The sequence below is a fragment of the Cotesia glomerata genome, linkage group LG8, assembly GCF_020080835.1.
Source record: "Cotesia glomerata isolate CgM1 linkage group LG8, MPM_Cglom_v2.3, whole genome shotgun sequence".
In the NCBI taxonomy this organism is placed as follows: Eukaryota; Metazoa; Arthropoda; class Insecta; order Hymenoptera; family Braconidae; genus Cotesia; species Cotesia glomerata.
Genome location: NC_058165.1, coordinates 9132423 through 9191676, shown reverse-complemented (window position 1 = coordinate 9191676; position 59254 = coordinate 9132423). Strand labels below are relative to the sequence as shown.

The window sequence follows — 59254 nt, the reverse complement described above, 5'->3', positions numbered from 1 at the left end:
GAACTACTTGTAGACATAAAAAAATATAACGACTTAAAATTTTTGTTCTTAAAACCAATGTAATTGCTTCTAGAAATAATATCTGTCCATCTATTGGGGAGTGTCCATCTATTGGGATATTTACCCTACATAATATATTTTTTAACTATTAAATGTAATTAAAAAAAGAGGCTGGCAATAGCCTGGTCGGTTCGGTGCCCGCTTTTCGAAAGAGAGGGACCCGGGTTCGATCCCGACACGCACCAATGTTTTTCAGTGATTATAAATAAACATATGTGCGTTAATGTTGCCAGCCTCTGGATGTGGCAGAGATAGCCGGGCGGCACACGTCTGACTTGGGTGATCACCCATTTAAGCAACAACTTGAATGAGTGATCACTCTAGTCAGCGTTGGCTAGCCTGAGGGATCTCTGCACACTAGGATAGGGGCCTAATGCTCCAGTGGTCGATAAAGAAGAATTTCTTATCAAGCACTGTAGACTTAACCCAGCTCCGACTGTACTAACATGGGTTTTCTCTGTGGTTTCCCCATGTTTCTGTTCCAATACCCGAGTGGTAAGGACCAGGGTGAATGCGGTACAGAAGGCACAAGTCGGTCCACAGCCGCATTAAGAAGTGTGTGTTGGGAATGAAAAAATCCCGACATGCAGGGAGGTGGGGTCAAAAGAAGTAGTGAGTATAATGAAGTGATAATAATGATGGAAGTAAATACAAAGTAGAGCTGGGAAAAAAAAAGTGTGTTGTGTAACAAAGGGAAGTGAGAAATAATACCCCACCCTCCCTTGTAAAACACTGCCCAGGTGATACAAGTAAAAACCTCCATTATGTAATTAAAAAAAAAAAATGTGGAAAAGGGTTGACCCTGCAGGCCATTCCTGGAACTTCCCGCTTATTTTAGAGCGTAACGCTCGAGAATCTATTCATTTTTTGAGCTCTTCGAGCTCAAATTTTTAAGTAGTTATAGTTTTCAAACGCGTTGTTCGACTCCGACGCTTGGTGACATTCAACTCAGTTTTTTTAGTACAAAAAATAATCCAAAAAGAAATGTAGTTCTCGAACCAATCAACCGATTGTCACGTTCTTTGCGGCGATCAACGTGGTTTTTTGAGCTCTAATAATTATTTTATTACATGAAAAATGATCCGATAAGAAATGTCGGAGTTATGTAAAAAAAAACTTTTTTCCAAATTTTTCGTCAACGATTTCTCTCGAACCAATAAACCGATTTTGACGTTCTTGGAGCCAATCGACGTGGTTTTTTACGGTTAAGCGCTAATTAGTTTTTGCAATTGATCGGTAGAGGCGTTGAAAAGTTATTCCAAAAAAACCAGATTTGAAAAAATTTTTTTTTTTAAGTTTTTTTGAGATTTCTCAAATTCTACCGATTCAAATCGGTCCAAATTGTAATGAAAATCTAAGTTTGGTCAAGCCCTTTCGAATGGCACTAACAGCAATGAAATCGGTCAAGCCGTTCAACACACACACACACACACACACATCGCGGGGATAGTCAGGGAAGCTTCCTGTGACCTTGAAACGTCGAGATCTGGTGAAAACTCGATTTTTGTAAAACGGGGTAAAATCAATAACTTACCGATTTTTAAAAATCTTCGATTTTCTTAGCGGAAAGTTAAAAAAGTTGAATAATAATTTATAAATTTTTTTGAAAATTCGTTAAAAATGTTATTATTAACTTTTTTTTCCAAATTGTTCATTTTTTTATGAATTTAAAAAAAAATATATAGATCAATAAAATCAAATAGAATTTTCGTTCAAAAGAATGAAAATTAAAATGGTTGAGGACCCCACTTGTAAATACTTACCAAAAATTTTATAAAATTCAACTTATTGGGACGTTTTTTTTTTTTTTTTTGATGCATTTGAAAAAAAAAATTATATGCTATTGTATGTTATAATAAAATTTTTTAAAATAGCTTAAATTTTAGGCCGCTAGACCACCGGGTCCCCTTAACTATCTTAATATGTATTTTTTGACAAAATAAAAACTATCTTCTCAAAAAAAATAATATAAAAAATTTATAGTTTAGAATTCTGACTTGAATGAAGTTATCTTCATTATGAAAATAATATTAGCAGACATCTGACAATTTTGAGTTTTTTTTATTAATAAAATTATTACAAAAAAATCAAAAGAAAAAATTGCACATGTAAAAAATTAGCAAAACTATACGTGCAATTTTTTAAAAATATTTTTTTATTTCTAATTCAATTAATAAAAAAAAATAAAAATTTTTCGCTGTCGGCTAATTTTAGAATTTTATACCCTGATAGCCAAGTTGGCCGCAACTTTCTGTCAATCTACTGCCGCAACTTGTCACCAAGTTGGCGGCAACTTTTGGAAATGAACTCGGTTGATGTCAACTTGTTCACCAAGTTGTCGACAAAAGTTGCTTCTGAAACTTTTTCACACCAAGTTGACGACAAGTTTCTCAAGAAATTTGGCGACATATTGCGGCAGTAGATTGGGCTCTTTTTTCTCAGAAACTTGTCGCCAACTTGACGCCAACAGTTACAAATTCGAAAGTTGACCGCAAGTTGTCGCTAAGTTGGTGGCAACTATCTGACACCAACTTGGTTGGTCTGAAACTCTGGCTATCAGGGATAATACCCTGATAGCCAAGTTGGCCGCAACTTTCTGTCAATCTACTGCCGCAACTTGTCACCAACTTGGCGGCAACTCTTGGAAAGTAACTCGGTTGGTGTCAACTTGTTCACCAAGTTGTCACCAAGTTGTCGGCAAAAGTTGCTCTGAAACTTTTTCACACCAAGTTGACGATAAGTTTCTCAAGAAATTTGGCGACATATTGCGGCAGTAGATTGGGCTCTTTTTTCTCAGAAACTTGTCGCCAACTTGACGCCAACAGTTACAAATTCGAAAGTTGACCGCAAGTTGTCGCTAAGTTGGTGGCAACTATCTGACACCAACTTGGTTGGTCTGAAACTGTGGCTATCAGGGTAGTTTCATATTTTCATTTTGTCGGCAAGTTACCTTCAATTACTAAGACTTCAGTAGATAACTTTCCATGTGGCTTTATCACAAGCTAAAGCATTTACCGCAACTTGTTTTTTTATATATCTAATATGACTCTCAACTCTCATTGCGCCTCTATGTATGTAGCTTTAGCCTCTGGCTATATTTATCTTTTCTTTCCCGTATCTAATCCGCCATAATTGTTTAGTTTTCAAGGCAATCACTCATTACACCGTGCCCGTACTCAATGCATTATTCAACGATGTTATGTTATAAAATACATTTTAATCCAAGAATCCACTAGTTGATCAAGTGATGTCCATCTAACATCTAACGAGTGTGTCAGTTTTAACCTATCGGTCACTAGAAAATTTAGTTTATAAATTTATGTTTTATAGGTTAATAAAAAATTAATTAATCAGAGCTAGTTTGAGTTATTAATTAATGATCGAATAATTCTAATTTTTTGTATTTTTTCTCATTGTTAACAGCCATCTATTGTTAACCAAATTGACATTTAAATTTCTCCGGTCATTGCGGTAAGTTTTTTCTTCTCAACTATTAATTCTTTCTTTTGTTCTCTTAATCCGTTACTACAGATGAATAATATAATAATAATAAATATGTATTTGTATGTTTGTATAGATGTTTAAATGGTCAGGTTGAGGGTCTTTCTCTCTCTCTCTGCGAAAGTCAAGATCGCGTAGTTCTATTACGGTCAATGATCAACAACTGGTTCCCATTAGCACGTCCTTTCACCGCAGGTACTTTTTTTTATCTTTTTATTTTAATTTTTTTTTTATTTTTATTACTTCATTTGTGCATATACTAGCGTTGGAAAATTTTTAGTTTTTTTATTTTAAAGCAAAAAATATTTTACATACATAAAACAATTTTTTTGACAGTTCTAATGTGTAGCTGAAGAAATGTCATAATTTTTTGATGACATTAAAGTTAGCACTCAGCCAGTTTTTAATTTTTTTTTTTAGCAAACAAATTTGTTTTAAAAAATTAATTTTTGAAAAAATTGCATTTTTAATTTTTTAAAATTTCTACATGTCAATTTTCTTTTATAATTTTTTTTTGTCGTAATTTGTTTGTTAAAAAATTCTGAAAATTATTGAATATCTGCTAAATTAATTTTCATAATTTTTTAAGGATTATTTATTATAAATTTTGAAAGTTTAAAACTCAAGGAAAAAATTATAATTAATTGATTTCAATATCGCTGATTGTAAAAAATATGAAAGATTATTCGGTTGGTATTTATATCTTCTTTGTGAATATTTTAAAATTTTTTGACACAAGGTTTCGAATTGTAAATCAGTATTATTAAAACTTTGATTCCTGTTTTATTTTTTATCAAACCAGAAATGTAAAAAAAAAAGTTTTTTAATTTTATCGATGGAAAATTTTACTCATTTTTTAATTTTATTGTTATCAAATATATAATTTATCATTTTAATAATAATCATAACTTAAAAATTCAAACATTTTTATAAAAATTTTAAATTATTATTAATTTAATTTACTAATACAATTATTATTGTTATAATTATTATAATCTAGAATGAACTGTATGCGTATTGCGATCCTGGACTTTGAACTTAGTGTCATAAAATTTTTTAATAATAATCATATTGATATACTGGTCTGTAATGTCAATAAATAATATTATTATAATTCCAGCAACAATAAAAAAGACAAAAGATCTATTTGAATTGAAACAATGAATAAATTCTAATGATAAATATAATGGATTTTTAAGCACATCCAATAAAAAAAAATTTGTGAAAAAAATTTAAAATCTTTAAATCTTGAAAGTCCTTCAGAATAATGCTGACGATATATTAATAATTATAATAATAATGAATGTTGTAACTTGTAACAAAAAAATAGCTTCTAGTGACATTGCAAAAGGTCGCAATATTTTATTTTATAGAATTATAGTGCAGATGATAACCTTTGGATTTCAGTTTTCAGGATGATGATAAAGTTTCCTTCTCCTTTAATTTTGACATTTTAATTTGTATACATATGTATTCATTAACTTGTCACTGTGACTCATTAGTTGGAAATTATTTTTTTCCTTCGGTAAATAAATAATTAATTGATACTTTGAGTATTGATTTTTTATTCAAAAAAAAAAAACTAATTAGTAATAAACTTTTATTATTATTTGTTTAGACAAAAAATTTTCAATGTGTCATTCATTTATTTTATGAAATGTCTTATGTTTATTCAACGGGTAATTAATTTTTTATAAAAAATATTTAAATATGAGTTTAGAGTTTTATCTTCTGTCGAAAATTGTAGGGAGTTTTACATATACTTTCAGTAAAAAAGAATTTTAATGACTAGATAAATGTCATTATAAATAAGTGATAAGAATTATCGGTTATGAGGATTAGAATTGTTTTTTAAAAATTCGAAGGTCAAAGTCTCTAAAATTTTTTACATAATTTTAAATCAAAGATAAATGCGTATCAGAAACATTTTGCAAAACAAAATTATTAAATTTCTTAAATAATTTTTGAGTAATTTAATTCTTTGATTTAATCACGGGAAAAAGAAAACAGGAATAATTATAGTATAAAATGTAAAATCGGTCCCGTCGTAATCAAAACTATAAAAATTACAGTTTGAAATAACATTTTTCTAAATTCAAACTTTGAATGTTAAGTTTCAGAGCTTTCAATGTAAATATTACATTCTACAATGTAATTCTTATAAAATCTGTAATAATTACAATCTGAAACGAGTAATAATGATCAAAATGTAATTTTTTAATTTTTCAATACAAAAAAAAGTTTATTTATACCAAAAAAATTATTGGAACATTCAAGTTATTTTAGAGGAAGGAGAAAAAAAATTTGGAAAATCTAAAAGTGAACGACTCATAATGCTCATGTAATTATGAAATAATAATAAAATAGAGCGAATGTAAAAAAAAATATCTAACAGCTGAAATAGCATGATAATGCGCACGTGCCTTTAGTGGGATAAGTGTACTCAATATATATAGATATACAGTCCTACGGCTTTTTTTTAATTTTATTAATTCCATATAAATGACTCTAAGTTACCGGTAATCTACAATTCCTTCAAAAAATTTTTCAAAAAAAAATTTGACTCAATCAATGGATTTTTTCGCAAATTACACTGTTTTCAGGGTTTCATACATGACGGAGAAAATTTTTTTAAACTATTTTGATGTTTTTTTCCGTTTCTATTGCACTTAATAAATTTTTGAAAAGTATGGAATTAATTTCCATTAAATTATCTAGACAATAGTATGCAAAATATTTTGATTCCGTGAACAAACTAGGGTTGAATAGTAAAAATAATTGCCAAAATGAGACGAAAAAAAATTTTTAAACGTAAAGCACTCTCTGATGCTTTACATCATGAGTCGTGCAATTATTTAAGCTCGATAAAACTTTACTTCAGTAAAGAAAATTTTTGTTTTTTTTTTTTTCGTTAAGAGTAGTTCTACCATAAAGAGTTTTCTCTTTCTCTATCACGTTATTATTGTCATTTATTTCAATTAATTTCATAGTCTATTAAAAAATCCAAAAGTTATTTACTAAAAATTAAAAAAATAGAATTTTGATCGTTATAATAATAATTATAATCAATAATTATTGATCATGTTATACAATTATATAAAAAAATATAATAATTATAATTTATTAATGTGTTCAGTTAGAATTTATTGTAAATTTAATTTAAGATTTCCGTGAATAACTTTTAAACTAATGGATCGAATTAAAATTTGATATAAAGAAAACCTGAAGTACATAAAACATACCTCCGAACTTGAAATGAACACAAAAAATTTTCTTATTGAAAGAAAAAAAAATATAGTTTCTACTATTATCATACTTCAAGCGCTATAATTTTTTCATAAGAATCAATGAGCAAAATATTCTAAGCCTTCTCAATATTTTTCCTGATGTTCTCATCCAAATTTATGAAGAATAACTATTAAAATTACCATTATTTAAATAACCAATTATCGATTCTTACCGCGCAAAGTATGACGCGTGATACATGTACGATTGTATAATTTTATCATATCACCATCAATGTAATTTATTATAGTTACAATTTCAATAATTAATAATCAAAAATAGTTCACTAATAAGTAATCTAAATATTGAGGCAAAAAACAATTATCAATTGTAATTATAATCAGTTTAATATCCGCGGTAATTAAATTGGAAGCAGAAGCGACGGAGGATCTTGCGTGAAAATTGTAACATGCAGTATAAAAGAGTAAGAATTAACTATCATGCATATGCAAAGTATACGAAGACAATTACTAGTACGTATATGTAATAATAATACGTTGAAACGGATAATTCAAGGTCTAAAAGTTAACTCGTCTATGTCGAGTACCCACAAGAGTTTCAGTAAAAAATTATTTTACATACAATTGATTTTTCAAATCGATGAATCTTCTGATTTTTTTTTTATTAACTATTGAAGTCATTGATTGAATTTTTTACTTATTAAGTAATTTTTTCATCAGTATTCACAGCATCGTTTCTATTTTTCACGGAAAATATGCTCAAGTATTTAAACGTGACTGTTTTAAAAAAGTTTTTACTGTTTTGTTAGTAAATAAAAAACTTTTTGAAATAATGAGACATATTAAAAATCATTTTAAAGGAAATCTAATTGCGAAAAAAATTCGAATAAATTGAAAATTTTGGTAAAACTGATGATTCAAAAGTTACAGCCGTTCTAAATTCGAAGAAATATTTAAGCACTTGATTTTCATAAAAAATTTATAATTTTTTTAATTATTGAAAATTTAATGAATTAATGTACGCATCTGTATCCACGCAAACCACTAATTGATCATAAAACATAAATTCGCGAGTCAGATCGACGGTCAACGGTGACGGCCGTCTTGTATGTGTTCCATATGTAGAGGCTTACTGTATACTGATACAGTACCTACTCCTCTACCTCACCGTTAAATCTAATCCCTCTGTTCCATTCTCAGTCCTCCATAATATAATAAAAGTCCTCAATACTCAGTCCGTCTTCAGCCGCGGTGCATTAAACGTCGCAGTTACCGAGCGCTCCGTGCGTTCGCTCTGCAGTTATACACTTATTAATCACGATTATTATATTTTTGTTTTTACGAGTCACTTTAGTTTAATTAACGAAGATTATAATTTATTTTCACATATTTGTTTTATCATAGATGTGAATTGTGATTTTTATTTTTCGGTTTTATAAAAGTATTATGTTCAAATCGTTAATTATTTTTTATGTGACTATAATTAACCACAACTTGTGATTAAATATAATGTAAGACTTAATTATTTAGTGAAGAAATTTCTTTTATAGAAAATTAAAATTAAAAATAATAATAATAATAATAACTTATTTAAATTATTATTATTATTATTATTATTATTATTATTATTAAATTTTTAAATTATTAAATAATAATACTAGAAATTTTTTTTTTCCAGGTGGCTGAGTTTTTTAATGATTCGAGTACGACAGTGATAGCGAATCAAAGAAAAATTACTTTTGAGGATAAATAGAGGATTTTTACGAAGAATTTTTTATTAAGTAATTTCTTGATAAATAAATCTAAAAATGAAGTTAGAAGGAAATAGTTCGAGGGACGATGACGCCAATGGAATCCTGATGCAACCAAGAAAGGGCTCGGTTGTAAGGGTTCAAATTGTACCGATTCAACCAAAAACAATCACACATTTGCCAAAAAGGCCACCTGTTGACTTAGCATTTACGGATTTAACTTACAAAGTTCGGGAAGGACGTAAAGGAAGTAAGTACCAACTTTTCATTTTTTTACGGTTCTGTTTCATGCATTCATTATTATTATTATTAAAGTTGAAAGACCTGATAGTAAACTTAGAACCGTTATTTAAAATTCAATGACCTAAGTTTCTTAATTTCAAAACCGCATTTAGAAGTTTTCTTGTTTAAACAGTAGTTTAATATTCTAAAAATATAATTTATCAAAAATGAAAATGGGTTTTATATACTTGTAAGCTTGAAGGTTTGGATCAATAAAAGCATATTGCGTTCGGCATAATAAATAATTACAAAACAAATAATTAGCTTTCGTAAAATAGATAAGCAAAGTCAATGATAAAACATAATATATATAAAAATACGCATTACAAGTCGATGAGTTAGCATCCAAAGGTTACATTAGCTCGACGGAAAGAGGTCAAAACTCATGCGCGAAAGATCAAGGTTCGAATCCCGGGCAATTCAAAGTTTTGTAAATTTCTATTGACGTTGGGGGATTCCGTGGAAATAAAATAAGAAAATAATTAATTTTCTTATTGAAAAAAATTTTTAAGTCATTAAAAAATTAATTTCTATCACTAAAAATAAAATTCAATTATGGAAAATTGAAAACCGTTAAAGTAAATAATTTTCATTCATAAAAAAAAAAGTTTATTTAGAAGAGAATGAATATTTTTTTAATGACCGATAATCTAGTACAGTTAGTTGTCGGTCGTACATTTATTTTCTCAACATAAATATGAATGGACATGTAATTTGCAGTTAGAGACTAAATCTTCTTACCTAACTTGCATTATTTCATTCAGGTTTAATAATTCAATCATAAAATTAAAACTTTATTCCATTGATAGATTTATAATATAATCATTAATCGTTTTTTTAGTTAAAAACCTCTTCTAGAATTCTCATCGATGTGAGTTTTGATAAAAAAAGTAGCTGCGCATATAATAATTACTATATAGATGATAGAATATCGCGACCTTTGATCTCAAAGTCTATATCAGTATTAACAAAGTCAGTTTATACATACTACGTAATTATTATTTTTTAACTCAGAATTTTTTTAATTTTACCTTAAAAATCATCTTTACAGAGAAATTTACTCTTTGTAAATTTATTATACAAACTTTTTAATTAATAATTGTCAAAAAACTTTTACTGCTGTTTCATTTTTGGGTTTTTATAAAAAATGACTGAATATTTAATAAATATTAGAATTAAAGTTGAAAAAAAAACTTGACTTCGATACCAAGAGATGGCGCTACTATTAATGACGTCAATACTACAGTGCAAAATAGTAGAAATTGGCGTTTGCAAGTAAAAAAAGCGGGAAATTTAAAATCCAACTTTAAGAAATTAAAAATACAATTTTTTCCGTGTCGTAACGTTGAAAGTTGTCTAAAAATAGTAAAATTAAAATTAAAAATAACTCAATTTCGACGGAATATAGTAATATTATATAATACTTCGTCTACAAAACAGCTCGTCTCAGTAATTCTTGAAAAACCTGTTGAAGCCTAAAAATACTTTCTAAAAATCATTAAAAACTCACTCCGACAATTAAACAAAATTCTTCTACAACATTAAGCCCGTTATCGAGAAAAAAATTTCCTACAAGGAAAATCCTTTTGAAGGCGTTTATTTTCGACGAAAGAACCCTCATCTGAATTTACAATTATCAATCTTCCGAACGATTAAAAAAAAATAATTAATCGATATTTCAACCTTCAAATAAAATATTATTAAAATAAAAAAAAATCTCACAAGCCGACACAATTTTTTATCTAGATCTCACACAACTCGTTACTCTTTTAAATAATTCCATTTAAAAACAGGTTTTCTGATGTGACATTGACCACAGTGAAAGTGTTCTACTACATTACTAGAGCGTACAATTATTCTCAATATTCTCTATTATTAACGCAGCTTACTTAAAAAGTAGTTAAAAAATACTTGCAAATTTGATTAAAATTAACTTTTTTTCACGATAAGGAGATTCGCGAATGACGGAAGTAAATACACCCCCATCCACTTCAGATTTTCTAGTTTAAGTTATGTCACGGATACTCTCTTGTTTCTTGCACTCAAATATTTAAATTTACATTTTACATATTAATATTTAATATCCAAGTTTTACTTGCTAAACACCAGTAGCACTACAACTCTTTACTTTGGATAATCGTATTCTATATAAATAAAACTTAGTTTACATAGTTAACATTGTTAAAGTATCTATACAGCTATTGTAGTATAAACAAATATTTAAGCGTCTATTTGTAATGTTTTTTAACAAGTCAATTTCACTTTCATATTTACATTTTTTTCGTCATTCTTTCGCAAGTTAATTCCTTAAAAAGTCTCTTTCAAAATACGTAGTCACTAAATAAAGTTATTAAAATTTTAATTTAATGAAGTTGATAGATGAAACTTAACTTCTAGACTTATTTTAATTATGTCATTAACAGAAAAAAAAAATTTTAACTTTTTTGTAGGTTAATGTTAAAAATTATTATTTTCTAGTCTTCAATTTTTTTGTATTGGATGAGCAATTATTTTCTTCTATTAATCATTCTTACTCATAAACGTAAATTAAGGTCATTAAATGTTTTTGTTGAACAATTTTATTTTTTTTCTGCGACTAGACTTGAATCATTATTAAAAGAAAAAAATTTTATGACTAAAAAAAAAATAATAACGATTTTTATAGAAAGAAAATTTGTTTTATTATCTGTGATGAAATCAATAAATCTTTAAATTAATTTAAAAAATAATTTTTTGCCTTTTATAAGAATGACGTCTTACAATTAAAAATTAGACGTACTTTATTACAAATAATTAAAAAAAAAGTGAATAAAAAATGAACGAGCAAACCAAGAACAGGTTTTGTCAGTAGCGTTTGTATTTATTTTTAAAATCGCGAAATTAATTGGCTAAGAAGCAGGCGTATAAAAACATGGAAGATAAACGAAACAAAAATTACAAAATGCAAATATTATTTATTAGTGATATGACGGTTTGAATATTAAAAGTAAAAACTAAAAGAAAAAATATCGACTACTGCTAATCTAGCGTGATAGATTGGACACACGATTGTTGCAACATGACAGTCTTATAAATGTTAATAACAGTAATTTTTTTTTTCACTATCCCTCTTTGCTATGAAAAATATTACAAGCTTTTTTTTGCAATTTAAGAAATATTTAATGCGAATATTGTTAGAGTAAATTTTCAGTTATTATTTATTACTTTTTATTCACTAATTAACTAATTGTGCAAGTAAGATTACAAGAGTAATATTTTAAGATATTAAATGCCGGCTTTCATGCCAGAAGAATTACTCAGTGTTGTCGTCATCGCGAAAATCATTAAATGTATCTTCTTTAGTCTTTAGAATTTTTATTATTTATTTCGATAAAAAATCGCTAAATTTTAATTATATTACGGCCATAATTTTTGCCACTGACCTGATATTTTTTATCGCTTTTTAGCGTCTCGGCCTAACGGCATGGAAATTAAAAAATTTTAGAGTTTTATAGCTTTTTTATTGGCTATTTCGCGAAATATTTAGGAGTTTTTTAAGGTTTTTAGTTATTCATCATCATCAAATGATACGACCAGAAATTTCTACATGTTAATTGAAGATTTATTATTTTTTAAGTAAAAATTATTCATTTTTATCCTTAACTCAAATTTTAATCAATTAAATTCTAAATTTATTCATTTCTATTGTAAAAATTACAAATAATTTTCCAATTTTAATGAAAAATTAAAAAATTAAACTAATTTTCTAAAAAAAAAAATTTAGTTCTGAAATTTCACGTTAGATGGCCTAGAGTTTAGATCTTCTCGCATTCAGACCAGTATTTAAAATGTATATATAATGAATTCATTTTTACATTAAAAACCCTTTTTTACATTAAGTTATTGTTATGATGCTTAAATAAATACAATTTTTATTAGAACAAAATTCAATATAATTGATAATTATTGGGTGTAGAGATTTATCCAACGTATGTCATATAATTGAAGATTTTCATTCACAAGATTACCTAAAAGTGTTTGTTGTTGATAATTTAGTCATAAAATATCCAAGATATTAAACAAATACTAGTTTTATATCATTGAAAAATTATTTATTAAATAAAATGATCCTGACATCATCATAAAAAAAATTATGTTTTCATAAGAAAAATAATCTGCTGTATAATTGTACTACATGTAATTTATAATATTTAGAAGCAAAAATTGCTATAAATAAAAATATGTCTTTAATTTTAAAATCGGAATTTCATATCAGTGTAGGAATGTACAAGTTAACAATTAAAAAATATATAGATATATAGTCAATATAATCTTGAATCAATTTTACCGGTTTTAAACCAAGAGAAATAAATACTTGGGTAAAAAAATGTTTTTACCTCTTTTGAAAAGAATAAAATATTCGATCAAAAGATTTAATTCTTTAATAGAGATTATAGAAAATATTTACATGTGGGATCAACCATTTTTATTTTTTTGAACGAATTTTCTATTTGATTTTATTGATATATTTTTTTTTGAAAAATAAATAAAAAAATGAACAATTTAAAAAAAAAAGTTGATTATCACAATTTTAACAAATTTTTGAAAAAATTTATAAATTTTTGAAAAAATTTATAAATTTTTTAGAAAATTGTGATATTCAACTTTTTTTTTTTAAATTGTTCGTTTTTTATGTACTTTTCGAAAAAATATATATCCAAAATATCAAAAAAAAAGATAAAATAGAAATTTTATCTAAAAACATGAGAGCCCAAATTTTTTCCAACTTTTGAAGGCAAAAAAACTTTCGAAATCTTTATTTTTTTCTTTCACGGCATTTTTTATCATAAATGCGCCGTAAAAATAATAATCAGAATTAAAAAAAAAATTAAAAAATGTTAATTTTTCACCTAGTTCTAGCCCAAAATGGGTTTGATCCCTCGTGTAAATAATTACCGAGTAATAATTTTTTTTAATTAAGTGATGTAAATATTTTGAAACAAGACTAAAATTTTGAAGAAAAAAATTAAACTAAAGTTATTTTTTTTCCATGCAGTTATTTATTGTAATTTTTCCCTAATGTCAAATATTATTGTTATCTATATTTGAGAAGTCTTTAAAAAACGTTAAAAAACTATAACAATTTTTAATTATTTCTTATAAAAATATTAATTGGACTATCTCCAAAATTATTGATCCTAAAAAATTTTCCCAACAATCGAGACTATACCAAATAAAATTTCCATTAATTACGTATAGCTTTTATTTATATCATTCAGAAAACGCTAATTTCCGTTCTTTGATTAAATAAACAAGAGCTATTAAAAATAATAACTTAATTTATGAATTATAAATAAATAAATGCAATAAAAGATTGATCACAAGACCTCGAGTCGATAGCAAATGCGGTCAGGGCTCACATATTGTTTACAATAGTCATTAAACGTGATTTGGCAATCGCCCGAGGGCTGATTATCGTCGGAATAAATTCACTTTCTTTCCCTACTTCATATTCTAGATTTTAATAAACTTCCATTAAATATTTATGCATACACACATATTTACACATGTAAATAAATTGCGTACCAGTAGAAAAAGAGCAAGATATCTGTCTGGCATAAGACCGGAATTACATTCGCGGTTCGCTGAATTACGATAATCTCCATCCAGAACTTTCCTACATTCCAGTTCAACTGCAATACTTATATTATATTACCCATGATTCATAATCGTGATTTATTTTAGTAACTTTGGACGAATTATTGCAATAATTAAACCTTAAACTTAGTTTTCCATCATATAGAATTTTTTTTTATTTACGTTTAACAAGATACGAGTAAATGCTAACTATAAGTGATAAATAATGGAGATGTCTTGAATTTTAAAAAAATTTATTGCTAAATTGCGGTCAGTTTTTTTCAGTCTTAAATGTTGCTAGATCTTGTGAGTCATCAAAAAGATTTAATGCCAACTTTGAATAAAATATTAATAGAGAGGTGTAATACTAAAAAAAAAAAAAAAATTAATTTTTGTTCCTTGTTTTTTTTTGTTTTTATTTAAGATGAGAAGACTATTCTCAAATCTGTAAGTGGAAGATTGAGATCCGGCGAACTTACGGCAATTATGGGACCGTCTGGCGCTGGAAAATCTACTTTACTTAACATTCTTACCGGATACAAGTAAGTTATCGTTTTTTTTAATCATTTTTCATAGGATGAATTCATATTTTTTTTTTCATAAAATCGATATTGAAATATTCACTAATTGTAATAAAGAAAATTTCAATTATTTAGTTCCAACTAAGAACTTGGCGATTTTTAACTTCTCAATTCATCTATATAATTGAGAAAATATGAAATCTTTTTATCCGGCATATTTATATGATTATCTCAGTTATTTTTAGTTAAATTTAGTTATCATTGGAAAGGTCATGAATTCGTGACTTTTCAAGGTTTGAAATATTTTTCAGTGATAGTTAATTTATTATAAGTTTTTAGAGCAGTTCTAAAAACAGATTCGAAATTCGCGCTAAGTAAAATTTTTTTATTTATTTCATTTCGTACATGTTAATGTTATTATATGTCAAATATTGATCCATATAATTGAGAGAATAAGGAAAATTTTTCAATAAACATATTTTATGGTAAAATGAGTTTTTATGATTAAAATTGCACTGAAAAAAAAATTAACTTCAATCAAAAGAGAAATTCTTGAACCAAGAAAATAATGTTTAAAAGTATCATTATCTTGAATCAAGAAGAGAAATTCTTGAATCAAGTAAAATTTACTTAAACCAAGAAAATTTCTTAGTATAATAATTTTTCTACTCAAATCAAGAAGATGATGTTTTTCAAAATTATTTACTTGATTCGAATAAATTTTTTTTTCTGTGTGGTATCATCAAAAAAGTCTGACGTTACACAGAAAAAACAAACTTCTTGCGCCAAGAAAATTTTAAGGAAAACAAAAGCTATTTCGGAGCATGAAAAAATTTTCCAGGCTCAAGAAACTTTGACTCCATTCAAGAAATTTTTAACCTTCCTTGATATTTTCTTGAGCCAAGAAAATTTACCCTCTAGTCAAAAATCCACAGATTCGGTAGAATCTGGCGCCAAGTTCCGTTCAAATCCGTTGTAAACGGAGCGCCAGACTACCGAGTGTGTTTACTGTAAGCAGAACGGTATTTCGAGGTTGCAAAATTTTATTTAATTCGACGGTACTTCTTGTTCCTAAATTTTATATTATAACAGTAATTCATACTTTATTTTACTGATATCAATTAATTATATTCAATTATAACCATTAATTTACTTGAAATTACTAAATTTTATCAGCACAAACTATAGCAAGCTCAAAAATTTCGATCCTGACTTTTTTTCGATGTAAAAAGTGACATGCCACAGACTAAATAATTCGAGAATGCATGGTAATCCTCCAATAGATGGAAAACTACAGTTAAAAAAATACATTTCACAGCTTGCATCTACACCCGCCAGGGTGCGCTGGAATTATTTTTACATAAACTGTAGCTTCAAGGGGATAGTTTGCTATAAAAAAATGCAGCCAACGCGAGATTTAAGTTGATACCAATTGTAAATTTTTATTATAATTACAAAAAATACTAAAATTCAAACAAAAACAGTTTCACTGTAAAAAAATCGCGCCAAGTCCACGTTCATAAGATCATAAGATAATAATAAAAAAAAATTTTTTTCTTCACAAAAAGATATAAAATAAAAAAATTAAAAAATCCAAGTAACCGATATGATTGTATATGATTTTCGGAAATTAAAAAAAAATTTTGTTGTAAATTTAAAAATTAAAAAAAAATTTTGGAACGTATTTAGTGTGCGTGATTGCAGAATATTTTACTTTTAATGAAATTCGTAAAATCTATTTACTAGGACTTTAAAAAAATTGAAATACACTATGACGCACACCAAGTACGTTCCAAAATTTTTTTTTAATTTTTAAATTTACAACAAAATTTTTTTTTAATTTCCGAAAATCATATACAATCATATCGGTTACTTGGATTTTTAATTTTTAATTTTTTTTTTTTTTTTCAGTGTAATTTGTGCCTTTTTACAGTTTGATGTTTTTCCCAGCGATAGTAAATATATCATCTAAATAATCAAGAGAATAAACAAAATTTTGTGTCTGATATATTTTTATTTAAAAAAGTATTTTTATACTAAGTTTTGGTATCATTAGAAAAATTTAGATGTGAATTTGTGCCTATTTACAATTTTATATATTTTTTGTTGATAGTCAATATTTGCTGTTAAGTTTTTAAAAAAGTTTTGAGTAGTTTGTTAGTTTTATAAATTTTTTCATTAAATTATTGGTAATCAATCCTGTGATAGCAATATGATTCTAAAAATTAATTTAAAAACTACCTAAATTATTTATATTGTATTCACATAGTTGTCACATTATTGATTGCGGATTGCTAGTTTTCAATTAAATTTTTATATAAAACTAAACATTGTATTTACACGGCACAGGAAAAATTCCGTCATTGCGTTAGAAATTTTTATACTGAATATTAAGCACTAATTTTTTTACTGTTCTGTAGATAAAAAAAATATTAGAGATTTTTTAAAAAATAAAGACTCGTATCTTTACACTGGGTTATTGTCAGCGTATAGATAAAAAGTAAGCGATTTACGATAACATTGAATATAAATTGATAACTGATAAAAATGATTTTCGGTGGCATTTAGAATTTGGGATATGGATATCGTTCCATACAAAGTCCATGTGAATAAATATTTAAATTATAGATACTGATAAATATATAGACTTATAAGTCATACGTGTAATATTTTAATAAACTAAATACTCAGTCATAAAACGAAATATATAATTTTATCACATGAACATTAGGGTGTTTCAAAAAAAAAAAAAAAATTTTTTTTTTTTATGGTGTTGAAAAGTTGAAAGTACATTTAAAAACAAAAATTTTGGCGCCTATTAGAGCCCTTAATATTAATATTAAGGTTTGCCTCAATTCATTTGTAATTTTTCTATTTAAATAACACGAGAAAACTTTTTTTTTATTTTTGAATTTTAATTACTTCGGAATGGCTTGTTAACGCAATATCCCAGAGAGAGGTCTTATAGGAAATTTCACGCTCTACAAAAAACGTTCAAAGGTCAAAGTTCCTCAGATCAACCGTTTCAAAGATATTTGCAATCAAAAATAACACCAATCAAAAATTTCAAATATTTTCCAATAAAATTGCAAAAAAAAATCATACTTTATATTGATATTGTTTTTTTTTTTGTAAAATCAATTGAATTCTGTTAATTTGAGATTTGAATTTTTTTTTTTGCTTATTTACTCCATACGTAACTCACAAAAAGTACAAATACATAAATATAAAGGTTAAAATTATCAAACAAATGATTTTTGGGTCTCTTTTATAACAAATTAATTTTATATTTCATAAAGTTTATAAATTTTTGTAAGATGAAAATGTAAAGTTCCTGATCACACTAACTAAACAAACACTCATCATTGTATTTTATTAAAAATGTTAAAAAAATTATAAATATATTAAATCAATTCAATCAACTATAAAATTTGATGTTCTGTTACTACTTGCAATAAATACTGAAGCTGTTCTTCATTTTTCGTTAAGCATCGATTATACTGCTCTATCAATGCCACGCCGCGTTCTGCTACATCATTTACAACTTGAAGTTTCTCAAAATACTCTAAGTTTCTTCTTTAATTCAGATTCTGAGGCCACAAAGTTACATCCTCATCAATGAAATCATACGACAAATCAAACGATTTAAACAGATTTATCGATCTCATAGATACAAATTGACTAAAATCTTTATTTAATAATGACTCTAAATTTTTCTTATCGATTATAAAACGACTCGTAGTAGTTTCATTGGCTTCACAGTTTTTTAAAGCATGAACTATTCTTCTTTTTGTTTCAACTGAAACAGTTTCGTCAAAGAGAGATAAAACAGACAACTCGTTATTTAAATACCACAAGTGATCGGCTTATTTTTCTGAGCATGCCCGTGAAATAGTATTATTAAATTTTTTATTTGAAATTAATTCTTTAATTAAAGTTAAATCATTATTAGGTGCTGCTATAGCGCACGGCGCAGTATACCAAGCTTTTAAATAGAATATTATGATAAATAAACTAAGTTCTCGTAATCCAGCTATTTCTGATTTAGTAAGATGAAATTCATTTCTAAATAAAAAAATTTTTAAACCATATATTGCTTTAGCCATCCACCTTGCATGATGGACGGCTCCAAGACGCTTAAATGTAATATTTGTGGTAGTAGCACTCAAAAATATCGATGATAATTGCAGGAGTTCACGGTAATCGTCACGACAATGATCCATCTACAAAAAAAGTTCAAAGTCAAAATAAAATTAATTACATTGCAACCTCAAAGTAAAGAACATTAATTATTATCAACTGATGTGAAGTAAAAGTTACAAAATATTTTACAAATGCAATTGTAATCGTTAATGATGATTAAGAGTGTAATAATCGTGTGAAATTGATTTCCAATATTTTTATTTACAACGGGGTTAATTATTAAGTGTAAAATGGATGATTATACGGAACTTCATAAATTTTCATGTTTCACTTTAACATCAGTTGATAATTCTTTAGCGCTGGATAAAAAAATTTTACTTCTATTTGATTATTAACGAATTTCAAAATTTCATCTTTGATTGGTGTTATAACTTCCAAAATACTACAGCGTATTTGACGCTGTAGTATCAGAAACTAATGCTTTGATGTTATCAGTATTAATATTCCATTGTTTTACTGTTGTAATAATAGCTGAAGCTTGATTTTGTCCAGTTCCTGATTCTAGTTTGGGGACTCCTAACAGTTGAAATTTACCTGATGATGATAAAATAATAGGAAGCCGGTCAACTTGTTTTATGCCTGTAATATCTGACAACAGTTTTCCATCAAAATGTAGCACATAATTATCAGTTTCCAAATTAGTTTTCAGATTTAACGTCGCTTCTTTGCGAAATTTTTCCCGTGCTCGGTGAATAGTCAAATGACTGAAGTTTACGCTTGCACAATCAATATTTAGGCTAGATAATAAAACAGCAAAAATGTAAGTCGCCGACCTACTACTCACATTAGCTCTATCCAAAGCCGCAGCAAGTTCTGGTGTCATTAGATCAATTTTAGAAACTTGTTGTTTTGGAATTTCATCTTCATAATCAGAGATTATACGAGAAGTATTACTTTCCAAAGATTTCTGGGATAACTTAGATGTTTGACTTGATATTTCATGATTAACAACATTATCAGTCTCAACTGTACAAGAATAGTCAACATTGTCATTACTGAACTCTCCGACATCAAATGTACCACTATCATTATTGTTATTATAATTGATATCAATGTTCTCTTCATTATTGTTATCACTATTACTGTAGTTATTATTTTCATCGCTTACATCAACATCCATATCTTCAACATCTTCTGGAATTGGCTGAGAATTATATGAGATTAAAACCACGTCGACTGGAAGATTTTTGTCCCATATAAAATAATCTTTTTTCTTTATCCAGTAAATTAAGCACATCAGCATGAGCTATATCAAATAGTTTATTTAATTCGTCCCGAAAAAGGGATTCATTTTTTTTTTTTTTGAGATTTTGACTTTTTCCTCTTACAGTTTTTTTGTAAATTCCTCCATCGATTGTGATTTGAGGTTAGTTTTAAAAAAGCAGATCTTTTCTCTCTTGTCGGGATTTGTACCACACACCAAATTTCGAAAACTTTGTCGACAGTGGTTGATATGCTTTCTTTCACTGAAAAATTTTTCGTTTTGAGATAATAAAATAAAAAGTGACATAACCTCTTTCAATGAAGGTAATTTTTCCACCAAATTCATAATACATCACCAATCAAGTACACTGTTTTCACCATTGTGATCATAAAATTTATAACTTATATATTTTAATTATAAAGCAAATTAAATTAATAATATAACGAATTTAAATAACAATCAGTATCAATAAAGAAGAGACAATGACGAGAAGATAGAACTAAGCATTGAAAGCAGAGCAACAAGAGAAAGTGGTACTGAACGACCAAGCTTACCAACACAGAGCTTACTAACTACATTACTCAAATCAAACGAATATACTACTTTTATCGACGAGACTGAATAAAGCTCATTCAATATTTTTTAAATGAAAAAAATTAATCAAATTTTATAGTTGATTGAATTGATTTAATATATTTATAATCTTTTAACATTTTTAATAAAATACAATCATGAGTGTTTGTTTAGTTAGTGTGATCAGGAACCTTACATTTTCATCTTACAAAAATTTATAAACTTTATGAAATATAAAATTAATTTGTTATAAAAGAGACCCAAAAATCATTTGTTTGATAATTTTAACCTTTATATTTATGTATTTGTACTTTTTGTGAGTTACGTATGGAGTAAATAAGCAAAAAAAAAATTCAATTCTCAAATTAACAGAATTCAATTGATTTTACAAAAAAAAAACAATATCAATATAAAGTATGATTTTTTTTCCAATGTTATTGGAAAATATTTGAAATTTTTGATTGGTGTTATTTTTGATTGCAAATATCTTTGAAACGGTTGATCTGAGGAACTTTGACCTTTAAACGTTTTTTGTAGAGCGTGAAATTTCCTATAAGACCTCTCTCTGGGATATTGCGTAAACAAGCCATTCCGAAGTAATTAAAATTCAAAAATAAAAAAAAAGTTTTCTCGTGTTATTTAAATATAAAAATTACAAATGAATTGAGGCAAACCTTAATATAAATATTAAGGGCTCTAATAGGCGCCAAAATTTTTGTTTTTAAATGTACTTTCAATTTTTCAACACCATTAAAAAAAAAAAATTTTTTTTTTTTTTTTTGAAACACCCTAATGAACATTTTAAAACAACAAAATGATAAATCACGGTTCAAAAATTAACATTTAAATTGCACGAGACTATGCAATGTTAAAATTTGATGTATTTAATGATAAAAAATTATCTTTATTTCTTGATATCTAAGCATTATTGTTGGTAATTATTCATCTGAATATTGAATTTATTAAATTTTAAATTTATTCGATTAATTATTTTCTTAATAAATTGGAGTTAGCTAAGGTTTGGAAATTTTCGACAACTAAAAATTGAAACTAAACACAAAGATCTGCAACCCACTTTATAATATTATTATTATGAATTAAAACAAGTAATAAAAAGCAACAATTACGTCAATAACGGATGACAAGTCGCGATTTCCGGTTATATAGTAAACGGGAAATGATACGCGATAAAAACAATATACTAAAGTTACTGACATATATTCCAAATAATATATAATATTTGTTTTAATAAAATAAATAAAGTTAAAAGTAAACTTATTCTCAATATCAAGTGAAATGAAATTTTATATTTTTGAAAGTTGAGAAACTTCACTTTCAATCGATAATTTAAAACAGAGACTTTACCGTATTTGTACTGTTTTTTTTATGTTCGAAAAAATAAGGAAAAGTGTATACTTCAAATATGATAATATATGTTATATTGCAATAATCACGTTTTCTATTTTATTTTACAATTAATATTACGTCAGTTTGTTACGTTTAACAATTACATTAGTCATTACTCAGTAATAATTATCTATAAAAATTAAGCTAACTATTTTTTTAATTATTTAAGTGGAGTTTTGTAATTAATTAGAAAAAAAAATAAATATTTACAAGTGGGGTCAACCATTTTAATTTTGATTTTTTTTAACGAAATTTTTATTTGATTTTTTTGATATATTTTTTTTTTGAAAAATACATAAAAAAAATGAACAATTTGAAAAAAAAAAGTTGATTATCACAATTTTAACAAATTTTCAAAAAAATTTATAAATTTTTCATTAATATATATCAAAAATATCAAAAAAAAGATAAAATAGAAATTTTATCCAAAAACATGAGCCAAAATTTTTTCCAACTTTTGAAGGCAAAAAAGATATCGAAATCTTTATTTTTTTCTTTCACGACATTTTTTATCATAAATCCGCCGTTAAAAAAAAAAAAAAAAAAATCAAAAAAAATTCGGAAATGTTAATTTTTCATCTAGTTATGGCCCAAAATGGGTTCGACCCCACTTGTAAATAATTACTGAACAAAAAAACATATTTAATTTTTTAAATAACGTTTAAAATCTTGTTAGTTGTAAAAAAAAAAAAAACTCCTTTATTAATTTCAGCCAAAAAAAATTCAAAAATTGACGCTTAAAAAAAATTATTTTTGAACTATTAAAAAATAATAATAGTGATTATAAAATACCTAATTGTTAAAAAGGAAACATCTATTCAATTTTTTATCTAAAAAAATTAGTCATTAATTATATAATGACAGCAATTATGATCATAAAAAAACTGATGGAATTATCAATAGAAAAAAAAATTAGAAAAACGGTTCACCCCTAAAGGCCATCCCTGAAACTTCCCGCTAATTCCATACCTGGGCGCTTAAAATTTTACTTATGACATTTTTGAGCTCAAAATATAATTTATGTGATATTTTGAGCTCGCTGAGTTCAAAGAGATAATATTTCTATGCATTTGAGCTCTCCCAGCTCAAAAGTCTGATAGAAGTTTCATAGAACACTATTTTTGGAATTTTCAAACCGCAATAACTTTTGAATGGATTAACCGATTTTCACGCTGTTGGCGGCATTCGACGCAGTTTTATCATCCTCATAAGTTATTTTCAAGTTTTAATTGATCGAACCGAAAATTTCGGAGTAATCCCGAAAAAACACTTTTTTCGGTTTTCTTTCGTTCACGATATCTCTCGAAAGAATCAACCGATTTCGACCAGCTTGGTGGCGATCGACGTGGTTTTTTATTGCCTATAGCTGATTAGTTTTTGGAATCGATCGGTGGAGCCGTTTAAAAGTTATCCAAAAAAAACCACATTTGAAAAAATTTTTTTTCTTAGTTTTTTTAAGATTTCTTAAAATCTACTGATCCGAATCGGTCCGAATCATACTCAAAATCTAAGTTTGGCCAAACCCTTTCAAATGGCACCAACCGCGATAAAATCGAATCAGCCGTTCAAAAGTTATAAGTGGTTCACATACTTTTCACACACACACACACACACACACACACACACACACACACACACACACACACACACACACACACACACACACACACACACGCGCGCGCGCGCGCGCGTACACACACATATACATACATACAGACATAGTGTGATACCCTCGCGGGAATAGTCAGGGAAGCTTCCTAGGACCTCAAAATGTCGAGATCTGATGAAAACTCGATTTTCGAAAAACGGGGTAAAAACAATAACTTCCCGATTTTTGAAAATCTTCGATTTTCTTAGCGGGAAGTTAAAAATCTACAATAAGATAATAAATAAAAAAAACAATTAGTATTCAACAACAAGGGCTTCCTAGTTTAATTTACATTCACGTAGATCTATAGGTCAACTACACGGTGTCAAGGCAATACATTTATGTTTACCGTCAAATGTAATACATACTAAATACATGCCCGCCGAATGTCACGGCTTTTTCCTCAAGCATATATTGAATAAAAATATCTACGTTATAGTAGATGACCGTTCAAGGATAAAATCCTGCTTTTTAAATAAAGTTCCCAACCAAAAAATAATAAAAAGAATGATAAGCCCAGTGAAAGTTTAAGCAACCGGTTTGTGGACAAAAATATCTCACTTTGTCATGGTAATCAATAATATAAATAAAAAAAAAAAATTTCAAGAGCAAGGGTCACTTTCAAAGTCATTGACTTTACCTTCAATATTCTTTTTTTTTAACTCTAGAAACCGGTTTTTTCTCTCAATTACGGATCTTTATTTTCCACTGGACCCTGACTAATTTTTCCATTCATTTTATCAATTTATTAATTATTAATGTGGTTGTATTTTTTTGTAGATCATCAGGAATGGAAGGCAGTATAACGATGAACGGCCATGAGAGAAATTTGAGTAGTTTCAGAAAATTATCCGCGTATATCATGCAAGATAATCAATTACATGGTAATCTTACCGTTGAAGAAGCAATGAAAGTCGCCGCTAGTTTGAAATTGAGCAACAAAGTCGACAAAGCTGAAAAAGAAGAAGTCGTAAGTAATTTTTATATTCAACAATTGATCCTTATCTCACTAGAGCGGAAAATTAAGATAAAGTTGGTACACACGCTAAAATACAAGTGTACTAACTTAAAAGTACCTTACAATAAGGTGAAATTGATTTCTACGGAGGTGCATACAACGCTTTCATCAACAACACCAAGAAGCATCTCTTGATCTAATCAGAACACAAATAAATACAATAAATAATCTTTTCTTTTAATTTTGCTATTTCCCCACCTAGTACTTGCAATTATATCTTAGAATTTCGGAAATTTTTCATTTTTATCTGCTCCTTTTACCATCGTGTAATGTAATATCACTTAAGGGGTTAGGGGTAGTCAGAATTTTCAAAAAATCCACTTTTTTTTTACATTTTCTCTAAGTATAATATCTTTAAAATATTCTTTGAAAATTTTAAATGAATCCGACAAATATTTTTCGAGTTATTCGACAGATAACAAAGGGCGGTCGGACACTCCAGAACGCTCAAGAACAAGTAGCTCTCGAGAGTGTAAAACTTTAAATGTGTTTTTCTCAAATCTATGTTTTCTTAACTGGTGACCACTGTAACTCGAAAACCGCTCATTAGATTTCAATGAAATTTATACACACGGAAAAAAAAAAACTCGAAAAATTACAGTATTATAATGCAACGTAGCGCTTCGTGATGAAAACTGGAAAAATTACAGTTTCAGATTGTAATGATTACATATTTTATAAGAATTACATTGTAGAATGTAATATTTACATTGAAAGTTCTGAATATTAAATTTAAAAATTGAATTTAGAAAAATGTTATTTCAAACTGTAATTTTTCTAGTTTTGATTACGACGGGACTGATTTTACATTTTATACTGTAATTTTTCGAGTTTTCTTTTTTCCGTGCAGCTTTTTAAAAACATAAAAAACTAGTGCCTGATCGAAAAATTTTTATTTTTTTTCAAAAATTTCGATTTTTTATAAACAATCAACTGTTGATTTTTTCCCAAAAATCTAAAGAAAAATTTCCTGAGGCTGCCATTTTGTTAATTAAAAAAAAAAAAAAAAAAAAAAAAGTTTCGATCAGGCACTAGATTACCTATTAACAAAACTATTTTTTTTGTCTGATTGATTTTCGATGAATCTCCAAGGATTTATGATGCTCTCCGTAAGGACCTTTTGTTAGAACTGAGTCAACACAACAGCCATAACTTTTGAAATTATCAATTTGTTTTTTTTTCAAATTTTCATGAAGTCAAGTCAAAACATTGTGTAATGATGCCATATTATTATTGCTTTTATAAAGTAAAATGATTAACTGGCAAAAAAAAATTATTGAAAATTCTCATTTTTTCATGTCTCTGACTAGCCCTAACCCCTTAATTTAATTTATTTGATGAACTTAATATTCTATATTTTATATTCTTATGTATATTACCGCTTGGCGTTAAATAAAATAAAATAAATCATCGCTAGATGAAGAAATTTGATGCAAATCTTTGATTATCTTCAAAATTTCGCTTAACTCCTATTTGAAATTTAGTACTCCGAAACAAAAATTCTATTACCTGAAAATTTTATTAATTCCTCAAATTTATTAAAAAAAAATGAATATACCACTTACTCATTCCTCAGATCCAAGAAATCCTTGAAACACTGGGATTGGCGGAGCACCGTCGCACAATGACCTCGAACTTGAGTGGAGGTCAGAAAAAACGATTATCGATAGCATTGGAGCTGGTAAACAACCCCCCGGTAATGTTTTTCGATGAGCCAACGAGGTAATTACCATCTACACTATTCTTTTTAAATTATATTTAGTAAAAAAAATTAATCCCTTAACTTTCTAAGAATAGTCTTTAAATATTAATAATTAAAGTCTATATTTGAATAAATCTCGTTGATATTTGAGGTCATGATGAGTCAAGAAGATTGTTCGAAACAAAGAGAATAATATTTAAAAGTAAAAGTATTTACTATTGTGATGCTTTGAGAGAAAGTGGTGATTCATGTGTGCTGATTCTCTATCTTATCTTTACTTTCACGTTGAAAAATATACGTATTTAAATAATACACGCACTTATTTATTCATATTAATAATTATAATTAAGCAATTAATTTATTGATTGACTTTTTTTCAGTGGATTAGATTCATCGTCGTGTTTCCAATGTATTTCATTACTGAAAACACTCGCTCGAGGTGGAAGGACGATAATATGCACAATCCATCAGCCAAGTGCCAGATTATTTGAAATGTTTGACGCGTTGTATACTCTAGCAGACGGCAAATGTGTTTATCAAGGTTCTACGTCGCAGTTGGTGCCATTTTTGCGTTATCAGGGACTCAATTGCCCGAGCTACCACAATCCGGCGTCCTTCAGTAGGTTTTACTTGTTTTTTTATGTTAATTTCGTTTTTGAGACTCACTAGAGCTACTAACCGGTAAAGTAGCAACTTGTAATCGATTTTAGTCCAAAACAAGCCAGTAGATGACACTGTAGCTACATTCTCCCAGAGAGAGCCATAAAATTTCCCATAATTTTTCTATATTAAGGTAAAAGCCCCAATATATGATCATGTACCAGTATATGATCACTCCATGTATTTGTATACCTATATTTGTGAATATAGATATACAAATACATGGAGAGATCATATACTGGTACATGATCATATATTGGGGCTTTTTACCTTATAGCTTCAACAAATTCTGAAAAAAAATTCATAATAGATTAGCAAATTTTTTGATTTTTATAAATTTCAATGCAATTTATTTGATTAGTTAATTAATTACAGTGAATGAAAAATTTTTTTTGAAAAAAATGAGCAATGTTGTCATAAAAAATTAATTTATTGAAAATTTTCAACAATTTTATTTCTTAGCTGAAGAAATCAAAATTTTTCTCACAATAAATTTTTTTTAACAAGAAAGTTATTGTAAGAAAAATTTTGGAGATTTTAATTTTTTACTTTTTTTGATGAAAATGATATGAGCAAACATCTTATAATTTTTAGGATTTTTCTTATTAAAAAAATAAAAAAAAAATTACAAATTTAGAAAATTTTAGAAATTATCATAAACAATAGGTCCCAGCTATTATAGCTTCGTGAATATCTCCTAAACAAAGAAAAACTTTAGGAAAAACTCTTCTATTCAATAGATTATTGAATTATGTATTTTATAGCAGTCCTGATTAAGAAATCTAATTTGAAATGATTTGAAATAATTTAAAAGCATCTTATTTGAATTCTATATAGAAGTACAATTAATGATACTGAAATTAGCAGATATCTGATAATTTTTGGAACTTTTATCACAAATCAATTATTATAATAAAATATTCAAAAAAATTCACATTTTTCATTTTTCAAAATTTCTACATATGGAATTTTTTTGTTAAATTATTTTATTACATTTTAATTGTTATGAAAATCTAAAAAATTGGTAGATGTTTGTTAAATTCAGTATCATTACAATTAACATAAAAGTAATCATTTCAAATCATCTTTCTGAATCTGGAAGAGCATTTTTTTACAAAATTCTTATTTGTTTATAGAAAAATTCATGAATTTGCAATAGCATTGAATAGCTTTGCTGTTACGAGTGCGATAATGATAGTACGGTTTCTTTATAGATGAGTGCGAGCAGAGAAAAAGATGGGATTCTTTTTTAATGAAAAATATAAAAACAATTTTCAAATTTCTGTTGATTTAAAGATCATTTTTATTGACTGAATTCGATAGATTTTTAAAAAATAAAAATCTGAAAAAAAAATTTCAGTGTGGGATTTGATAGATTTTTAAGTATCGGTATCTTGAAAACTAAGCAAAATATCAAAAAATTTTATTCTTACTGCTCATCTTATTTCGTTGAGATCCGTACAAATCTGTCTTCAAATTGTAGCTCTACTTATAAGAACCGTAATATCCCGAAAATTTTTATTTTTTCAACTAAGAAATAAAATTGTTTAAAATTTTCAACAAATTAATTGCTCATTTTCTTCAAAAGAAATGTTTTCTCCCAGTGTAGTCAATTATTTTCATGACAAATCCAAACCAAAATATTTAAACTTTTAGTAATCGAAGTATCCTGCGGTGAATATGGAGACAATATTTCAACGATGGTCAACGCGATTAGAAACGGAAAGAATGACATCCGTGACGGATTTCCGTTCCCTGACTCAAAATCCGACAACCTTAACAACGCACTTCAAAACGGCCTCAAGGACGAAAAATCGGCCTTGGGAGTGCACGAGATGATTCCCATGATCGACAAAAACGACGCCAGCAACATCAAAGACAAGTTCGCGGATAGCAAGGATAACCTTCACTTGAACGACAATCACACCAATAGCACAGTAATCCCTAAGTACGTGACCAATGAGATTGCCAAGCATGGTGACAACCTGGTGATCACCGTCGAGGACAAGAAAGACAACATTGATGTAAATACGTCTTTGTTGGACGAAACAATGGTTCTCACTCCAGAAAGATACCCTACCTCAGAGCTGACGCAGTTTTGGGTTGTTCTAAAACGCACACTGCTGTTCAGTCGTCGGGACTGGACGCTTATGTACCTCCGTCTCTTCGCTCACATCCTGGTGGGACTTCTTATCGGCGCGCTTTACTATGATATCGGAAACGATGGTGGTAAAGTCCTCAGCAACTTAGGATTCCTGTTCTTCAACATGTTGTTCCTGATGTACACTTCGATGACTATCACGATATTGTCGTTTCCACTAGAGATGCCGGTTCTGATGAAAGAGAACTTTAACCGGTGGTACTCGCTTAAGTCTTACTACTTAGCTATTACTATTTCGGATCTTCCATTCCAGGTAATTTTTTTACCATTTTTTTTTTTTACAAAACTTGTTACATAAATTTAGCCAAAGAACTTAAACTTGGCCTCAAAGTTTATACTGACATCAGAAGACAATTTATTATTTTAGTATCAAATCTCCAATTTCATACTTTTGTTCCAACGTCACGTTCGACCAAAGATAATACATTATCTGCCCTATTATGAATTCAAAATTATAAATTCACTTACAATTCAACAAAAAAAAAACGTATTTTTAATAATATATATTTTTAATATTCTATTTTTTTACCTAAGTAAACAATCTATCAATCCAATTTATAGATAAACTTGTTTAGTTTAGAATATTATATTGTATTTCTTGTTCAAGAATGACCAAAATTTTTTTTTGTCATTCTTCTTAAAATCACTCAAAACACCAAGGTGTGTAAAAAAAAAAAATTCGAGCATCCTAAAGCTAAAAGGGCGTAACTCAAGACATGCGTCCTTTTAACTTTTGGAAAGTAGTGCCTAAAGCTAAAAGGACGCATAAAAAAATTTAAGTTTTCATAAAAAATTTTGATAAATAGCTTCACAAGACATAAAATAAAAAAATTTAATAAATAAAAAAAAATTTCTTAACAGCCGGCCCTTTCGATTGCAGCTTTATGTTTCTCTCCTAGACAAAGAAGAATTTTGAAAAAAACGCTCTGCTACGTAATAGATCTTTTAATTATCGATTTCGTAGCAAAGTGTTTTTTTCGAAATTCTTATTTGTTTAAAAGAAAAACATTAAACTACAATAGCTTTATAATCATAGTACCGTTTCTTGCAGTGAGTGCGACGCGAGAAAAAGAGGGGATCGGCTGTTAAGTACTTAAACAATATTGAAAAAATAATAATTTTAAACTATTTTTATACAAGCAATAGATAAATAAATTAATCGAAAACTAGTGGGATTAAAATAATTTTCAAATAAAAATAAATTAATACAATCATGCATATTTTGCAATTTTTTAAAAATATTTTTAATTGTAATTTTAAAAGAGTGTATGTATAGTTAGAATACGCTTTTTTGACTCTACCTTTTTTTTGTTTCAATTTTTTGGCTAAAAATAAGCATTTTAATGAATTGTTTAGAAAAAAAATTTATAGACCCTTTTAGCTTTAGGTCATAAAATTTTTTAATTTCTAAAGCTAAAAGGGCGCATAATTAGACATACGCCCTTTTCGCTTTAAGAAATCAATGCTTCATTTTTAGGCGAAGAATATCTCAACCAGTCGATTAGTGATAAAAAAAAAATTATGCGCCCTTTTACCTTTTGGCAAGCGATATAGTCGAAGTATTTTGAAACTAAACGAATTACTTTAATAAAATTTTGAGTTAAAAGAAATTTTTATCATAATAAATAAATATATATATTTCTTTTTCTATTTTGAGAAATAAGAATTTTTATTCTCTAAAATTCATTAAAACAATTAACAATTTAAAAAAAAATTTCAAGACTCATTTCAAATCTTTAAAAACAAAAATTTTTAGTCTTACAAGTATATTTTGAAAAATAATATTAAAAACATATATATATATATATATATATATATATATATATATATATATATATATATATATATATATATATATATATATATATATATAATTACTAAAAATCCTTTATTATTTCAGACAATTTTCTGCGTGATGTACCTATGTATCGTCTACTTCCTAACGAGTCAACCAGTGGACGCGATGAGGTTCAGCATGTTCGTAGGCGCTTGTTTGTTGATTTCATACGTTGCACAATCAGTAGGACTAGTAGTGGGCGCTGCGATGAATGTCCAGAACGGCGTGTTCTTGGCGCCAGTGATGTCAGTTCCGTTCCTGCTATTCTCCGGGTTCTTCGTCAGCTTCGACGCCATTCCTGTCTATCTTAGGTGGATCACGTACTTGAGTTACATCAGATACGGGTTCGAAGGAACTGCGCTTGCTACTTATGGATTCGCACGGTCCAAGCTTAAATGTTTCCAGGTAAATAATTATCTTTCATGATGAATTTAATTTTTAAAAATTTTAAGCCATTATTTTATAACTAAATTTTTTTTTCCAGCCATATTGTCACTTCAAAGAACCAACGACGACGTTAGAAGAACTGGATATGCTCGACGCAGATTTCACACTCGACATCCTTGCTCTTATTTTGATATTCCTGCTACTAAGAATCGCGGCCTACTTGTTTTTGCGCTGGAAACTTAAGGCTGCTCGATAAGAATAATTTTTTAAAAATTAATAATGAACGCTTCGTACAATATTAAAAAAAATACCGAATTTTAGTGACTGTTTTTTTTTTCTTTTTTTTTTTTTTTTTTTTTTTTTAAAAAAAGATTACGAAAATAAAAAATATTGCCTGAAGCTCTTCAACGTGTAAAATTATCTATTGTAATTATTTATTTACTAACTAAGTCTAAGAAATTTTAAACTTATGTAAATTTCTTGTGCAATTTTTCCTTTTTTAATCGGTCACTAATTCGCTGACGGCTGTGAGCTTTAAGTAACTTAAAAACAAATAATTGGAGATAATTTGAACAAAGAAAATTAAATATTAAATTATTATCTGAAAAATTATAAAAATAATTTTTATTGAGGAAAAATGCTTGAAATAGTTAAAGATATACGAGCTTATCTTGCCAGATAGTCGTCGTAAATTATAAATAAATATACTAATATTAATTGTTCAATGACAATATTATTGAAATAACTCAACCAAATACCGTCGCAATGGATTGAATGCTAAGTTGATTGAGAGTTTTGTGATGAGGGAATACTCTTGGTGCCTTTAAAAACTTTATAAAAAACGGCGATAATTACATAATTTTTCTAATTAATTAATTAGAATTATTCTTCATGTAGTTTGTATAGAAGATTGATTAATAATTGATAAGATATATTAATATGTCTGATCGACGTTAATGATCATTGTATTTTATATAAAAAATGTTTGTTATAAAATAAATAATTTTTTTTTCTTAAAATTCACGTTTTTTTTTTCACCTGTCTCGCTCAGAATTTTATCCACACAGAAAGAATGGTTCACTTGAACCAAGAAAATATTTTTCTTGCTAATTATTTTCTTGGGCGAAAAAAAAATTTTTTTTTGACACAAGAAATTTCACTTATCCCAACAAAATTAATTCTCTTGCTTCAAGAAATACGTATCTTGATCCAAGACAATTTATTTGAATCAAGAAAATTTTCTTGTTTTGAGAAAATTTTTCTCTTGCTCCAAAAAATTAAGTTCTTGACAGAAGTAAATTTTCTTGTCTTGAGAAAATTTTTATCTTGCTCCAAAAAATTAAATATCTCGATAATAAATTTTCATTAATATTTTTATTGACAAATATATCAAATGGGATAATATATCAAATAATATTGAACCATTTTCTTTCATTCAATATGTACAATTGCGTGCTAAAATAATCTAAAATGGGTATCAAATATTCAAGAGAAAAATTTTCTCAAGGTGAGAAAATTTTTTTCTCAGCTGAAGTAGGTGGCGCTGCTTCCCTAAAGTATCTAAAAATCTTGATCCAATATAAAAATTTATTGTATCAAGTATTTATAATAATTTGAATTAAGAAAAATTACTTCCACGAAGAATAGAATTTCAAGAAAAATTTTTACTTCGGCCAAGACAACTTCGGTCTTCCTTCGGGCACCCGAAAATTTACTTGAGCCAAGAATTTTATTCTCCAGTCAAGAAATCTTTTTTTCTGTGCAAATTTATTGATTAAATTTTTACAATCCACTCTTATAATTTAGATGAAAAATATGAAAATATATCATGTAAGCAAATTATTCGTAATGTAATTGGTCAAATATATAATAAGAAGATTCTGGCCATACATAAGAAGAAATACAATCTAACCCTAAATATCTTGAAGAGCATAATATCTTCCTATAAACTGAATTAATTATGATATTTTCATTTTAATTAACTTTGAATGTCATTAAAGGGGTATTCTGGTCTAGAAGCCTAAATTTTAGGCACTTTTCAAACTAACATAAAAAAAAATGAAAAACATTTTTACTATCCGTTTTTTTATATGATGTTTATTGACATTTCAAGAATATAAAAAAAAAAATGATAAATTTGACAAATTACAGACCGGTGAAATGGGGGCTACAAAAAAACGGTGCACCCTGATTGACATAATTCCAGCCCTTGTAGTGATCTGAAACAAAAAATTTGAAAAATTCTTAATCTGTAAAGATGTCGCTATCGCGTTGATCTTAGCCAAAAAAAAAAAAAAAATTCACAAAATGGCGTCGACATGAAATATCAATTTTTTTTAACCCCTTTTTTTGACCTTTTCGAATTTTTTAAAAATACTCCAAATTGAAATTTTTTATAATCCAAAACAGATGCGATAGAGAGATATATAAAGAAGATTCCCACCAAATTTCAAAGGAATCACCCTTATAGGAAATGACAACCGGCCCGAGCTTGGCCAAGGCTTGGCGCAATGCTCATTAACTCTGGGGCAAGCTTGAAATCCAAGCTTGGCCCAAGTCCGTCTAAGCATACAAATGATAACTTCCTGCCAAGACTGAATATCAGTACTGTGCCAAGACTGAAAATAAGTATTGCGCCAAGACTGAAAATAAGTATTGTGCCAAGGCTGAATTTTAGTATTGAGTCAATACCGATTTTCAAGTCTGACCCATGCCTGGTTACTAGGACTGGGCCACAGTTATTATTTAAGTCTGGCTCATGTCATTTGATAAAAAGTGATAAAAAGGAATTTTTTAATTGTAGTTTTTTTTTTATTTTAATTTTTATGCAGGGCTAACGCAAGTTTAGACCATTTGACTTTTTATTTAGATCTAACGTTTATTAATTATGGAAATAAAGTGAAAATTGTATTTGCCCTAACCGAGATTCGAACCCGAGCCGCGTGCTTGCTAGACTGATAACTAACCCCTACGCCGTACGACCGATAAGTCGACCTACATCTCATCATTCTTATACTGGGTAACCCAGTATTGTGCCAAGACAGGCCCCATCGTATATAATTTTTTTCCTACAAGGGCAGTTGGGTAGAACTTGAGATATCATGCCAACCACTTCAAAAAAAGTAGTTTCGAAAAAATCGCGTTTAAAGTTTGAGAAACAATTCCAGTAGAATAACTCGTATAATAATATTTAATACTCACTTTGGATTAATCAGCGATCCCAGATCCATACATTGGCTTTCTTCTACTTCATACTCGATATTTTGCGAAGTTCTTTCTGCTAATCGAGCTGTTCTGCCTTTTTTTGAAGAAGCAGAAGCAGAAGCAGCTGTGACACAAAATCCACTGTATCTCCGAAAATAATTCGAATTTTGAAAAATCCATTTGAGGTCATATTTTTAAGGGTCTAAACTTTGAAAATATGCAAAAAAAAAAACGATTTTTTCAAATTTCTAGACCAGAATACTCCCTCAAAGTAGAGCTCTTAATAATAATCGAAACTATTTTGTGCCTTGTTTATCCGAAATATGAAAATTAATATTAAAACTGATACAAATGTATAAAATCAGCCATTTTTATATGTATTGTCGAGTACCACATATGCTAGTGCCATCTTAATGTAACTTCAAGCACCAAACAAGACCAATGAACATTCCGCCTGTTAATAATATCAGTTGTACAAATTTTAAAGCTTCTTCAATTGACTTTTCTTGCAATTAACTTAAACAAACTCTACAGCAATATTTTTTTTTTTTTTTTTTTGATGAATTGAGTATGTTTTATGATGTATCTTTACTATTTAATGTTCCTCATGATATAAATTAATGTATCATACCGACAATATAAATGATTTTACGATTTGAAATAAGCGTTGTACCCCATATGATATGTTTTTTGCAGAGAAGAACAGCCACTTCGAGTCATGCAATAGTTAACGGCTCGTGCAAAAAACATTGAACATTGAAGCGTTTATTGATGTCTTGATATTTATTTAACTTTATCTTATTAATATCCGTATATCTGACGCATAAATTCCTATGTAATTGATTGATGTAATCGATAGTCGATGGAGAATAATGAAAAACAAATTATATTTTTATTTAATTACCACACAAATGCGATTTCGTAACTCGGAAAAAAAAAACATTGTTTTATTATGTAACATAATACTTTTGTTTGGAAGTTATTATTAAGCGAAACGATTTAACAATTATTTTCATTATTCGGATGCACATATTAATAGTTAATCATGGGCTTGATCTAGCAAATTTTTTAATAATTGTTCTTTGCCAATATGACACTGATTGAACTTCAACCAATGCCCTCAAAGAGTTGTTGACAGAGTCCGAGCAAGATTTTTGCTGGACTTTTCTATCCACACGACTGTTAGCTTGTTCAAGCATTGTTAATAATTTCTGAGGGATATAATTTGCTCTCAGAATGATACCAAATGGGCTTTTGAACAGAATATAAATTTGAAAAATGAGTATCTTCAAGCGAACAGCAAAAGCGACCATGCACCCCTCTACGGAACTTGGGGGAATTAAGTTGCAGTTTATTCTCTCCTGATCCTTTTAATATAATCAAAAGTTATTCTTGTATGTTCAAAATTACTTCCTAATTATTTTCTTATAATCTATTGATATTAATCTATAAATTATTACTTTCATAGATAATAGTTAACAATTTGAAAAATGAGTATCTTCAAGTAGACAACAAAAACGACCATGCGCCGCCCTACGGAACTTTGGGTACTTAACTTACAGTTTCTTCTTTTCTGATCCTTTTAGTGTAACCAAAAGTTATTTTTCTATTTTCAATATTATTTCTCAGTTATTTTCTTATAATCTATTGATATAAACCTATAAAATATTACTTTCATAAGTTGTTAACAATTAGGCTGTCAATATTAATTCTTCATACAATGAATTGTCGAGTAAACACCTTGTTGATTTTTTTAATTAGTTTAATTTAAATTCCTCATTCAATATGAGAAAGATCCTTCTTCAAAAAGTGAGTGATTATAGTTGTATGTGTCAAATATTTATTATTATTTTTATTATTTTCAGAAGATGTTTTTTCCATGGGGTATAATTTCCATACCCGCTAGCGATGAATGTTAACAATCTCCCAGGTGTAAAATCTTCTGAAATAAATCAGTGTCAACATCTGCTACATCTTTAAAATAATCGTTATCTTTCAGTTGTTTTCTTCCGCAACAGTAATGGTAATCGTAATATAATACAGCTTTATCTTTTTACATCACTCACAAACTACAAAGCATTGTATATTTTTTATGACCATGTTTACAGCAAATACTAACAGTACAAGTACTATTTTACTATTTTGCCCAGAAGTCGTTAAAGTGTTCGATGAACTGAACTAACAATTTAGAAAATAAAACAATAAAGATTTATTATGTATCGTTATATTCCAAAGCATTTTACTATCATGGTACAGGCCTCGGGAAATAATTTTTTTTATAACTTCTTAACCTTTAGAATTTTGTGTCTTTTTTTGACCTTGCCATTTATAGCAAACTTTTAAATATGGATTTTTTATTTTGATAAATCGTATGCTTATATCTTATTCCTTTCCACAAAGTAATAGAAAATTAATTTATTTTCGCAGCTTATTTAAAATTAAAATGATGAAAAGTAAACAAATTGGTAATTTTTAATTATATAATCATTTAATCAGTGAGATTTAATTTAAAGAAACAAAGTTTATACTTGATTATTGACCTAGTTTAAATGTTTGTCATGAAATAGTCGTTAGTTACGTGGAACATTAAAGGAAAATGTCATTGAAAATTAAAATAAATCTAAATTAGGATAACTTTTGAAAAACTTGATTTTTTATTTTTTATTGAACTAAAAAAAAAGAGTGTAAAAATTATTATCAAAATTTATCTCGCTCGATTGTAATCAATAATTAAAGAATTTATTTCAATAGCGGATATCGACGGTACTTTGGTAAAACGTCGTATCTCTCATTTAAAATACATAGAAGATACGAGGTTTTACCAAAGTACCGTCGATATACAAGTGTTATAAACATGTATATTAAAATTAAAATTTAATTTAAACAATTAAAATCTTACGGAGTATGAAAAAAATATCATCTAAAACTGTAATTGTTCCGGTTTTTGTTTATGACGCGCAATATTACAAACGAATACATATAATTTTTATATTTTTCTTTTTTCCGTGTAATCAAATTAAGAGACACTTGATAATTTTTTTTAAAAACAAACCGACAAAAAAATTCCGCATACAGAAATTTTAAGGAATTGTAAGTACAAGTTTTTTTAAATATTTTTAATAATGTTCTAGAACAAATTCGTTTGTTACATAAAATTAAAAAATGGTTAAATATCTACTACGTTCAGTGTCATAAATATTAAGTAATATTTTAACAAGATAATAAAATAAAATAAAAAAAAAAAAGCTGTAAATCATTAAGACAATTATAATAAAATTACATTAATGAATATTCATTAACATCGTTTAAATATTTTATTATCTGTCAAATATTTGATTAAATTAAATTAATTTTTTCAATGAATCGATTAATTTTAATGAAGTTTACAAATATGAATACACTTTTTAATGGATTCCATAAAAATTTAAATATTTGTAACGTTACATTTTATGTAGTGTTACATATTGCATTTGTCCTTATAATGTAACTTTTACGAAATTTTGCTATTTTCCGACTCAGTTCCGAGTCATATTCCGACAGCAATTAAAAATTTAAAAAAAATTCAAATTATTAAACTTTTATTGGTTCTTCTTGAAATAACTTTTGAACAAGATAACTTATCGAATTTCTGTAAAATGCATCTGAAAGCTCATTAAATAAGCTTTGATTTTTATGTTTATTTGTTTCCCTAGACCGAAAGTAATTTATTTTTCTACTTATCTAGAAGATATATTCCTATATTTTTTTGTGCAAACAACCGATTAATTTCAAAATTGATATTAAATTATTTAAAAAAATTTTTTTCTAATATTTTAAGGATCTGCACGTAAAAAATACAGATTAATTCTTATACTTTGTAGTATAAATTTTAATAGTTAGCCGCCCCAAGCAAAAAAACTGGAAAAAATTGCAACAAAAATAAAATTTTTCAAAATCTATTGGAAAAACATTTTAAAACTGTAAAAATCAATACTTAAAATTGTATTTTATAAAAATATTATTTGAAACTGTAATTTTTTACTGTTTTAAAATGTACTTTTTACAGAACTAGATTTAACGTGCGCCCGCAAGCGCGCGTCTGAATGTTAGTATGGAAATATATATATTTTTATGCTTATGATATATTTGACCAATCACATTACGAATAAATGAATGCTAGATACATTTCATCTTAATTTTATATTAAGATTAATCAATATTATATTTTGAAGCTGTAATTTTTTAATTTCTTAGCTTCCCTGATAAAAAAAAAGTATTGAGACAAAGAAAAAAGTATTGAAGAGAATTGGTTTTCTAGTCAATCCAATACTTTTCAATACTTTTTTCTTTGTGTCAATACTTTTTTTTATTCAGGGTTAACTAATTCAACTATCAAGATTTATACTATGAACTATAAAAATTTCGGTAATCGGAAAAAATAGACTGAAAAAAATAGACCCGGAAAAAATGTTAAAGTTATGAAAAATTCATATTATTTTATTAAAATTATTATAAAATAAAAAATTATAATAATAATAATTGTATCACACCCACAATTTTCCTGAAAAACAAGTACCCCCAGAATGATCGCTCCATTTTTTGTTACAAAAAAAAATATTATTATTATATTGTTAAAAATTATTCCTAAGATCGGTGATTTTACTTATTAAAGAGCATTTATTATTGTAAGCCAACTTTCCCGATCCAAATGATGGTGGACTAATTCAATTTTCATTTATTAACTATTTTCACCACACTATTGTCGGTATATGAGCGTCGGTATTCATACCATCCTCGGGTGAATATATATAATAATTAAAAATTTTGATTTTTTAAGACAATTTTAGTTAAGATTAAGTAAAGATGTTACTTTTATTCAGTGAAACTTTTTTCGGTAACCGAAAAAATTATTCGAAAAAATTATTATTATAATTTTTATTTTATAATAATTTTAATGAAATAATATGAATTTTTCATAAATTTGAAATTTTTTCCGGGTCTATTTTTTCCGGAATTCAAAAATTTCACTGTTTTTTTTTTTTTTTCTACGGATTTAAATGATTAAGTTTAAATTCTTGGAAAAATTCATTGCTTGAGATAAAAATAGCATCAGTACACCAGCTACTAGTTAAACTATGTAAATAAATTTTTGAATTTTTTAAAAGCTTCCTACTTACATAAATCTACAACGCTACAAGAATGATTAAAAAAAAAAGTTACATATAAACTAAAGTAAGTGTATCGTTTCATACGGGCTTATCGACAAAGCATACCCGACTACTTGCGTAAGTGAGGTGCGCAAAATTCGCATATAAAATTCAAACATACGTAATAGACTTTAGCACAAAAATTAATTGTCTGTATTTTTCATGTAATTTATTTGTCACCCTAAAAGTGTATCATTTGTGATCATTAAGTAAAATTTTAAGTTATGTAATGTTTCTTTTGTAATTTATTAATGAAAATCTAGCACCCCCACTAATTTAAAAACTACCTAATAAAAATTTTCCTCATACTTAGACAGATGGTAAAAGCTTACTGCGCAGCCCACTAACCACAGACTTAGACAACGCGACCGCGTGAGCGTACAATTATTCGCGGTCTCTTCAGTCTTCAGTCTTCACCAAGTGTTCGCGCCGCTTACAGTCGACCTCTGTATTTGTTATCAACAACAATAATAATAATTATTATAATCATAATACATATTAAACTCGTGCACTGTCATCGGGTCGTCGGCACAATTTATAACTCAAATCGATTCTACGCATTCTGCTTCTATCACTCCGATGCTAAATTGAGGTAAATTCTTTTATTGCTTGAAATTAGTTGTTCCGTAAATAATTAATTAAAAAAAAATAATAACAGACTACTTGTCACAATATATAATTTTAAATAGTTTGAAAAAATTTTATGGTCATTACATGCATGTCAATTTTTTTTTATTTATTAAAAAATTTGATTGATCCGCTGACACAATAATAACTCAGTAATTTAAATGTTATATTTTTTTAAGAATTGATAAAAAAATTGGAAAAATCTTTTGGAATTTGTCGGGTTTTTTTATAAAGTACAGTAATTATTTTCATGCGAATTTTTTCTGTTGAAGTTTGACTTATTATTTTTGTCAAATGGTAGGACTTTTTTTTTTAAAAATGTCCTCCAGAAATTTATTTTTGTCAAAAGGACTTTTTTGGAAAAAAAAATTAAAATTCTTGTGAAAAATATTCTTATAATTTTTTTTTATCTTCAATATTTTCGTTGTAATTTTGATTTCAAATTTTTTCGATTTATTATAACATAAATAATCTAAATGGAGCAGCTGAATAAAAAAAATAAAATTTTGATCAAAATATTAGACACGGGAAAATTGATCAAGACTTTTTTTGTGGAAAATAAAATTTCTCACAAGAAAATATTCTTATAATTTAATTTTATCTTCAATATTTTCGTTGTAATTTTTTATATAAATGAACTATAAGCAGTTAAACAAAAATTTCATTTACAAAAAAATGAAATTGTGAATGAAATATTAGAAACACGAGAAAATTGATCCGAGCTTTTTTATGAAGAGTAAAATTTCTCAAAAGAAAGTATTTTTATGACTTTTTTGTATCTTCAATAAATTCAGCCGTAATTTTGATTTTAAATTTATCCAAAATATTTTATGATAATAATTAACTGAAAACTGTTTTTGATTAAGAAAATGAAAATAGTTACGGCAATTAATAAAATTAATTGTTTTTTTTTTTCAAGGGAGCAAGAGAAAAGTACTATGAGTCGCGATTAATGAGGAAGAGAAACAATAAACCAAACTGTTAATAAATAAGTCTAAGGAGCACGAAGCTAGGAATAGGAAGTCAAGATCGTAATGGATGAAACATCTAAAGGTCTGGAGGCTAATGCATGTATCGTACCTTTTGGACACGCGACTAGAATGCCTCCGGTCGATATCGAGTTCTGCGATCTTACGTATTCAGTACCTACGGGTAGAAAAGGTCAGTGCCTTATTCACTTTTTATTTTATTTCTTCTTTCGTTTCATATTGTTTGGTTATTTTTACATTCTTCGGGTTTGGTAGTTATTGACCCCTGCTCATGTAAATTTGAATAAGAATCGATCGTTTTATTTTGGCAGTCAGGCCTTTTGATCTAATGCATGAGGATAAGCTTATTTTTAGAACTTAAAAATCTTGTTAGGACTTACATTATTATTAATGGGCTTTGGTCAAACGTGTTTCATTTGGGGTTTCAAACATTGACCCTTTCGAATTTTTTTTATCAGTCAAATCGTTAAAAAAAAGAAATATTTTAAATTTTACTCGGAAAAGAAGGAAAAAAATTAATCATCAATACAATAGATAATAAATCTACAGAAGCCAGAACGATAAAATTATAAAATCAATAAGTTTCTTCCAAAGAAGATATTTAAAAAATCTATAATTAATAATTATTACATAATGACCTTGAATTCTGATATCACACATGTTTCGCGGATTTGAAATGCTAATTAAGAAACTGAACGGTTCTAAGCCGTAAGCTACTAAATATAAATAATGAATATATAATAAATAAATACAAGAGATATTTAAACTATAGCAGTGTGTAAAAAGTTGAATAACTGAATTCAATTAAATGGTTTTATTTAATCATAATAAAATAAGTCAACGAGTTATTAATTATCATTATCACCATCAATCATTTAGTAGTGTCTTATGCCTATAAACTTAATTATTCAAACTCTATATCATTTATGTTCTGCTAATACTTGAACATATGTATATTTAAATGACACATGTGCTATGTAAAATGATATTTCCAATATTATAACTGGTTATATATATTACTTCAACATCGATTAATTATCATTTTACATATGCTTCTAATAACTTTTCATTTATTATCATTATAATTATTATTTTATAATAAATGAAGCTTTTATCAAAAGTGCATAATATACACACAGAGAAAAAAAATGTTTTTTAAAAATGAAAAATGTAAATAGAAATTAATATATTAAAAATTTTAACAATTTTATTTCTACACGGAAAAAAAAATTTCGTTCTGGTAACTTAACTGTAGAGTTACCTCAACTATACACAGTTTACTGTTCGTTGTAGAGTTACGGTAACAATAGTATATTACACATCTAAGGCAGTAAAATAAGAAATGTCTCAGATCACATGCAATTGTTGTCCGAGGCGAAGCCGAGGTCAATAAACATGTGATCTGAGGCTTTCTTATTTACTGCCCGTGGTGTGTATACTATTTTTCTCCTCGACGGAGGCGGAAAGCGGCATTTTCGTTTAGCGCAGCGGGAGGAAAATTGACGCTTTCCGCCCGGAGGTGAGAAAAATGTTATTTAGTTCTGATAACTCAATGTTGTTGAGCTCTCAGAGCTCTACGGGATTGTTCTCAGAGCCAAACGGTTAATAGTTGGGAGCGCTTTACGTTGCGCAGTAGTGGAGTGCGCTGACATATTTCATAACCTTCTAAAATGCCAAACATAATTATTTTGTTACTAATCTATATTATTAAAAATATATGAGGACAATTAAGTTCCTAATTTATTTATTTAAGGAAATAGGTTTTTTTTTGTCCAATTGAATTTCATTAGAACAGTTTTGTATTTATAGTTTTTCAAGGTTCATTTGCAGTGACTATTAATTTAATTTATTAGTTGAATATATTGTGACAAGTGATAAGTTATCGGAATACATTAAAAAGACCCAATTTAACACAAAATAAAATTTGTTTTCGTTTATTTATCTTTTCTCGTGCATATACGGTAATGATTTTATGTCCAATATTTATTGATATAATTAAGAAAATAAGATCATTTTGTGACGACCATATTTTTATTTTACAAATAATTTTTATTTATTATTGCTGGCAATATAAATTCATTCTGCTGCATGTATTTATTAAATTATCAATGCTAAATCGTAAAAAAAAATTACTAAGCAGACTTCCAAAAATTTGTTATAGTCTCAGAACGATCCTGTAGAGTTGTGAGAGGTAAATAACGTTTAGCTCTCAGAGCTCAACGATGTAGAGTTGCAGGAGCCAAACGGTATTGTTACTATAAGAATACGTTAAGGTAGTACCCTCGCCAAAGTCGTTTTCTTAGGATTTTTTTTTAATTCTGGTAGATTAATGTTCATATAATTCTTCGTCGATTGGCGCAATTTGAGAATTTTTTACTATCTAGTTTCCGAGATATTTAATTTTAAAGTTTGAGTTTTGAACGCTCTTATACATCCACAGATTCGGTAGAATCTGGCGCCAAGTTCCGTTCAAATCCGCTGTAAATGGAGCGCTAGACTACCGACTATTACGGTATACGGGATATCGAAAAATTTACCTACAAACATTTTTATATCTTAGAAACTTTTCTTAGGATCTTTTTAAAAAACTAGAGTAACGTTAACTAACAACTAAACAATAAAAAAAAAAAAAAATTCATTGATAATTACCACACAGTTTCAGAGATATTTATTAATAAGTAATGAAAAATTTACCAGACTTTAACTGAGGAGGGGATACGTTAATAAAGCTGTGGCAACAGCGCAAGTTTTGTTAGCCGCGAAAGAAGTATGAGACGCGCATGCGCTGACAAATTTGAAAAGTTTAATTTACGTTAGATGTAATATTATAGTTATTAATTTTATTTATTTGAAAGAAAAAACTATGATTATTTTATGAAAATAAGTATTTTTTTATGATACTAAAGTTAGCCAACATTTTTAATTTTTTGACTTTTTTTTAATAATTAAATTAGAAAAAAAAAAAATTTTTTTATATTGCATTTACAGTTTTTGAAGTTTTTTTCAAGTGAAATTTCTTTTTTATTTTTTTATAATCATTTTTTCAATAAAAAAAAATTCTAAAAATTTTTAAATGTCGGCTGAATTAATTTTAATTTTTTTTATATTTATTAAAAATTCAAAAAGTTAACAATTTTAATATAATAATATATATTAATCTTTCAATGTATGTAAATAAATAAATAAACGCATGTATCAAAACAGAGGTAAGTCTACAGCCAGTCCAAAACACTACAGTATAACCACTATAAAATATCTTAACGCTCACGCAGTGTTGCCAGACTTTTCAAACGATCAGTATCTCCTTCGTGATTGGCTGAAATAAGTACATAAACAGCAAAAAGTTTTAGGCTTGTCAATAATGGCTATCTGGTATGTGTACCGTACACTCTGGCATAAACTTTTGACGACGGAAGTCGCGAGGGTACTACCTTAACCTACTGGAACTTTTTACAACTAACTAACTACTATAGAGTTCCTATAACAAAATTTTTTTCTCCGTGTAAAATGAAGAAATCAAAATTTTTCTCATTGTAATTTTCTTGAAAAAAAGTTTTATACATTTGGGAAAAAACAATCTTGGATGAATATTCGCAAGTTATCCATCTAAAATTAATTTTTTCCAAATCAAAAAAACTTTTTCTTAAAAAGAAAGTTTCTGTGAGAAAAATTTTGATTTCTTCAAATCTTCTATATATAAAAATCAATTGCTGTTCGTTAGTCTCTCTAAAACTCGAGAATGGCTGGACAGATTTGGCTAATTTTGATCTTGAAATATTTGTGGAAGTTCAGGAAAAGTTTAAAGGGTGAGAAACATCAATAATAAGAGTTTTCGCGAGTCGAAAAACCATGATCTTTATATATTTACGCACCGCAAAAAAAAAAAAAAAAAAAACAAAAAATATATTGCATCAGAAAGCTTTAAATTGATTAAATATATAACTGTGTTGCATTTAATGTAAATAAAAATTTTGTTTTAAGTTTTAACCACACTTTTCACAAATATCTATAGGTGATACTAAGTTCATCGGGTCATCTAGTAAGAAATAAAATTGTTAAAAATTTTCAACAAATTCATTTCTTATTGTCACACAGCAATGCTCATTTTTTCCAAAAGAAATTTTTTTTCTCAGTATATGTACAATATAGATTGATTTATACTACAGTAAAGTTTAGACTGAAAGAATTCAAAGCCACTGTAAAATAGATTTATTATGCTAAAAGAAAATTTTGTTTCAATTAGATTAGTTAAGTTGCACTCAACGATAGTTTGATGTCGGAGTGATTCTCAGCAAATGCCGCAACTTCAAAAATCAGATTAATGTAATTGACATTAAAATAGAAAGTAAGCTCTCCCAGTTGGAATTATTCGTGGCACAACTTCATTCATAGCCGCCGACGTTAGGCTCTTTCAATCCTTGATAGCTATTTAATTCGGCAAATTTCTTATCGATTGCCCATCACCAATATAACGCTGATTGAATTTTAACCAGTGCTCTGAAAGAGTCATTGACAGGGTCCAAGCTAAATTATTGCCGGATTTTTCTGTCCACACGACTGTTAGCTTGTTCAAACATTGTTAATGACCTCTAAGTGGTACGATTCGTTCTCTTAAAATGATACCTGATGTGCTTATGAACATTATTTAAAATTTGGAAAATGAGTTTCTTCAAGCGGACAACAAAAGCTACTATACGCCGCCCTACGGAACTTTAGGAACTTAACTTGCAGTTTTTTCTTTTCTGATCTTTTTTGTATAATTAAAAGTTGTTTTTGTATTTTCAAAATTACTGCTTTAATTATTTTCTTATAATCTATTAATGATCTGCATAATTTATCGCAGATGAAAAACTTTGTTGATTGTTAAACTTAATTTGTTTCAAATACTTCAGAAAATATGAATATTTGTCAACTATTTAGATTTAGTTAGCTTATTAAAAATAGTAATATTTTTTAAAGTCATACGTACCAATCTTGTGTAGAATATTCTTCATTATAATTATTATATTTTTCAACAAATAATATTTTTTGCTTTGCTTAGTAAGGATTAGCGATGATTTCTTCTTTTCTCCGGGTGACGGAAAAGTATTTGTTACAAAAGTCCATTTATATTCTTATCACATCCTTGACATGTTATTTTCCATTGTGATTCAAGACCCCTTTGAACACCCACGTACGTTTTGTCTACGTGTGTCATTTTTCCGCTTCGATGTTATATTGTTCATGCTACTGAAATACAAGAAGACAGAAAAATATAAAAATGTCGTGCGTCAATCAATTTGAATCGACGGAAATTTTTAAGTGAACGAGTTTACGGATTCAAGGCTTCTTTTTTTGACTTTTTTAATATTTGTGCATTCAATGTTGTAGTCATAATATAAATTAGTATTCTTATGCATATGCAGGTCAAATGAGAATATACATACATGTAGTTATATATCTTCTGATATGTAGTTAAATGTGGAGATAAAGATACACGGAAGCCGGGTCATAAGTTTAAATTCTATAGATACTTAACATTTTATAGAGATATTACTTTTTTTTATTCATTGCAAAAAAAAAAATAAAAATAATAAAATTATTTATTTAATTTTAATTATTTGTGATTCGTCGCTATTTAAAGTATTTTAGAATTAAAGAAGTTCAACTGATAAAAAATGCATTATTGTTTTCGTTATTTTGCTATTTCCTATGACAATTCGTACTTGACAAGATTATTTTTCGCAGAGATTTTATTACGGAATCGTGTTTAATTAATTCAATCAATTAATGCATAGTCATAAGTATATAATTATTAGTTTTAGTATAATGTTTCAATTAAAATGACATTTTTTGCCAAATTTTTTTTATCAGTAAATAATAACATCATCGAAGTATTTTTGAAAATAAAAAATTAATATTTATCATAAATTAGTATTTTTTAATCAGATTAAATATGAGTCAATAATTAAATTGATCTAACACTGCCAGGATACCAACTTCTTTGAGGATTTAATGTCTGCTTTCATAACAAAAATAAAAAAGACCATACGGCAGCCGAAATGGAAGTAGATTTCATGATGAATATTAAAAATACTACTAGGGTTGCATACGAAAAAAAAAAATAAATTTCTGTTTGATTAAACAACAATGACGTCAAAATGAATGCAAAAGTAAAATTTCATTAAATCTGTCTGAGAAAGTAGGTGATTTTTGGCCTAGACTAATAATGAGGTACACAAATTAAAGCTTATTTGATAAGCTTTCAGATGCCATTTATAGAATTTAAATAAGATATCGTGTTCAATTGTAATTGCACGGAAATGCGGTAAAAGTGAAAATTTTTGCGATTTTTGAAAATTTTTGAATTGCTCTCATTTCTAAACTAATCGACAGATTTAGCTCATCTTAGAACTTAACCTCGGAAATCGTCCTAAGAATAAGTATGTTACGTTTTATTGAGATCCGTATAGAATTATGGGAGTTAGAGAAGAGACAATGCCGATTATATCGTATATATATATTAGGGTGGTTCATTTCCGCAAAATTTTTTTTTTTTTGGTGCTCATGCAAAATATTAATCTACATATAGAAAAAAAAATTCTTCCCAAGTTTGAGCTCTTAATAATAATTTTAAGTAAGGTAAAAGCCCCAATAGATGATCATGTACCAGTATCTGATCACTCCATGTATTTGTATACCTATATTTGTGAATATAGATATACAAATACATGGATTGATCATATACTGGCACGTGATCATCTATTGGGGCTTTTACCTTACTTACAATAAAAATTTGAAGCTTTACCATTTAAAATGCATGTAAAAAAAATTTTTTTTTTTCAAATTTCTAATGCTTACCCGACTTTTACAATTTTGCAAATCTGTTTGATGAACCTTGTGGGGAATTTCACGCTCTTCAAAATAGCCTTAGAGTTTTTTTGTGTAACTCGCACTGGTTCACCGGTAGGAGTCGTCAAAGTACAGTTTTTGAAAAAAATATATTTTCTTTTAATTTTTCGAGCAAACCGCCAAAAGGAGGAAGAAAAAAAGGACTGACTCATAAAAAAAAAGTTATCCAACCAATATTTAATGAATTTACAGCCATTTTTATACCGGAAAACGTAAGAAATTGATAAATACTAACTCATAATGTTATTTAGATTCATTTTTTCTATTTATTACCATTATATTTCCCTGCACTAAGAACTTTTTTAAAATTAGTATGATTTTTTACTCATAATGAATACAAAAACAACACATGAATTCATAAAAAAGCAACAAAAATTTAATCAAAATATACAGCAGGTTACATTATTATGTAAAATGCTTGAAATGTGATAAACATCTAAATAGTTATAAAAAACAAGTTAATAAATTTCAAATAATTACTAATGTTATTGAAAACACATCAAGATTTTACACAGTAAAAAAATTTTCGTAAAATTTAACATAAAATTTTGTGTAGATGTTTTTTTTACATAAAATTTATGTTAATTCTACACAAACGGTTTGTATTGATCAATCCATCCATTTTTAACACACTCAAGTGTTAATTCAAAGTAAAACTACACTTTTTTAATGTTACTGGCCAACCAACACAAAATTTATGTTAAAGAATTCTTCATATATAGTCACGTATGCCACACAAGATAGACATGTAAATGTGATAGCCTCAACGTCATTTTAATTTGGTGGATTTTGATTTGTGTCATTACGTAAAATACTTAAATGCAGCTAATAAATATACAATTGTAGTGTATAGCAATTAAAAACTAAGTAAATAAAGGGTAATTTATATTAAAACATCCGATAACAGAATTGTAACCTTAAAATTCATTACAAGGTTAATGTCCTTTCTAGTGTGAATCTAGAAGACAGAATAAATTTTAAGTATGAGGAAATAAATAAAATAAGAAAAATTATAAATTTTATGATTATGAATCTAGCAGACATGTTGATTTTTTTGACAAATTATTTACAAGTTAAAATACTTAAAAAAATTACACGAATAATTCTTCAAATTTTCTACAAAGTGAAATTTTTTTAATTTTTGTAATAATTTTTCATTAAAAATTGTAAAATTTTCAGATGTCGGCTAACTTAATTTTCATTTATTTTTTTGAATTAGACAAAAAAATAAATAATTGAAATTAATAAATTATTAGAAAATAAACTTACAGTTTTTTTAATTTTCTACATGTGCATTTTTCCTTTAATTTATTATTTTCAATTGCTCATGTATTTTTTTTAATCACAAAATATATATATATATATTTAAATTATTAGTAAAACTCACATATTTGACAGCTGATCTGAGTAACACAAAGAAAAAGTTACAATCAACACTTTATTTGTGTTATGGATAACATTTAAGTGTGTAGAAATCCGAGAATCAGCCAATGAAAGTTTTAACAAATTTTTGTGTTACTTTTAACACAGAATTATGTTGGTTTCATCAATACAAACAGTATGTGTAGAATTAACATAAATTTTGTGTAAAAAAATCATCTACACAAAATTTTATGTTAAATTTTACGAAAATTTTTTTACTGTGTAAAGCTGAATATAGTTTTTTGGCGCACGTTGGAAAGTCTTTTCTACATTGTTGAACCATTAATAATAAATATTGTTTCTGAAAATTAATAAATTTTTTGTTCCTTCAATTTTTACAAGTAGTATATTTATAAATTGAATTAAAGTTCAAATTTACCAGTATTTACACTAGTAGTGTCAAAGCACATCCATACTATATTGTCAGTAATATTCCACTCATTTAACGCTTCAAAAATAACTTCAGCTACATTAGCTCCAGTAGATTCATCTAAAGCAGGTACACCGAGTAATTGTTCCACATCCATTCCGGAAACAACAATAGGAAGTCTTTCGACTTTTTTCATTGGCTGATTTGAAAGTTCCGGAAGTAACTTACCGTCCCAGTATACGGTGAGATTTTGTGCAGTTTCCTCTATCCCGTCTTTCAAATTCCCAGCAACTGTTTTTCTGAATTTTAATCGAGCATTGCGAATAGTCGTGTAACTGATATTATAATTGTCAATATCTAATCCAAGACTAGTAATGACAGCAGAAATGTAAAAAAACATTAGGGTGTGCCAAAATGTAACTTCCGTGGAGAACCTTTTAAAATTGGAATTTTGAGTTCCACTTTTAACAGCAGCTGTGTTTGGGCATTTCCTGCGATATTTCGGGATGAGAGGATTCATTTGATTATTTATAGTATTTTTAACAGGAGATTTAATTGGGCACTTCTGGCCAAATTTTAATGTAATTTAAATATTGATGGCTTTGAGGGAGCTTAGGTTCCAGAGCCAAATAAATTTTTTATCTATCTATCTATCTATCTATCTATCTATATATATATATATATATATATATATATATATATTGCTGCTGCTACATATATATATAGCATATATATATATATATATATATATATATATATATATATATATATATATAAATACATACATATATAAACTTTTGAACCATATGCATTTTCTAAATCCGCTTGACGAGCTGAGTCGAAATATAGCAAAATTTTTTAAAAGTTCCGTCATGAGGACCAATGCAATAGTTAGATTTTTATGAAATCTACTAAAGATACGATACTAAACAACTAATACATGTGCAATGTCACCAATCTTATTTTCATTTTCATTATTTATATTTATATTAAATTCAAATATCACTTAAAGTATATTATTGTTACTATTAATATATACTGCCGATCGGCGTTCTCTTGCAATAAATGAATAAATAAATAAATTATAAACTTTAAGGGTATAAGTATACACTAATCAAAAAGTTAAGGGGCATTCCATGCGAAATGGGAAAATGACTAAATTTAAAAAATTTTTCTAATTCATTCTAATTTAGTCCTAATTTATTATTATAAGATTATATTTTACTAATTTGTCAAGAAAATTATTTTTAATCAATAAAAAAATCGATTTTTCTCTCTTAGTAATCTTTCAGTCGTACTAACTTGTACCCGGGTCAAATGTTGTTTTAATTGTTTTAAGAACAAATTCATTTCATGTTTGTTATTAACTAACATATTTATTATTATAGTTTTAAGAACAAATTTTATTATGTTCATTATTAATTAACACCTCAGTTTATCAAGATCGTGTTATCAGCATGCTAAATCCTTTATTTGTGTTTTTAAATTAGTTTTTTTTAATTATCCTAAATAATTTATAGTTAAATATATAAACAACAATGTTTCTAAGGTTGAAATAATATAAAAGTCTTTTTATTAAACAACTTCATGTACAAATTTTGTACTTGTCCCACCAGTCACAATAAAAAAATTTTTTAATTGTTTCTATGCAGGTAATCAGTCTAATTTTTCATAATATTGATTGTTTGTAGGATAAATTTTGTATTGAGAGGGAAGTATTTTTTAAAAGTTTAGTGGTCGAACTGAAATTCGACTTTAAGTATACCTTTGGTAAGAGAGAAGGATTTTTCGATGTCCCACCAGTCTCACTCAGTCAAATGATAATTACGAGAAACTTAAAAAGTAATCGAGGTTTTTGACAAAGGGATGTTGTTAATTAGTTATTCTTCTATATTATAAGATAAATTTTACTATAGTATAAGTTTCAGTCACATAATTATAGCTTATAATTGATGGAATTTCAAAGTCAAATGTCCCACTAGTCACTATGGAATGCCCCTTAACTTGATTGAAGAGAAGAAATCTTAAACTCTTAAATTCTTAAGCGAAGATTTTTTTCTCTTGATTAAAAAAAATAATATTCCTCAAAATGGTATTCTAAGTTCGAGATTTCTTCTCTTGAATCTAGTCAACATTTTTATCAGTGAAATAAATTTACTCATGAGATATTTAAATTACAGAGGTATTTGTAGGAACTGATAAAATAATAAGTTTTCGATCCTTAACTCGATCGATTTTTGAAAAAATATTTTCTTAAGAAGAAATTAAGAACTATATAGCTTCATACGATCCTACAAAAATTTTTTTTTCTAACTTTATCCATTTAGAGCGTTCTAAAATTTTTAAATATTAGAAAAGACAAATAAAAAAAATCGTGTGTGTCAGCTCCGACGCACGACTGGAGTTTACTCCTTACGAACGATTATATTGAATATATATAGATTAGTAAATAATGGTAAATGGAATTAACTATTATACTACTCGAAGAATAAATGATACATTTATTTTCATTAATTATGCAATTAATTCGTCAAAATAGCTAACTCTATTAACTTGTTAATATTTTCAAATCGCAAATTAATATCGATAGATATAAATAACAAAATTATGTGTAAACTCCAATAAACTCCAAAAATTTGTTTAAAGGACAATTTTTCTTTTAAAAATCATTATGTGTATCAAAGATTGAAATTTCATAAAAAAATTTTTAATCATCTTATAAACAACGCATTTGCTTATAACAATTTTTTAAACAATAAAATATAAAAATTAAAAAAAATTATTTCCGTGCAGCTTCTGACAACATAAAAACGGATCATTAATAATATTTTGAAAAAATAAATTTTTTTGATGATTAATTTAAGTTTTTAATTTTGCAATAACAAAAATTATTGATAAAAAATTGAAAAATAAAAATTTTTTAATTTTTCGTACGGGGATCTATTCTGAAGCCTTCCAAGAATTGCTCCAAGAGAGGAAAAAAATCTCAAGTAGTTATAGTTTAACAATTATCACACTTGCAATGTACATGTTCAAGCCGAAAAAAAATTATTAATTAACAATTGCATAACTAATTGAAAAATTGTGATAAAACTTTTTTCAGGCGGATTATTGTTCAATTATCTATCCAGTAAGCCCCTGATTTTTTTTAATTCTTAAATTTTATATTTAATATGTTAAAATAATTTTTATTAATCAAGTGTTCAAAGTAGGCATGGCTTACGCAAGCCAGAGCACCCATTTTCGGCCATATTTTCATCCCTCTGGGAAAATTATTAATATTGGTTCTACAGTTCCGGGAGTCCAGACTTTTTTCTAGGAAATTTCCTCCTTTTTCTGAATTTTTTTAAAAGTTTTAAAAGTCTTTATTAGTTGTTAAGATATTTGTAAAAAACTAAACCCCCTTTTTCAGTAAATTCTTAATAACCTTTGCAATTAATTGTTAATTAACAAATGCGTTTTTAAGCAGTAAAAAAATTTTTTTAAAAAACTGTTTTTTTTTTTTTTTAAATCATAATTATCAACAAAGATTATATAATCAAAAAAAAAATTTGAATTATCTCATAAGCAACGCATTTGTTTATAAAAGTTTTTTAAACAATAGGAGGTAAAAATTATTAATAATCATTTTTAAGTAGCTTCTGATCATAAGAAAATGGATCAATAATAATATTATATGAAAAAAAATTTTTTTTCAATGTTTAATAAAGCTTTATAATTTTTCACCTTAGTAAATTGTAAATAAAAAAACGAAAATTAACTATTTTTAATTTTTCCAACGGGAATCTTTTCTAAGACCTTTGAAAAATAGCTCCACGAATGGAAAAAAATTCTCATATTAATAGTTTAACAATTATCGCACTTGCAATGTTAATGTTCGTGTTACAAAAAATTGTTAATTAATTAATGGATAACTTATTGAAAAATCACGATAAAAATTTTTTGACCACGGATTATTATTCATTGATCTGTCCTGTAGGCGCCTGAATTTTTTCAATTTTTAATTTTCATATTTAATAAATTTAAATAATATTTATTCATTGAAATTCCGAAAGTGGCGTGGCTTGCGCAAACCGGAGTATCCGTTTTCGGGCGTATTTTCAACCCTCTGGGAAAATTATAAATATTAGTCCTACAATTTCGGGAGTCAAAACTTTTTTTAGGAAATTTCCTCCTCTTTTTGAATCTTTTTTTAAATTTGAAAAATCTTTATTAGTGTTTGAGATATTTGCAAAATCTAAACCCCATTTTTTTTTAGTTAATTGTTAATAACTTCTGAAATTTTTGCAAGCGGAACTTCATTTTTTTCGAAAATCATCTAGATACCATTCTGAATCGAATGACAACTCAATCATAATTTTCGGAGACTGCTGAAAAAAGTTGACCAAAAAGGCACTTGTTGACTAATTTATAAGCTATCACGCATTATACTGTATGTGCTGGCTACACACAAATATGTATACACACACACAACTGACAAGTGAAAGGTGCGCGAGAAATGATGCGCACTAAAAACGTTACTATCCCATTTGATGAGTAGGTTTTACTCTCCATATTTTTCTCATACCGGGCGCCTTATATGAAAATCGATTCTTAAGGAGTAAACTCCAAAAACTTCTTTGATCAAAATAATGAATTTACCAAAATGTTCCGAGTTTTAATTATACTGAACAATTTTATTATTTTAAATTAATCAATTTTTTGAACGTGTCATTTAAATACACTGAAAAAAAAAAATTCTTGACTAGAGGGTAGATTTTCTTGGCTCAAGAAAATATTAAGGAAGATTGAAAATTTGAATGAAGTCAAAGTTTCTTGAGCGAAGAAAATTTCTTCTTGCTCCAAAATAACTTTTGTCTTCATTAAAATTTTCTTGGTGCAAGAAGTTTTTTTTTTCTGTGTACCTTTCAGAGAAGATTCACCACATTTATATCCCTGGAACCTTTTTCAAAACTGCTAAAATCAAATTTCAGAAAAATTATATTTTTTATGCTTATGCAAACAAAAAATATATCTTCTAACAAATATTAAAAATCAACCAATTTTTCAGGTCCAAAATTAATATTACGTGGAATTAGTGGGCAATTTCGTTCCGGCCAACTTACAGCAATTCTTGGTCCATCGGGAGCAGGAAAATCCACGCTTCTAAATGTCTTAGCTGGTTACAAGTACGTAAAGAAAGTGATAATCATAAGCTATAAGTATTAAAATTCGAAAAGTTTAAGTCAAAGATTAAAAATTAACAACCGTGCGTACAACGTGACTTCCCCATTCAATTTTTTAACACTTTTATCACCAACAGACAGTGGAATAATGTAAATAAAAATGTAACTATAGATGATCTTGGGAATTAAATAGCAACTTCACCCTTGACCTCAATCAGTGACGCTCACAATGCGTTATTGATTAAACTCATTATGTACGAACTCATTATTTATATGAAATCTATACGTGTCAATTATGGTATTTTTACAACAACAATAACAACAGTTTGTTAATCTTTATTTTATTGTTCATTATTATTAGTCATGATGCCAATTAAACTCCTATTAATATTATTATATCGGCAATAATTATCTTGCGTCCTACATTGTTCACATATGTTCAATATCACGGTCGTTAATTATAATCAATATTTTGATTTTTTTTAGTTTTATTTTTTCTATCACTGAGAAAACAGTTTGTTTGGCTCAAATGCGCAGATTTATTTGAAATAAATTAAAAATATATATTTAATGTTAACAAATTTCTTTTATTCAAATATATATTACTTTGAATCAAATACTACCTCGTCTTGGTTTATTTAACTAAATCGACTCATTTATTTCGTTTAAATAAAGATTTGTTAACTATTAACAAATCTCACTAAGTAAATTACGCTTGGTGTCGCTACGGTCGCCACTGTTATTTCTCGACGTGATTTGTAAAAAATAAATAATGAAAATTAACTCAGTTTACAAATGTATTTTGTTTAATTTTTGTAGAAATAAATAAAATAAAAAAATATATATATATATATATATATATGCTTAGACAAATATGTATTGAAATATTTAACTATAATAGACATTAATAATTATGATGCTGAAGTTAGCAGACAGCTGTAAATTTTTTTAATTTTTATTACAGATGATCAACGATAAAAAACATATTTTAATGCACTTGTAATTTTTTTTTAATTTTTAGACGTGGAACTTTTTAATTAAAATTTTTCGTGATAATTTTATTATTATAAAAGTCCTAAAAATTGACAGATGTCTGTTAATTTATGAAAATTAAGTTAGCCGTCATCTAAAAATTTTTAAAATTTTTTTTATTGAAAAAATTGTTACAAAAGAAATTTTTTTAAAAAACTTCATTCGTAAAAAACTTGAAAAATTATAAGTGCAATTTAAAAAAAATATTTTTTAGATCTAATTTAATAAATAAAAAAAAAATTAAAAACGTCGACTAACTTTATAGTATTATTGTTAATTTCAGTATAATTAATAATTCCAAAAGAATTGCCCATTTAACCCCAAACGTTCGATATGTCTACTTTTACTACTTTCCTAACCTAAAACTAAAAATCATTGCTTTGAGTATATTCAAACATACCATTTATTTATAGTTAACAAATCTGATTTAGTTGAAATATATCATTGTTAGCACCTAAGAAATATTTGTTAACTATAAACAAATCTGGATTTCATTCAAATATACTGTAACTTTGTCTCAAATAAATCAATTTATTTGTATCAAATAAATATTTCTTGTGATATTTAAATAAGAGATTTATTTATAGTTAACGAGCCTCATTTCATTTAAATGAACTGTTTTCTCAGTGTATTATATTGAGTAGTCATACCGGAAAAAATTTAATTGCATGCCGTGAAGAAGTTTACAAAATAAAAAATATTCTAGGTACAATCATCTCAATTCATTTGTACTATTGTTATAATTTATATTCTAACGATAAAGCACAAAATAATTATGTATTATAAATTATAGAAAAAAAACTTCAATTCAGTAAAAATAGTGATGAATTTCTTTATTAAAAAATAAAAATCAAAATTGAAAAATATATTAAATTAATTAATTTTAGCTCTTGGAAGCAATTGTTTCGAATTTTCAATTAATCACTTATTTAAATTGTTCTTATATAATTTTTAAGATGTCTAGAAACTGGAGGTCTTGTTACAATCAACGGACAACCGCGGGTACTCCGGGAGTTCAAGAAGATGTCCTGTTACATTATGCAAGAAGACCTTATACAGCAAAAGTTGACTGTCATTGAATCTATGCACTTTGCGGCTGATCTTAAACTTACTCATAATGTAACTGAGTGTACGAGAAACTCTATTGTAAGTTTAATATTATGATTAATGTTTTTTTTACAAGATAAAATTTGATCGTACCAAATTGCTTAGATGCATTGATATGATAAAATTTATCTAATTGACTTTCACTAAAAGTGAAGTGAATGAATTACATTGTTAGTTATATTTTTAACACGCAATATTAACAAAAGAAGTAGAGTTAGAATTTTCGTAATTTTATTATAAAATTTCATTTTTTTAATTTATTACAAATTGGTTTTCTTTGAATAGAAGAAATGTATATATTTATATAGACGAGTGTCACAGATGAGTAACCGCAAACAAAGTAATTTTAACTGATGTCTAAGCTGAGAAGTTTGTCCCGTTATAAAATATAATGTTCAAACCATATCTGTATGATTTATTTAATGACAAAAGAACGACAAAGCAATATTTTATACTTATTTACGCACCCTCATTAAAAAATTACAACGAAGGTTTTTATTATTAGTTAATTTGAAATAAAAAATATTAAAAATTTCACTATGAGTTATAAAATATTAAATATTTTTACAACAAAATATTGAAATTAAGTTTAGGTGCATCAAGATACAATTTACATTAGTACACTCGTATTTTTGGTAAATATTTACAAGTAGGGTCAACCATTTTAATTTTAATTTTTTTGAACGAAATTTCTATTTGATTTAATTGATATATTTTTTTTTGATGAAAAGTACATAAAAAACGAACAATTTAGAAAAAAAAGTTGATTATCATAATTTAAAAAATTTTTTTTAAAATTGTAATATTCAACTTTTTTTTTTCCATTGTTCGTTTTTTTATATACTTTTAAAAAAAAATATGTATCAAAAATATCAAAAAAAGAGGAAATAGAAATTATATCCAAAAACATGAGAGTCCAAATTTTTTATAACTTTTGAAGGCAAAAAAACTATCGAAATCTTTATTTTTTTCTTTCACGATATTTTGTATCATAAATGCACTGAAAAAACAAGCAAAATCAAAAAAAAATTTGATAATGTTAATTTTTCACCTAGTTATAGCCCAAAATGGGGTTGACCCCACTTGTAAATAATTACCGTATTTTTCCGTATATTAAGATAGTATTAACCTATTAAGATAGTAGTACCCTTGTTTAGAGATTTACCATTCAGAATTTGATGATATTTTATTTATTAGTAAATTATAATAACATAATAAGCCCCCTAAATTTTTAAAAAGTTCAAGAGAACTAGTAAAAAATATTGAACTTTTAAAGTTTTAGGATGAAACATCCTATGAAAAATAACAGTTTTCATTTTATTTTACAAAACGTAACGTTCAGGTTTCAATAAAAATTTAGGTGATGAAAAAATAAAATAACATATTGAATAATTTACATATTCAAAAATACAGATTCAGAGCATGTCATAGTAATAATTAATATAAAAAAAACTTTCAATAATTATCTCTGTCTCTCTTTCTTCA

General features: G+C 27.0%; 2 protein-coding genes across 4 annotated transcripts in view; both read left to right on the top strand.

Annotated features, from left to right (window-relative positions):
• The first annotated feature begins 3216 nt into the window (after positions 1–3216).
• Positions 3217–32795, top strand: LOC123270888 (ATP-binding cassette sub-family G member 4). Of its 2 annotated transcripts, XM_044737041.1 has the most exons (11): positions 3217–3390; positions 3484–3531; positions 3638–3756; positions 8485–8807; positions 14880–14997; positions 24792–24981; positions 26606–26751; positions 27112–27350; positions 29048–29805; positions 31453–31794; positions 31874–32795. In XM_044737041.1, exons 4-11 carry the CDS (start codon positions 8615–8617, stop codon positions 32030–32032), a joined length of 2145 nt encoding a protein of 714 aa, XP_044592976.1. In that variant the 5' UTR covers positions 3217–3390; positions 3484–3531; positions 3638–3756; positions 8485–8614; the 3' UTR covers positions 32033–32795. The 2 variants fall into 2 exon arrangements, with proteins under 2 accessions (XP_044592976.1, XP_044592975.1); XM_044737040.1 differs by lacking the exons at positions 3217–3390; positions 3484–3531; positions 3638–3756 and adding an exon at positions 8034–8317.
• A 7703-nt stretch (positions 32796–40498) lies between these two features.
• LOC123270889 (ATP-binding cassette sub-family G member 1-like) overlaps positions 40499–59254 on the top strand; it is a 23693-nt gene continuing 4937 nt past the window's right edge. The window contains exons 1-4 of one of the 2 annotated variants that reach the window (XM_044737043.1): positions 40499–40758; positions 41717–41954; positions 55516–55633; positions 57619–57808. In XM_044737043.1, the coding sequence (XP_044592978.1) occupies positions 41828–41954; positions 55516–55633; positions 57619–57808 (435 nt within the window). In that variant the 5' untranslated portion in view covers positions 40499–40758; positions 41717–41827. Of the gene's footprint in view, positions 40759–41712; positions 41955–55515; positions 55634–57618; positions 57809–59254 lie in introns of both variants that reach the window. The other variant, XM_044737042.1, reaches the window with a different exon arrangement.

Excerpts from the sequence above, each read along its gene's own strand:
- LOC123270888 (XM_044737041.1), top strand. The coding sequence starts at position 8,615 with ATGAAGTTAGAAGGAAATAGTTCGAGGGACGATGACGCCAATGGAATC. Across the intron at positions 24,982-26,605 it reads AAGCTGAAAAAGAAGAAGTC|ATCCAAGAAATCCTTGAAAC; the intron begins GTAAGTAATTTT and ends CTCATTCCTCAG. Across the intron at positions 31,795-31,873 it reads CCAAGCTTAAATGTTTCCAG|CCATATTGTCACTTCAAAGA; the intron begins GTAAATAATTAT and ends TTTTTTTTCCAG.